We start from the raw sequence: 69,554 nt of genomic DNA on the forward strand, positions 1-69,554 counted from the left end.
TGCCGGCTGCTGTGTGCCTCCCTGCGTGAGCCAGCAAAGGATGGAAGTGATCGACGTCAGCTGGGCAAAGGACCCTTCACCATGTGCTGGGGTGTCATCCTCCTGGAGATGGGAGTTACAAATGGGCTTGTGAACTGCACGTGTGGCACAGGCACCTGCGCTGCGAGACCGCTTGCGCAGTAGTCCAGGGCCACCACAGGACAGGCAGACGTTGGCCACAACAGCTCATCCTGTTAATCTCTCTGTGAAACCGTACGTGGAAAAGCTTCCCTTCACTTCCTGCGAATGACAGTTGCGGGTGCCTGTGCCCTGCACTCTGCTGCGGAGCTCCCTGCCTGCCAGTGGGGTGGGCAACAGGCTGTGCATCACCCCGCTCCCCAGCGAGACTGGCAGCAGCCGAGGATGGAGCTGTGCTGCTCTGTCCCTGGGGACAAATGCCAGCTGCCAGACTCTTCTCTGGAGACACAGGAGCAGCCTGCGAGGCACCAGCATGGTCTGCTCCCATGATAGCAGCAGGCGGCCCAGGACACCCATTGTCACACTTGTGACTCTAGCCTACTGGGACAGGAGTGCTCCAGCTGCAGGACACTGCATGCAGCGGGGATGGAGATGCTCTGCATTGACCGGTGAGCCCTACGCTGCTAGTGTGGACTTTCCTCCTCCTCTTCCCTAAAGGATGCTAGTTGCCTGTTCAGAAGCTACTGCTCATGCAGCCTCCTAGAGTGCAATGGCGAAGGGTCTGCAGGGCTTCTCGTGGACCATGCTGCTGCTGTTCTGCGCCATCCAGGAGCTGGGGGCCTGGGCCGTGCACACTGCAGTGCAGGGCCCTGGCCTAGGGCAGCCAGGGGACCCTGCACTGCTGGCCGGCGGGAGAGTGAAACGTGGCTGGGTCTGGAATCAATTCTTTGTGGTGGAGGAGTACACGGGCACGGAGCCACTGTATGTGGGGAAGGTAAGGTAACCCTATGTCTCCATGGGGCTGACCAAGCCAGTGGCAGAGCAGGGCATGCTGGCAGCATGGTCGAGCCTGGTGGGGGGAAAAGAGGGCCTGCATGAAGGTTGCTCATGGGGGCTTGGTTAGAGAAGTATTCTGTGGACTGGAATGGCAGGAGCCCGGTCCCTGCTGGGGGTGGAGAGGTTAATGTGCTCCCGGACACTCTAGGGCAGGAGCACACCAAACTTGACATCTCTGTTCTTCCACTTGTGTGCTGTGTTCCCATGGTGTTTGGATGCAAGAAGGGATGCAGCTCTGGGTGTTGTGGGGGCAGTGGGGAAGGCTTAGCTGCATCTCTATGGGAGGACCTGCTGGGCTGGAGCCGATGTGCAGACTGGACATCTGCTCATGCTGCTCCCTGCCATCTCTTGGGAGCTAAAGTGCTGCTGCAGCACCAAGGGCCTTCCTGCCCCAGCAGTTGCTGCCGTAGATGCAACCCTGACTTCTGGAAGATGGTCCATTGCTGATCCTATAGCCCCTTCAGCATGGGGATAACGTGCTGGGGTTTGTTTCATGGCCCCTACCTGTGGCTCCTTCCTGGTCCTGGAAGGACTGTGCTCTGTTGGACCTGCAGGCTACAGTGGCTGTTTCCTAGCTAATAATCTCTGCAGGCTGGGGCTGGCGGAGATGTCCCACTCTAGTTGTGACATGGAAATCCTGCTCTTGTTTGTGGACAGAGTGAATTTGTTGCAGGATTTATTGTCTCAGGCTTGCCTGCACAGCATGGTGTGGACAGTGCTTGGTGTGGATGTGAAGGGCTTGGAGGGACCCTGAGGGCCAGCACTGGTGACAGAGCTTTCCTGGAGCTTGCCAGGAGCTATGCCCATCAGGACTGTGCTGCAGGTCCCCCTGGATGCTGGCTGGGAGCTGCACTGTGTTACTACACTGTTCCCAGGGCCAGATCCTTGCTGGGCTTTGCACAGGCAGTGGCACTGATGAATTTCCAGGGAGAGGCGCTGGGAGGTTTTGGGCTTGTTGTAAGCAGTGCATCCTGCTCTGCTGTGAAGAGGGTGTGATAGTGCTTGCTGGAGAACGCTGGTCTCCCAGTGCTGGAAAAGCCCTGATCTCCATCCAGCAGTCTCCTTTCTCTGCAAGGGGGTGGCTAATCATGATGTCCTGGCTTGCGCGGCCTGTGGAGAGGATTGCTGGCAAACCTGGAGCTGCTGGCAGATGGCAGTGCCTTGCCGGGCAGGACTGGGTCTGTCTTTGGGAACTTGCTGTTTCCCTGGTGTGTCACCTCCTGGGGCTGGACGTGGACCTCTGTTCCCTCCGCTCCTGGTGTCCTGAGATTGAAGGAGCATTTTGCCTTGAGGTTGCTGGGCTTCGCTCTTTTCTGGGAGCTGTGGAGAAGCTGCCCTGTGGCTCCCACGTGTCGGGAGGGAGGTTATTTGTATACTGATGAAGGCAGTGCAAGCTGATGGGACCAGTCAGAGGAGCATGCTGCAAGCCAGCTAGAGCTGCTCCTGTGGGGACATGGGCTCTCCTCAAAGGAAAATGCCCGAGAGCCCATGCAGCAGGGTTGCCTGATGGCCTCAGCCGTCCGGTCAGGAGTCTGGAGGAGGCTTGAAAATGGGCTTCTTGGCTGAGGGCCAGCTGGGATTTCAGCAGTGATTTGTGTCCATTTCAGCAGACACTTGAAAGCCGCACTCCTCCGCCACGCCGCTCGATGCAGTTACGGCTAATTCACAGCTCCCCTGGGAAGCGACTCAAAGCATCAGGCCCTGTCAAACTCCAGAGGTAGCCTAGCAACGCCTCAGCTCCAAAACGAACCCAGGAGCCTACAACTAACCCATTTTACAGCCCCTTTCCACATCATTCTCTGCATCACCCACCCTGCTTGGAACAAGCAGCCAGCCTGCACTGAAAACCGTTCCCTGTGTATATTGCTGCTGAGGGCTGAAAGCATCCTGGGGCTGGGCTTTTCCCTGGGGCTGGGAGAAGCTGGGGTGCCCACCTGGATCAGCCAGGACTTCCCCAGGCAGTGTGTCAGTCCTCCTGGCACAGCCTCTGGGTCCAGCAGCCTTCTGGCGCAGGGGACCCGTGGCACCCTGCGGCGCAACTGGGGCTTGCCCTCTGCGGACGCCATTTGCACACCTCCGTGTGCTTTTCAAAGGGCCGATACCATTTCCATAAAGTCTGGGTTCTCTAGCTAATCCTTCTTCTGAACTGTAATTTCCCCTGAGGCCGCTGTCAGTTTGATGTGGATTTCTTTAGGTTTTTTTAAATAGAATTATGGGGTCAGCACTAGTTACAAACTTCTGCATGTGGACAGATCTATTTTAGATAGAGGAGAGGATTAAAGGGAAAAAAGGAGATTTAATTAAGTTGCTAATATTTAAAGAAAATTGATGAACTCAGGCTTTATGAGTTGGAGCAAACAGAGTGCGCCTTTATTATGGGCCAGTTTTTATTTGATTTTCTTTCTTTTCTAGCCCCAGAGTAATTTTTTATTTGTGTATCTGTGCTTTCTGTTTAATCGCTTTTAATAGTGAATGTGCACCTCTGTTCACATTTAATTTTTATTTAATTGTTAGTAAGTAATTTGTGGCTTTGTAAAATTCCCGGCTGTAGCCTTTTAGGACAAGGAAACTGTTTTCCTGTGTAACAAACGGAACAGATCGGCCTTTTGCCCACCTCCCATATGGCCCTGGCTGCTGCAGGTGCCCTTGTGTGTGGCCAGAGGAGCTGAGCGTGGGGGTCTCTCCGCTCTGGGGGTGCAGCGCTGCAGGCAGCCCCTGGGCCGGGGGGAGCTGGGGGAAGGCACGGTGGGGCCCCGGGGCTGGCATGGGTCTGCACTGTGCCAGGGCTGCCCAGCTGCTCCCGCCTGCTGTACCCGGTGGCAATGGGGGTCCCCAAGCCTGCGTGGGAGCATGGTGCTCCCTGAGCCTGCCAGCTATAAGGGCAAGGCTGGGCCGGAGAGAGCATCCCTGGGATGTGGTCTGGGCCTGGGCATCTCCCCTCAGATGTCTGTGGCCTGTTATCCAGCCCTCCCCCATTAGTTGTTGTTCAGCCAAGCAGCCCAGATTTAGCTCTTTTAATCTTCCCTTGTAAATCAGTCTCTACAGCCCCTTGAGCCCAGGCTCCATTTTTCTTCCTAGTGTTCCAGTTTGCAGGGATGCTGGTGTCTGCTCCAAGCAGTCAGTGATGAGCAAATATGTAAAAAGGATGTGCTGAGAGCTCAGTGTGAAGAGGTGCTGGGTGTATTTTCTCTGGCCTAATTATAAATCACAAGCCTGGTGTTCAGCAGAACAAAGCAGGTTTCTGTTACCTGTGCCATACAGACCAGGTGCACCTTTTTCATTCTGAAAAGCTTCATCTATAGCAGACTAGTACTGAACATTAGGAAGAGGATTATAAAGTGGAGAGGATTATAAAGTGGAGGGGGCAGCAAGCTCTCCAGCAGCCAGCGGGGAGGGCTGGGGCAGTATCACCAGGGCAGGATGCTCCTGCAGAGCAGGGCGGACTTTCCAAGAGGTGCTGCCCCAGCAGGTCTGCGGCCAAGCCACCATGGTAGTTCCAGAGCAGTGCTGGGCTCACAGGCCCATTCCTAGCAGAATGAAGGTCTCCTTCCCAGGTAAGCCCTGGGAGATGTTTCAACATGGGCAGTAATATGTGAACATCATTGTGTAAAATGCGGCGAATTGTCTAACATGTGGGCCCCTCACTCATGAAATAAATATATAAACTGTATCTAACAAGACAAATATAATGAAGGCGTCGTAAAATGACGCAGCTCTGGTATAAATTCTTGCTGGTAGAGCTGTGTGTCTGAGGTGGTGGATTATAGACCTGCAGTTAGGAAGATGGAATGGCCCATAAACATTTTCATATTTCATTAGCCGATTAATGGGCGGCTTTTTTCTTTTTTGGGGGGGGGACATGACTTTGCTGATTCTAAGCAGAAATTGTAGGAAGCAAATGAAAGCAGCGATGAAATCTTCCCGGGGGCCTGTCCCATTATGGATTGTCCCAATTAATGCCCATACTGCTCTCTGTCAAGATGTATTCTGCCTGTCCAGTTACTGTTAATAGATTTCTCATAAGTGGCTGGCTTGTAAAAACCTCATAACTCAGTTTAATGCCACCAATAAAATTATCTCTGGACGTCTGGCCTGGATTCCAGTCAGCTCCTGGTCTGTGGGGAGCTTCTGTTTACCCTTTGCTTTTGTAATTTCAACCATTGTCTTAATCAGAAAATGAAGTGGAGATTGGCTACAGAGCTTCCACAGGGTCTGTTTTTCATCCTGAACATGGGCCTGATTTGCCACATTCTCCTGCAGGCTTTGCTCAGGTGGGGGCTCTAGGTGTGATGTTGTGATGGGTGGACCCCTCCATTACCTTACCACATAAACCCAATACAGATGTGCAGCGAGTGCATGGGCTCTCAGGCAGGGAAACTTGTCAGCACTGACTGCCTGGAAAATGGAGGGAGGCTGGGGCAGAGCAGGCAGACAAGGATGGGCTTTGGGCTGCTGGCTGGGTGGATGGGGACAGATGCTGGTGGTGAGCCACCTTTACGCTCCAGTCTGCTGTGCAGCTTGAGAGAGGTGGTCCCACACTGCCAGGGTCCTGGGTCCTTGCCTACAGGGAAGCCTTGTTTTTTTGGAGTGCTGCTGAGTTGTCCTTCCCTTTCCCATCATCTCCTAACCTCATAGTGCTGGGCTTTGTCCCTTGGTTTTTGATGTGGGTGGGCACTGTCAGGATTTGTGATCTGGCAACTGTATGGTGACACAGGCAGGACTGAACTTCCAGTTTATTGGGCCTCCTCCATGCACAGACATCATTTGGTGGTGCTCTGTGCCATCCTCCAGTCCAGCAGTAGCAGAGGGAGCAGATGGGCATCATGCAGGGTCCATGGGCACCTTGTTTAGGGGTTCCTCACAGCTGTGGGGACACAAGCATGGCCCTAGCCTGCTCCCACCCTCTCCCTCTTTCCCTGGCAGATCCACTCGGACTCAGATGAGGGGGACGGCTCCATCAAGTACACTATCTCCGGGGAAGGCGCAGGGACTATCTTCCTCATCGATGAGATCACAGGTGACATCCACGCCACCGAGCGCCTGGACCGGGAGCAGAAAACCTTCTACACACTGCGGGCTCAGGCCCGTGACCGGCAGACGGACCAGCTGCTGGAGCCAGAGTCAGAGTTCATCATCAAGGTGCAGGACATCAACGACAGCGAGCCACGCTTCCTGGAGGGGCCCTACATTGGCAGCGTGGCTGAGCTGTCCCCCATCGGTAGGTCTCCTGAGTGGGAGGAGGAGGGTTGGGAAGCCTGTGCGCCTCTCCCGTCAAGCCTTGAGCCAGCTGGACCCTGCAAACATGCCTGCAAATCCCAGGGATTCCAGCTGAGACCAGAGCTAGGGAGCCAAAAGGGAAAAATAAATAAGGTGGCTTAAGGAAAACAAGTGAATAAATCCTCTGAGCTGATTGCCAGCCTGTGGCTGAGCGTTCAGTCTCAGCCCTAAGCTGTGCCCTGGAGACAGGTCGTGGTGGTGCCAGCTGCCCACCATGCATTTACCATGGTCTTGCACAGCCCCCTCGCTCCCAAACGCTGCGGGGGCAGAGGGGTGGACTGAGCCCTTGTATGCCAAGGGGCTCACAGCTGGCGGTGGTTCAGATTAGCCTGAGTGGTGTTTCTCCCTCTCTGGCTGCCTGTGCCCCAGCCCCTCCTCAGGCCGTTCTCTGTGTGCTGCTTTGTTGCTCTCCAGAGCCCCGTGGCTGCCCAGCCATGCCCTTGTGCAGCCCCACGCAGCACTGCGCAGCCCCTCTTGCCTGGCTTCCTCTGCAGGGCCAGCTGTTGTTGCCTGAGATCGGGGAATTCGCAGCCCCTGTGACAGAAGTGTGGCTTCCCCGTGTTAGTGTAGCCTGCCCATCCCCTTGCCACCAGGCATCTTTTAAGTCTGTTGGTGGTCACCATCGCTGAGGGCCAGGCTGGGGCATGTGCCACAGGGCTGTGCGAGTCCATCGCCCCATGGCTGGTGGAGCAGGGCAGTGGGCTTTGTGCTCACCTGAGCATCAGGAGGGTTACAGGGAGATGGTGCGTGAGCTGCAGTATTGCAGCTCTTGCTCCCTGTCTGGCCTGATGGTGGGTTCCCGTGCTGCTGAGCACAGCTCGAGCCGAGGGAGAGTGGCTGGCTTACCAGTCCTCATCCACATTGGGCTATCTGCTGTCTCCCGTTGACTAGCCAGAGCGTGTAGCAGGCTGCGTGTGCTGGCGTGCGTGGTAGGCAGGGAACTATAAATCACTGTTCTCCAAAGGCTGCATCAAGGTGGAAGACAGCCTGCAACAGACTGACTGACATCAAAGATAAGGCAGGGCCCCAACACTGTCAGCAAGGGATGAGTCAGCAAGGGGGAAGAGTGACAGTGCCAGGAAGGCAGTGAGCTCTGGGAGGGAGAGCACCTGGGGGAGCAGGGCTGAGCTGCAGGAGGGGCTTGGCAGGTCAGGCAAACAGCTGTGCTTGTGCAGGAAGGTCTGGCTGAAGAGGTGTCCTGGAAGCAGGGTGCAGGGGATGGTGGTCACATCTGTGCTGCCTCAGGACAGAGCTCTGGCTCTCCACGGCTAATGTGCAGCATATTGTGAGACTGGTGCATGGCCTCCAGCAGGTACAGATGTGCAGGAATTGACTACACCAGAGGAGCTGCTGCTGCCTGGATTTCTGTTGATGGGTGGAGAACAAGTTCTCCTGAGGCATCCCAAGCTCTCCTTCCTCTTCAGTTTACCTGCACAAATCCTTTCCCAAGTCAGAGAGTGACCCCTTGAACTACAGCCGTGTGCTCCTGCAGGAATGAAAGACAGCATGTGGGTAGTAAGCAGGAGGCAGCCTGTTCCCAAAGGGAAGAAAGAAATTAAATTAATCTATTTTACTTGAACAACATTTAAAAAGGAAGGAATTCTCGACTCTGAGTATTAGACAAGGATCCCAGTTCTTTGAAAATCACTTACAATTATGGAGCTGCCTGATCAGGCTGATGTGAACAAGACATATCAAAGGAGACAGTTTCTATGCGAAATTGAAGATCAGAGGGAGAAAGTAACATGGTTTCACAACATGAAAGGAGGCGATTCCTGCAAATTAGAATACTCGGGAGTTAAAAGTAAAGGGAAGTGCTGTGAGTGGCATGGGCTGTGCTTCTAAGTTGCATGCTCAGAGAGGGGAGCTGGCGCCAAGAGCCTGTTCTCCTTACCAGGCTGATGTCTGTCTGCCTGCGACAACCTTGGAGCTTTCTGTAGCCTGGCCATCCCAGTGAGCCTAAGGGGGCTCCTCTGTAGCCACCTAGCCCTGGAGATGGCCCAGCGAACAGGACAGGGACAGCTTCACACAGCGTCTTCATGTGGCGCTGCTGCGGAGTCCCCTGCAGTATGAATGCAGAGCTAGAGGGTACCCACATGCTGCAAGTCCTCAGCTCCCTCCTGGGTCTCCATCTACTTACCAGTGCTGTGCCCAGGAACAGGTAGCACAAAGGACAGGATGGACACATCCTGTGAAAGCATAAACAAGCAAGCCCGAGAAGTAGCTTTCTCCTCAACCCTCTGGGGTTTGGCAGCTGCGCTGCTCCTCCCCTGTGGCTCTTGTGTGGACACAGCAAGACGGGGCTTGGTCATGGACCTGCTGTGTGAAGTTCAGCTCCAGCCACTGTAGGAAGGTCTGAGGATGCAGGATGTGGGATGCTGCCTGGGCCAGAGAGGTAAAGTTTCAGGACTTTCATATGGGAAATACCCTACCAGGCCCTGTTTGTGTGAGAGCGCTCCTTTTGTGGCACCAAGACCGGGTGCAGCTGCAATCGTCGCTTTTTTGTGGTTGGTATCGGTAGCGATGTTTGCTGTCTCTGAGCTGGCTAGATGATCTCCCCCAGACCTGAGGGGTGTTTTCACAAGAGTGAACGGGGAACACACCTTGCTGCCTTCCTGAATGTGGATGGAGGTGATCCTCTGTACTGGCCAAGCAGGGGTGGGAAGGCTGGGCAGCTTGAGGAGAGCTTGGATTGGCCGTTAATACATCAAGATCAAGGTCAAAGCCTGGGGAGACCTGCTGGCAAACATGCCTGGTCTCGGCTCCATTTAGGTGCAGATGTTTTCCCAGATCCTCAGTGTTTCAGGTTCAGCTGTGCTCTCTGCTTGGAAGGGGTCTGGGATGGAGCCGCCCCAGGGCAGGGCTACTTTCCAGCTTGGAGCTTGTTTGTGAGGAGCTGTTCATTCCCTGCCTCTGCTGCTCTGACAGCCTCTGCTCTGCAGCCCAGCCTGAAAAGTGAAGGGTGACCCCCCTCCTTCTTCTCATGCTCCTGCCTTCCCAGACCTCACTAGGGTTTGTGCTTGGGGATGCCCAAGTGGGTGGTTTTTCTTCTTGCTCGCAGCAGCTATCAGCTGCAGCTCTCTGTTCCCTGCCAAAAGCATAGTCCCGGCTCCCGGAGGTGGGTACCTTCCTGGGGCATAGAGAGGAATAAAACAAATACGGTCAGTTCCGCTCTGTGACAGCAGGAGCAGATCAAAGGACATTATTTCCATAATGAAGGAGTACTAATTGGGAGGGAAAGTAATTTGATTTCCTAATGTCTAAGAGGGAATAACAAATGAGAGAACTACATAAACTCACAGAGTAGCTAGGAGTGCTTTGCAACACACCTGCCCCTTGCTCTGTACTGAGGCCAGGGCAGCACATTTTTGAAGTGACAGCATAGATGCTGCTGGAGGCTATAAGACTTAAGTCAGGGTGGACGAAGGGCCTCGTTGTTCCAGGATCTTGTCTTGACCCTCTGTGTCCACACCAGGGCCAAAGTGGATGCTTAGAGAAGGAGGGACAGCTCCCACAGAATGTGTGATGCTTCTCTTAATACTCTTCCAGCCAGCAACAACTTTCAGCTTGGGGATTTGTTCAGCTGTGGGTGATTTCCAAGGGTTTAGTCAACTTCAATTCTTCCATGAACTCATCCAGACTCACTGTGAACCTCTGCAGAGGGAAAGGAAAAGGGGTCACTGTTGCTATCTGATGGATCAGAAATGGCAGATGCAAGATGGTCAGGAAGGTGAGGCCAGAGCCTGGGATCTGTAAGGGGCAGAGGTGGTGCTTGGGGCTAACCCCAGTCTGTGGAGCCAGGCTGAGCATGTGCTGTGCCTCTGGAGAAGTCAGTGTTTCCTACATACAGAGCACAGACCCGAGGCTGGCACTGAGCTCTTGTGCTTGTAGGAAGCACATCCAAAATGGAAGCTGACCCAACAGTTTTACCTGGGCCCCCTTTGCATGGCAGGACCAGCTGCAAGAGCAAGGTTCAAATGACCTATCTCTAGAAGCCTCATCTGGTCTGGGACTGCTTTTAGAAGAAACAGCACAGCTGCTGAGGACCATTTTGCAGACAGCAGGGCACAGAGCCGTCGAATGCTGCTGTCGGGACACACAGGAGGCAGGTTTGACCAGGTGCTGTATGCTACTGGCAGGGAAGGCAGCTGGAGCTGCAGTGGGCAGAGGGCTGCCCCTGTGCCCGCTGCCAGGTCAGGACAGCCAGCTGCTGTGTATGCACGTGGGCGAGCCAAGGAGCAGTCTGTCTTCAGGATGGGGCCTGAGCTGCAAACCCTGTTGCAGCCCCGCTGCTGTCCTGTCACCTCAAGAAGAAACCATGGGCTAAGAGCTTGCAGGCTGCTCTATGCTGGCACCTGAGGCTCGGCCTCTGTCTGGGTACCCTAGTACAGATCACTCCAAAATGCCGGTGTTGAGCAGGGTCTAGTACCAAAGGAAGAGACCTGCAGGTGCAGAAGACGGTAGGATGGGACCCAGCTAACTGCCTGGGAACTGCAGGAGCTTCACCTTGTAACAGGAGATGCTAGAATTAGCTGCATTTTGGGCTCCCTTCCTGAGCTCCCTGGGGTCTGCTTAACAGCTGTCTGCTGCACACAGGCATGAGCCCAAATCCAGCCCACAGTGTCTTCTGCGAGACAACTCTGTTGGCTGCATAGAGTGGATGTTGCAGCCCAGGGCTTCCTTCTGGGCTGTTTGGGGAGCATTCAGAGCCTGGAGTGAAGGAATGCTAGAAAATGTACATTGTCTCATCAGAACATCACTCCTCCCTTGGTGCATTTGGCTCTCCTTATTTTTCTCTGTAGCACCAAGTCCAGATTAGAGATGATTTGGCTGTACAGACAGAAACTTGGGGTCAAGCCCCGGCTCTAGCACAAAGCTGGCTGAATGCAGAAGTGATTATTGTGAAGAGAAATTGTTTAATCTCAATGCTGGAAGCAGAGGAAAAATACTTTGTTTAACATGCAGCCAGAACACTTGCAGGCAGTCTGATCTTTTTTTTAGATAGAAAGTGTTCAAAACACTTCTGTACATCTGGAAGCTGCTGGGGCAGCAAGCAGCTAGGAGCTGGGGCTTGCCCTGCCTGTTGGTCCTCAGTGAGACTACCCCTTCCACACTGCATTCTTGGTCATGGTGCAAGCTCTGAGCCCTCTGCCCTGTGCGTCTGAGTGCCTGCTACACACTTTCATCCAGTTCAGCATATACTAAGCCCCTCAGGGAACCTGTGCCCCCTTAATTTAATGCTTTGGTTTGCTGCCCACCACATTCACTTGCTTGGTGCCAGGGGTGGGGTGCCTTGTGCAATGGGCTTCTCTGGCAAGACATCCCAAAGGATGTTTCCATAGTTGTGTGTCTGAGTGGTTCCACCACAGCCAGGTTGGTTCCCTTGCGCTTGTCCTGCAGGGCATGAGGACTCTGCAGTGACTCTCCTCTGGGTCCGATTTGGCTTTCTACCGATTCAGGATGTTTCTGAGACTGCAAGAAACTCAGTTCTGCTCCAGTAATTTTTAAGCTCCTCTGGTTTATTTTCTTCCCTCATGTCCTGCCTGCTTGTTTCTGGGGTGCATCAGCCACTGCGTGTGTTGGGGCAAGACAAAAGCTGTAAATGGCATTGTTTATAAAATCTCAGCTGCCCCCCGCCCCCACAGCAACCAGGTCTCTGAGATGGGACTGCTGCACTTTGGCATCAGTCCAGGGCATGTGGCTTTGCATGACAAAGCACTCGGCTCAGGGTCCTTTATATTCTGCAGGGCTGAAGTGACCGTGTGCTGTCCTGGAGCTAGCCAGATCTGCACGGAAAGGTGCTCTGAGCATGGGTAGAGAGTTGTCCTTTGGGCTCAGTCTGAGCTGGAAGTGCAGGCTGCAGCCCCAGAGCTGGTTTAGAGAGTGGCTGGAGGCTCCTGCCTCCACTGGGGAAGGGGTGATGGCTGCCGTGAGGAGGGGCAGTCAAATTTAGCAAGGCTTTTCCTGCTACCTGTTTGCCTCTTTGCAGACCTGGAGCCTGGCAGTACTTCTGTCCCTGAGGAAGGGACAGGTCCTGTCGGCTTGCTTGTGGATTCAGTGCAGGGACTGTTTACTCTTGGTGTGTTTGGAGTTTTGCTTGTTCTTTCAGCTAAATGGGTTTGGAGCAAGTGGCATAGTAAGTGGTCTGGAGCCTTTAGCCTTCTGTGTGCAGGCAGATGGCACCTCCCAGGATCGCTGACGCTGGCCCCAGAGGCTCTGGGTCCTGCGGGGACAGTGGTGATGGATGCTAGGACAGGTCTGCATTAGTATTTCAAAGGTGCTCTGTGGAGCTCAGGACCTGCAGAGCCCTGTCCATCCAAGTCAAGGCACTTGGGGCTGAGCTGCTGTTTGCCCAGCCAGCCTCCAGGACCGCGCTGTGTGGCAGCATGTTGTGGCGGGGGCAGCTGAGCGGGGCTGACCTGTGCTCACGGCTGCCATGGGAAAGCGCCTTGGGAGAAACAGCCCCTTCATCCCGGCAGCTTCCAGGGCATCGCCAGGTGCCTTTCGGTGCTGGGTGCTGGCAGCCCCTCTCTGCGCTGCGGATCCCGGCTCCACGCTGGGCGCGTCAGAGACGCGATCAGACTCCCTGGCCTGCGGAGCCCAGGAAGGGCCTGTGGAGCCGGAGGATGGCTGGCGGTTAGGGTCTGTGTCCCCTCCTGCACCCAGTCCCCGGGGCACTGGCTCAGCTGGGTGCTCTGTGGCCCCAGTGCGGGCTGTGGGAGCAGACTGCTCTGGAAGTGATGGTCTTGGCACCCCTTTCCTTGGGGGGGGGGGGACGACACACACGCAGTTTGTGTGATCTGCTGTGCCAGATTGCACCTTTGCAGCAGGAAAGCGAGAGATGGACTCTGATTTTATGTAAAATTGTTGGTTTCCTTCAGTCAGTTCTATGGCGTGAGCTGGCCAGGGGAGGAACTGAGGTCTTTGCCTTGTTTTACATGTCTAATTATCTCTGTGGGTATGAGTTCAGGCTTCCTGGTTATGAGAGGTCGGTTATACAGTACATGGTGGATGTTGAGATTTTATTTGTGTCTTTTATGGCTAAGGCACATGCCAGAAAACTAAATAAAAGTCGTACATGCTGTACTTGCTGTGGGCAGTGTTACACTTGGAGAGCACGGACTAATATCGCAGCAGGGGTGGGAGCCAGTGTTCCTAGGCTTATCTCCCCAGGAAGGAGGGGACCAGGTCAACTGGAATTCAAGACCTTTTTTCTTCACGTTGGAAGAGAGTGGGGGTTGAGAGAGGATGCTGGAAAGTTGGACTCCTAGATTCCTGATATCCTATAGGTGACCTTGAGCAGGCTGCATTGCACCTTCGCAGACCAGGAGTCAAGGCACAAAATGGGGTTAATGTTCCCTACCTGCCTGAGGTGGCTTCTCTGTTAATGAGATGCTACCAGAGCGGGTGGGGAAGGGTAGAGCCTTCATCACCTTCAGGTTCACTGGCTTCAGCCCAAAGGCAGTATGGCATCATCCTGCTGCCTCTGAGCTGAAGGTGCCTTGCTGCAGTGCTCCTCACACTGCTTGGTTTCTGCTCACACTCGAGTGGAGAGGCTGGTCCCAAACATGGGGCTGACGCCTGGGACCTGGCAGCCTGGATCTGCCACCCTGCAGGTCTGTTGCTGGTTTTCTGATAGGGATGGGTTAGTAGGTGAATTACGCAATTGAATGAATGGATCTGGGGAGAAGTAGCATGAGATGCAGAGCCTGATGCCAACTTTTAGTGGCTGTCCCTCCTCTCTAATGATCACTGGGCTGGCACCTGTGGGGTGACAGCGCTGGGATGGCCGGGATAGAGAGTTGTGGTATAGTCTTTGGGGTACCTGCTCTGTCCACGTGCATGCATTCCTGATGCAAGTTGTACTGTGTACAGGGCAAGTGCAGGCAAATAACTCCAGGCTTGTGTATGTGTGGGTGAGTTCTGGATCTCCTAACCCTTTGCCTCTGAGGTGCCCAGGCAAGAGCAAGTTGTTCTTGGAGTGTGGGATGTTTGTGCAAGGTCAACAGGTTCTGCCCGTGGTGATAATGGGTGCAGGTACAGGAGTGGGTGCTGCTGTGGACACTGGGCATGGACTCAGCTGGTTCCTGCCAGGCTGGGCACAGAAGGAGCCCTACCTGTTGCCAGGGTCAGGTGCTGCTTTTTGTGATTCTCAGACTTTGGCACCTCCAGCATCTCTAGCAGGGCTTCTCTGCTGCAGCTGGGAGAGGGGTGCTTGGAGACCCTGGTGCCATGTACTTTCCCTTCTCTGATCCCTGTCCTCTCAGCTTTCTGATCAGAAGCTTCCCAAGTGAATGTGTTAGGGTGTCCGAGTGGATGTGCAGGTGCTGATGTGGGGGTGATCTGCCTTGGTTCATACCTGGTGAAAGAGTTGTGTGATGGGAGGCAGGGGTAGGAGGCAGCAGGCCAGACCCTTCCAAGGAAATGCAGCAATACTATTTCTTAAACAGCTGTTTGCAAGGCAGGGAGCTAGTATTGCTGTGGTGTAATCTGGATGTGCCTGGCAGGGATGCACCATAACTTCAGACATAACTGGAGACAGCAAAGCATAAATAAGTTGACTCGAACTAGCTTGTTGCTGAAGACCGATGAGGGGGATTCTTATGTTATCAGCTGAGCTGCAGCCAGGGAGAATGAAAAGCAACCATGGTAACTGTTCACTTTCTTCAGTGAACACGCTTTCCGGGAGATCAGAAGTGAACTGGACTGGGGGAGCGTGTGCGTCCCAGCTGCTCGCAGCAGCGTTGCTATCTCCACTGTCTTGTCTCCAGCTTGAGTCCAGGCTGGGCTGGTGCAGAAGCACTCTGGCTGCCTGGCTTTCCTGCAAGCTGTGGGCTGTGGTCTCCTGACAGCGGAAGAGGAAGACACTAGAGACTGGAGCTCTTCATCCTCTATCTGGATGGTTCCAGCTCCATTTCTGCCCAGTGATGTGGGAACAGAGGCTGCTACTGATTTTGTGCGTACCTCTGGTGTTTGGGAATGTAATAGGTGTAGACTCACATGCTGACAGCTAGTAGTAAGCCTGGCTCTGGGTTATTCATGACATGGATCTAGCCAGGACCAGTCTGTTAGACTGTCTTTGCAGCATATGGATGGATGCACTGCAGAACAGAAGGGTTTCTGGACCACAGTGTGGTACCTCTGGTCCTCAGCTGGTGTGGCACAGCAGCCCTAAGAGGTGTGTGAGGCAGAGCTGCTGGATGCAGCAGTGTGAGCTGGGAAATGTTCTCTCCTGGGCATTTCAGTTTGGGCTGGTCTTGTGCCCTTGAGTCATCTCTGAAGCAAAAACTGCCTTTTAACTGTAATCATTGCTGGAGGATCTTGTCCGTTATAAATTAGACTCCTCTGCCAGCCTTGTCAGCTCTTAGCAGTGGCAGGATCTTGCAGCAGGGAGTTTCCCAGTTGGTTTGGTCTTTCACATGAGCAGCTCAGGCCTCTTCTCCCCATCCTGCACCTCGTCCCACCAGGGAGGTGACTGGTGCCGGTGCTTGACCTCTGGGGCAGGGATGCTCTGTCTAGTGCTAGAGGTGGAACTGGGTAGCCTGTCCTCACAGGTCTTTGGTCAGACCATCCATTTTCTCAGAGGTGCCTGTAGGTAGGATTAGGCTTCCCCTCCTTCATCCCTTCTGTTGTCTCTCTAGATCTCAGCCCCTTTGTTCCTGGCCCCATTCTCATGTCCTGGGTCCTGCTTTTGTCAAATTGAGCATGATGTCAAATTAAAGCCATCACAGGGACAGTTGGAGTGAAGCACCCGGTTTAATGAGGCAGTGTTGAAAATCAATAACTTAATTGCAGACATTTGATGGACTTTTATCCAATTTATAGTTGTCCTGCCCTGCTACGTGTAGAGCATGAGGACGTGGTGCTGTGTCTGGCTCTGGGCGAACGAAAGCCTTTCCTCTCCCACGGCTGTCGTCCGTTTGCAGGTCTGTCTGCTGCAGAGATGTGGTGCTGCAGTGTGGATCAGGCCCCTCTACGACCTGAAGGTGACCCTGTTGCTCAGTGCTGACAGGAAGGGGGGCAGCTGTGGTGATAATATCTTGTTCTGAGCTCCTTCCCAGGTGGTCCAGCAGAAGTCTGCTGGGAGAAAAGCTCCCAGCTGTTCAGACGGGTGATCTCCTGGAGAGCATGTCCTGCCTAGACAGCAGCCCTGAGGTGGCCCAAGGTCTCATCCCTCCTGCCACTCTGCAGGACAAAAGGGGCATTTACAGCAGTGTCTGGAGTCCTGGCTCTCAGGCTTTTGTGCGGAGGCACTGTTGCATTTGCACCCGACTGTTCTAGTTTCCATCAGCATGTGTGAGTGATCAGTGTTGGCCCCTGCTTTCCCATTCTGCCAGCCCCTGGCCCTGAGGTTTGCATTGCTCTTCACACCTCCTTCCTGACTGTTTTCTTCCTTGTCCCTGCTGCAGGCACCTCTGTGATGCAGGTAATGGCATCTGATGCTGATGACCCCACATATGGGAGCAGTGCCCGGGTAGTCTACAGTGTGCTGGAGGGCGAGCAGCACTTCACCGTGGACAGTAAAACAGGTGAGCGGCTCCTAGCTGGGCTGGGGCAGTCTGTGTGGGGCGTCAGGAGACCAGGTCGTGACCACACATCCTACATCTGTTCAGTGCACGGCTGTGTGCCAGCAGGCCTGCACCTCCATGCTGGCCGATGACAGGGTACCTGTGCCGTGGGTGTTACTAGGTGGTGGAGAGGAAGCGTGGCAGCCCTGCAGGCTGCTGCCTGGCTCGGTGCAGTGGAGCAAGACCTGCAGCTGCCAGCCCAGAGTGCCCTGCCAGTGCCTGCAGCGGCTGGAGCTCCTCTGTGTGCTCTACGCCCAGGGCAGGAGTGCCCCCGCAGGCGCGTAAAAATCTGTGTGAAAGGTTTAAGTACTACCAGAGGGGCCGTACCAAAGGCTGCATTGTTATCACCAGGGCTTTGATTAAAGGTAACAGTTTAAATTAAGGATTGGTTTATAAATGTTCTAGTAATATTTAATGAAAGAACAGTAGAAACTGCTCCATTCCTTAATAACTTATAATAGAGTCTGTTGTAAAATGCCTCTGTAATAAATCCCTAGCAGATGATGCTCTGACATACTGGTTAGAGTAGACCATAACCAGGAGATGTTGGGGTATATATTCTCCTTGCCTCCCAGGAGTGTGACTCTCATTACCCTTAATGGGAGCCTTGCAAGTTTTCTGAGGAGGGAAGACACTCAAATGCTAATAAGAGGTATTTAAGGCACAAAGCATGCAGTAAAGTACCTACAGTTTAATGAAAAATTGTCAAAGGACAAGCATGCTGGGTAGCTGTAGCTCTTGTTGAAAAACTGGACAGCAAAGCCCCCCCCACCCTGTTGCTGAACCACAGTGACACAGGCTGAGATCAACGCCTGAGCTGAAGTGGCAAGTCTGTCAGGCTGACCTGTGTCTGTGCTAATCGATATTTTCTAAGGCTCTCTTCATATAAGTCAGAGCGAAATTTGTTCGGAGGCTCTGGTGTAAGGAAGGTATGTGTGCCTGAGCCTCTGCATCTGTGTGAAACCATGCACCTCCTGAAAACCAGTCTGTGGCTGCACATGGGCAAGCCAGTCACAGCCCTGTCTGTGCCACCAGCCCTGGTTGTCATTGGAGGAAAGCTCAAGTTTGGTAGCTCCTAAGCACACCTGGCAGCAGAGCTGGGGTATATGGTGGAAAATGCCATTGTCTGGACAGTGGCTGGTGCAGCGGGGAGAGTGCACAAGCAGCAGCTTGGGTCTGTACCCAGTCTTGGCCCAGAAGCTACTGTGCCTGGGCTTTCTTCTCTCCCAGATTTGCTTTGTTTTATTGGGGGGGGGCGGGGGAGAGATGGATGAACAATGTGCTAAACACTGAAAATTCAGGTGCGTGTGAGATCCTGTCAATCTGAGACAGCTTTGTGTGAGTGGAAGCCTGGCTGCTAGAATGAAGAGGGACCACTGGGAGCAAAATGCACAAGCCAGGATGTGCAGAGGCTCAGCTTACTGCAACAACATTAATGCTCTGTATTGAGGCATAAACTAAAATGTGCCCTGTGGGACTGTGGTGAGAATTAATGCCACTCTGGAAATCCAGGCTTCTTGATTCCTTGACTTTTTCTGTCTTAATTCTCAAGCTGGCTGTTTCATACACTGGGGGGGGGGGGCATGATTTACTGTTCTACTTGCTTGTGATTCATAAAAGCAAAACTGCTGGCAGTCTGCAGAAGAGGCCTTGACCCCTCTTGAGCACATCAGTTTCCAGAATATCTGACCAATAAAGCAGGTACTGGGGCTGACTTTTTGGTGATGTCTGAGCTGCAAGTAGCCTTCTGTAGCTGCCTTGCATGGGCTTCAGGAATGCAGTGTGCAGCTCTGCCTGTTGGCCACATAAGATGTGGCTGCAGTCTGTCCTGCACGTGCCTGGCATGGGCTGCGTGCTCCGCTGTCAGCGCTGGCCTCGGGACGCAGGTACAGGACTGGTGGTGCCAAGGGGGACGTTGTTTCATTGTGTCTCTGTGGGTACTGGTGGTACTGGCCCAGAGCTGGCACATCCACCCAAGCAAATCCCATTCTGCTCCCACAGCTGGCACATCCACCCAAGCAAATCCCATTCTGCTCCCACTCTGCACAAATTGTTTCTCAGTGCTCCACATGGGAATTCTGGTCTGACTGCCCTGTGGGTGGCCTGGCTTCTGCTCTGAGCATAGGATTTAATTATCCATGGCAGCAGCATAACTCTCAGAGCCGCCATTGTTATTAATGGCCATAAAAAGAACCATAAAAACCTGGCATGTTACATTTCTTATAATATATGCTAATAGAGAACAATGTAGTGTCCCTTTTTGGTTTTGACCTCCTTCTCTGCCTTTTCTTGCAGGTCCATACATGCGCATGCTCCCTTGCACACCGCCTAAGCCCATGACTCCTTACAGCATGGATTCTCTCTCCCTTCCTTGCCTTTACAACCAGCTCTTTTTGCGCTGTCCTTCATAGCATAAGTGTTGCATGTGCAAGTGCGGCTTGCACACTTGAATACAGGATATGGACAGCGTGTAAGTTGCCTAGTTTGTCTCCTGTTCTTGGATGTTGCTAGCTGTAGTATGCAGCTTGGATTTCGGATTCAATGAACCTTTCAAAGGCAGACCCAAACCGTCTGGATGCCATGTTAGGCCAACTCCTACCACTCAGTAAGCCCTGAATTCCCATAGTGTCTGAGATGTCTTTTTGGAGGGAGATGAGCAACTAAATGGCCCCACTGGAGTAGTGGGAGCTGCAGCATGGCATTTGCTGGTGTCCACAAAGCTCTGGAGAATGATTCCTGTTTCTGCAGTGCTGAATGATGATGAAGAAAAAACACTTCTTTCTTTCCTATACACCAGTCACTATCTCTTGTGCTTTGAGAACTAAGTTTCAGACACTGAAACTCTATGTGGGTTTGTGTTCTGTAACCCAAAATCAGGTCCCAGAACTTCTCCTGCACGTGTTGACGGTCTAGGCTGGCTTTTTTGGTGTATGAGTGGGGAGCTTTGTATGCACAAACTTCGGAGGCATGATTTTCTGTGCCAGCTATGAGAATATCTTGCAAGAGCTTGCAGGTGTTAGTCATATTTAGGCTTTGGGCTGCCTTCCTCATTCACTGTCAGTTTGCAGACAGGGTGCAGCTGATCTTTGTCTGCTCTGTGTAACCGGCTGCTCTGTTGCTGCTGGAGGAGGCTGTGCTTTTACAGGAGTCGGCACGTACATGTGCTTGGCTGCTTCTGCTGGGAAACGGCCACTTCTGCCACTGGTGGGGGGTGTTGGTTCTGGGTGAGAGCACTGCAGTCTGACTGCCGAGAGCCCCTCTCTCACCCTGCATCAGGCTTGCAGCTGCAGGGGCCGTAAGCCGCAGCTTTGCCTAGCAGAACATGGGAGGTTTAGTGCTAGTTCCTATTCTGGCTCCAGGAAGCCCGTCCTCACCAAAATCCTCTTCAGATGCTGAGATGGGCACAGAGTGTGTGACTCCCAGTGCATTTATGTGAGAGGAGAAAGTGTGCATTTAAATTTGCAGGCCAAATTATCATGTTGCTTTATATCACCCTGCACTCTCTGTACCTCTGCAGAATATTCACCTTTATAGGGGCAAATCTCTTCTTCAGCAGGCAGCTGTGCCCGCATGCTCGTGTCTGTTCCCGTGTTCTTCGCAATGCCCTTTCTAATCTCTGGCCAGCATGGCTGGAGACTCGCTGCTGCCTGCAATCCCTGCCCACAGCCTCAGGGGGAAAACTGAAAACACTCAATACCCAGAGCGGGAGCACGACGTGGCGCTCTTGGCTCCAGCAGTCTTGCAGGGTTCCCTTTGCAGGGTTATTGACTGCTACAGAACAATCACAGCAGGTAACATCATAGGCCTTGTGATAGTTGGTGTTTTCCTTAAAAGCCCAGCTTGTCAGTTTGGGAGAGTGATGGGAATCTTGCTTTTTACTGAAAGGAAGAGGTTGTTCTTAAAATCTGTCATTCTGTTGTGTGCAGGGAAAAGGCAGAGGACTTGATATGACAGAACGGCAGGGGTTGGAAGCGACCTCTGGAGATCATCTAGTCCAGCCCCCTGCCGAAGAAGGTTCACCTAGAGCAGGTTGTGCAGGACTGCATCCAGGCGGGTTTTGAGTATCTCCAGGGAAGGAGACTCCACAACCCACCTGGGCAGCCTGTTCCAGTGCTCTGTCACCCTTCATGGAAAGAAGTTTTTCCTCATGTTGAGGTGGAACTTCCTGTGCTCCAGTCTGGCTTTTATGATTATTTAAAACAGCTCCTGAGCTCTAGAGCCTGTCTCCTGCTCTAGAGACTTAGCTGGTGAGGGCTTAGAGCTACTTGTGCCAGGGAAAGCAGGATGAGAGATACTGGCCTGCTGGGATGAAGGTTATTTGTGTGCAGTCATTAGTTGTTTCATCCTTACCTGTCAGCCTTGCTCTGTTTGGAGACTGACCGCAGCCCTAGTCCTGGGGTAGTAAGGGTGGGCTGGGAGAGGAGTTGTTGCTGCAAACAGGCTGCATTGGGCTGATAAACTGTTGGATTTGTGTGACATGGTGGTGGGAGGCAGAACATGTTTCTCTGCTGCTCTTGCCAGTTTGCTAAAAATGCTCCTCGGTGCCTGGAAACACAGATATCGGTATGTGCATGTTTGTGTGTGCTCATGGCTTTATGCAGGTCTGTGCACCATCCCAGAAGTTTCTTCACCAGAGCTGTGCCCAGGGTCGGGGGAGTCTGAGCATGGGTGATGAGAGCCTGCAGAGAAGCAACGCTTATTTAGGGTGATTGCTCTTTTTAGCAAGACTGAAGATTAACAGTCCTTTTCAGATACTAGTGCAAGAACTGCAGTTGGTTTGGGACCAAATTGTGTGTTTGGTAGTCTTGAGGAAATTAGGTTGTATCTACTAATGTGCAGTGGGAATTAATATTAAAAGGTGAGGGAGGGATTTAGCTGCTAAAAGAAGGGACAAAGGGGTGAGAGTCCTGGCCCATCTGTCAGAGCTCACTGTGGGTGTCTCCCTCTAGGGCACTGCTGCCTGTGTGCTGGCACGGGCAAAGCTGATTCCAGCCAGGAACAAGCCCCTGCTAGGTGCTCCTCTCTGAGCAGTGGCAGTGCAGGTGCTGTCCTAGGAGGCATGGGGCACAGTGGTTTGAAAAGAACTTGGCCATCTGCTATGAAAGGTGCCATGTTAGAAATCTGCAGGCTGCAGCATCCCTCAGCCACAATAGTTGTGCAACCATAATGTTTCCATCTCTGGATCGCAGCTCTGTACCTTATTTGCTGAAGAGACACCACAAACCTCCTGAACCTAGTGCCTAGTACCTCTCTCAGACCGCCTGTAGCTTCTGCCTCCCAAATTGTCCTGAGCTGAAGGACAGGAAGGGGGGCTGTGCATGTAGGACGGAAGAAGTGCTAGTTCTTGGGGCTAAGACCCCATCTGCAGTGGGCTGACCTCCTCCGGGATGTATGCCTCAAGCAGCACTTGTGTCTTGGCAGATATGTTGATATTTCTGTGTCCCTGCAGGCAACTGTGAGCAGAGATGAAGATTCTGCAGTTTATTTGGCAGGTGCCTTGCCACCCCTGGGCTGAGGCAGAGATCTGTTTGCTTTAACTGACTAAGCTGCTGGGAGGAGTGAATTTGTTTTATCCAGCTAAATGGAGGGGATAGAGAAGACAGATCCAGACTCTTCTCAGGCACACCCAGTAAAAAGACACAAATGGCAGGAACAGACTTGTCACCATGAAGGTGGCATTTCCATCCTTGGAGATACTCAAAACCTGACTGGGTGTGGCCCTGAGTAATCTCATCTGCTTTTGAAGACCACCTGCTCTGAGCTGGAAGGTGCCTTGTCCAGAGGGTCTCTGAGGATGTGGACATCTGAGCTAGAAGTATCTGAGAGCAGAGCAAAGACCTTAATGGTGGGATTCCTGGAAGGCAGCTACCTGCCGAGTACTTTGTCCTGCTTTGTTTTTATCACCCAAAGAGTGTCTGCTGTTTGAGCAGATCTGATGGTATTTATGTGATGCTGTAAGTGTCCCCTTGCCTGGTAATTATACTGATTAGTCTGGATCGTGCTGGAAAGCCACGTGTGCCTTGTACCAGAGGGTATGCCACCATGTGTCTGTATCATTCAACTATAACAGATGCTGACAAGAACTAGGGAAATGAGTCTGAGCTGGAAGTCGTTCTTGCTTTGCTAGCAGTGTCTGGGAAGGACAAAGTTTGGCAGTTTTTCTGTCTGGAAAGAAGGTGAATCTTGGGAGCTGATAGTGAGGACTTTTCCATGTTCTGCTTACAGTAGTGGGGGTCCCTGCCTCTTCTGTCTCTGCGCTCTGAGAATAGGTCTGCCACCATCACTTGCTGCTGCTTCTGCAGGGTGCCTGGGGGTCAGGTTTTGGGAGCAGAGGCTATCCTGGCTCTAGGAGATGGAACCACGCGAGTTTGCTGCTGGTGAGTTAAAGTTTAAGGCAGCACTCAGTGCCATATTCAAGGAATTGTTGTGGGGTATGTTTGGAGACCCTTATTTGTCAAGGCCACTAGCAAATGGTAAGTGGTGCCTCAGCCTGAAAGACAAAACCAGCATGACACTTGGAGTAGTAGCCTAGTGTGACCCATGCAACTTTAGGCGGAACACCTTTCTCTGTGACAGTCCTGCTGGGGCTCTTGGAGGCCTGGGGCATGGGGCGGTTCATCTGCATCAGACCCCCACTTTTCCCGGGTAGACTGGCCAAACAGTGTCTTGGCAGGAGGTGGCTTCTGCTCACAGTCTTTATCCTGCCAAAGACAAGGATTTTGTCTGCCTCATGCCACTAGAAGAGCCAGAGCCAGCTGGGGCTGTTTGTCTGCCCTGCGCTGCACGTGCCATGTGGCCTGGACTTGCTCCCTGCTGGGACGGGTGACCTTGGAGGTGTTCTGGGAAGCGCCTGAGCACTTTCCTCCCATCTTGCATGGCGTATTATGAGCTGTATCATTACGAGCAGCTCAGTTAAGTCATTACAGCCTCGGTGAATGCATGAGCTTTTTCCCTCTCATCCCAATTCATCACTATTGTGCTGACATGAATCATTTTCATTATAAAATGCTTCAGACCCCGTTAATTAACAGAATTGCTTAAATTTCAATGAGATAGTGCTTGCCCAGAAATAACGGGTTTGTATTCATAGCGGAGTGGCAGGAGAGGCTATAAGCGTGACCAGCTGAGGCCAGTCTGGTGCAGCCCTGGGTGCTTGTAAGAGGCCAGCCCTGCCTGTTCTCAGATGGGAGGTTGCGGGTCTGGGTTGTGTGCCTGGAGGTGTGTTTGGTGCTCCCTCAGCCCCTTTGGACGAGGTGGGGTGGGACTCCTGGTCAAATGGCTTCCTCTAAACAGACCCAGGATGAACAAGGGAGCCAGTGCAGACCCTGGGCCCCATCACAGGGTGAACACCCACTGTCTTCCAGTGGAGGGATGTTACCTAGCAGAAATTCTGCAGTGCTCTGTGCTGCATCTCACCTGCATGTTGGCCAGGAGCATGGACCTTGGTGACTGAGTGACAGAAGGGCTGAGAGTTACCCGTGTGTGTAAACAGGCAGATGCTGGAAGTGCTTGAGAGATGGTGGGTGAGACAGAGCCTCCTCTTGATTCATGGGGCTGAAGGCAGTGGGAGTCCACGTAATTACAGAACTGAAATGACAGAGGGACAAGGGAAGCTGGGTGAAATTGTGCCTGTCCATGAGAGCTGTGGAGCTGCAAGGATCTGAAATGGTGGTTATGATTTTATAATAAATCCTAACAGTGATAATCATTGGAATAATTGCTAGTTTCAGAAAGCAAGGAGAGATAAATGTCTCCAGTGTTGCCAGTTCCTGCTGCACCTGTAATGTCATGGAGAGTTGGGGGGGACAAGAATTTCATTCTCCCAGCTCAGTGGCATTTCTGACTGCCTTTGGGCCACAGCACCAGTGGCTGCTTGCTGTGAGCCAGCCACCCACAGCCTTTGTCAGGAGGTGGACAAGGTCATGCTAGATACATGAAGGGGGAGACTGTGGCAACCTGCTGGCTGTGGAGGGCTGATGCCTGGAAGCCTCGAGGTGTGTCCCTGAAGCTGCATCTTGTCTCCTTGCAGCTCTCCCTCCACTGTGCTCAGGTTGTGCTGAAGGCATCCCAGAATTGTCTGCCTTCAGCCAGGTGGCCTGGATGGCTGCGATGCTCTGCCATTGCTCACTTTGTTGTTTGTCTTGCAAGTTGCTGAGAGCAACTGGATGATTCTCTGCTTTTCACTTGGCAAGGAAGCAGCTCCTTGTTCCCTCCAGGTCAGACCCCCTCACTGGAGACCCACGTGGTGCAGCCAGGCAACACCTCCAGCATCTTCCCTAAAGACGGGCAGGATTACTGGTGAAACAAAGCAAAGATAGATTTTGCAGTTCACAGTAGGAGGAGGTAAAGCTAATAGTTAAACAGAAAAGCCTGGAAGAGAGAGCAATTACAAAAACATAAAACAATTTCTAAATCTCTGGGAATATTAAGAAACTGAGCTGGAGGGGGTTTTAAGCTGCTTCCTAGCTGTTCTGGGGTGTTACTGGGATAGGAACCTGGGAACGTTGCTGCTAATGACCTTGCATCCATGTATGCACTCATGCCTGCCCCTGGTGCCACCTCAGGGCAGAGTCATTTCTTTCTTTCATTCCTAAAATATTTCTTCTCTGCTTTGTTTCCATGTAAATGAAACACTCCTGGGTGACATAGGAAGTCGTAACTTCTGCCATTCACAGTGTTTTCTGAGGTTTATGACTTTGTTTCTTGTTTTACATTCCTTTATGTTTTAGTCCTGGTCACTTCCCCCAAGCCCAGATGACTACTGAAGACCCATAAACACTTGTTTTTAACAGACTTCGTTTCATAAAAAGCACTAAGATACCACACGTGTTGTTAAGCTTTACAGTCAATGGTGTGTTCTCAGCCTCTGACACAGAGCATGTTTATAATCTCTGGCCTCCTTAATTTAGAGGGGCACTTGAAAGTGAGGGGTTTTGTGCAGACAGACTTTGGAAATACACTGCCCCTCCTTCCCCTAATCAAACAGCGGGCCAGCCACGCTGGGGCCATGAGGCACCTGGGAAATGGGGCTTGGGCCAGAGCAGAGGTGCTCTGTTAGGAATGCTGCAGCAAGCCTGGCTCCTGCTTGAGCAGATAAGGATAAGCTGGCTGTTGCAGATTTGTGCCAAAGGGGTTTTGTGACTCAGCCTGGGCTTTTAGACAGCCTTTCTGTGCAAACTTTGAGGCTGGCCCCGGTGCAGCCCCCACATCTGGGAGTCCTCTCTCGCTCCTGTGCCTCTGGCCCCCACCAATCCTTCACCCAGCCTTCCTGGGGAGAAGTACAAGCCTCTTCTGCACCGGAGTTTAACCCTGTCAGAGCTACTGGCAGCCCGCAGTAGAAGCAACAGTTGGGAACCTTTCGTGCAACAGGCCTGTGAATCAGCTGCAGAGACTTGCTGGGATCAAGTTGGGCCTGTGGCCGTTCCTGGGCTCCAGGGGGTGGGTTTTCAGGATGCTTCTGCCTGGCTGAGAACCCGCTGGGCTTGTTCTTTTCTCCCCTCAGTCGGCTTTTGCTTACATGATCTCTCTGAAGGCTGCAAAAGGATTTGCTCTCTTTGCACTGAGGCCGAGCAGATGTTTGTTGTGGCCAGCAACATGCTTCTATGGCACAGGTGGCTGTGTTAGGAAGAGCATCACCAGCAGTTGAGGGAGGTGACCTGTCCCTTCTCAGCACTGGTGAGATGACGCAAGCGCTGTGTCTGGTTCTGGGCTGCCAAATACAAGAGACAGGGGCATACGAAGATTGGTGAAGTATTGGATCAGTATCTGCCAGATGCAGAGGCTGGGAGATCTAGCTGATCCTGTTTAGAGCCGGATCTAGGCAATCTCCCGTGGCCCCTTCCAGCCTCACCTCGTACACGAGTCAGCAGATGCTCTGCGACCTGCCTGTGCTCATGCTGTCCTGCCGGTTTCCAGGTGTGATCCGGACAGCTGTGGCTGACCTGGACCGTGAGACGCAGGACCGGTATGAGGTGGTGATCCGCGCAACGGACATGGCAGGACAGCTGGGTGGCCTATCTGGATCCACCACGGTCACCATCGTAGTCACCGATGTCAATGACAACCCACCACGCTTCCCTCAGAGTAAGTTCTGACAGCAGTGGGCGATGAGCACTGGCCCTTGTCCTGGTCCAGGCCTCTGGTGGGTGGTGGGACAGAAGCTCAGCTCCCAGCGCAGCCTGGCACAAGTCTGCAGGGTGAGCCAGCCCGGCTGCTCGTGCCACTTGCAGGGTGGCAGCACCGAGGTACTGTAGCATGCACAGCTCTTTGCCTGAGTCTGAAGGCGTCCCTGCCTGGCAGTGTGATGGAGAGGCAGCTGCCTTGGCTGAGCCTGTCCAGGACCCTGGACGAGACCCCTGTGCCTACTGCTAGCGCTGGGAGTGAGCAGAGCTGGCGCTTTCCTGATCCCTCTCTGAGCAGTGCTGGAGGAGAAGGCAGCCCGGTCTGTCGCGCTGCTGCCTCCTGGGAGCTGGGGCAGGGACTCGGCTGTCGGCTGCTGGCCTGGCCCCTTCTGGCTGCTGTATCAGAGCTTGGCATGCTCTGCCCCAACGAGAGGCACAGTGACACTGCCCGGTTCACAGACAGCAGCCTTGTCACAGGACAGCTCTGTTTTCCAAGTCACTGCTAGTGGCCTGTGGCTCATGCTTGTGTCTAGTCTGGGACCCTTGCCAAACAAGGAGGGTGGGTGATCCTGCTGCAAAGAGTGGGCTGTACAATCTCTGCAGTGCACACCAGCTGCAGAGACCAGCAGCACGTGGCTGGCAGACCAGAAAAGGTGCTGCAGCTGGAGGAGGCTCAGCTCTTTAGCTGCATCTCCGAGAAACTAGAAATGGTAATGTTTGTGAAGAATCGGAGGACACTGATTGCAGGGCAGTGTCCGTACAAAGAAATCAGCCCTTACTTCACCCAGCACCCTGAAACATCAGTGCTCCCCAGTTATCTTCCCTCAGCCCTTAGTTTTGGCTGGGGTATGTGTTTCTCCTGGTAGAGCATTCTGGACTATAGACACTGGTAGAGTTTGGGCAGCCCTCATAGACCAAGGGCCTCCTCAGGGAGTTATGTGAAGGGCTGTAACAGGCTGGAGGGGGTTCAGATGCAGAAGCAGTGACCCTAGTACCTTTTTCTCCTCCAGAGATGTATCAGTTCAGCATTGTTGAAACTGCCCCTGTGGGCACTGCCATCGGGAGGGTGAAGGCAGAGGACTCTGATGTCGGGGAGAACACGGACATGACTTACCAGGTGAAGGATGAGGAAGGAGTGGAGATGTTCAAAGTCACCACGGACAGCAATACCCAAGAGGCTGTCATCACGGTACAGAAGGTGAGAGATGAGGAAAGCTGGTTGGGTAGTGAGGGCACAGATCTCTAGGAGGGCCCTTTGCTTTGGGGACTCCTGCTGCTGCGTTTGAGTGGAAATAAATGCTCCTCTGAGCACTGCTCTAGCAGTAGCAGTTGTGGTGTTGTGCCTGCAGGTGCAGGGAGAGACCTGCCTTTTCTCTGTCTGGATGGCAAAACGCAGACCTGTGTCTGGGAGGAAAGGCTGAAAAGGAGCAGCAGCACAGTGCCTGCTGGAGCCTTTGCAGGGGGCTCCCTGGGGCACAGCGAGGGAGTGAGCCGTGCATGGGTGGAGCCGTGCATAGGGCTATGGAGACCAGTGCTTACGGCCATTATTGATAGCACCTCTTAGGGGAGAAATATGCCCACCTAATTCCTATACCTGACCAACAACACTTTGTGTCTGCTTTTGGTGGCAAAAACAATCAAGCAAACACTTGATGCAGGCAAGAAAGAATGATTGTTCACCAAGACCATTGCATTCAGCTTGCCTCCCCTGTAGAAATAATAGCAGGATGATTAATGATCAAAACCTGCTCACTTGCAGCACACAGTGTGCTGTCTTCCCATGAATCCTGGCTGCCTGCACTCTGCACGGCCTGGGGACCCTGGGGGGAGTGGACTGGGGGCTTCCTCCTCCACCTGCCCCCTTGGTGTGGGTGCTTCTGGTGGGAGGGCAGAGCATGAGCTGCCAGCGCTGCCTGGGGAGCCGGTGGCTTTAGCGCTGCCCGGATGTCGGTGGTGAAGGAAGGGGCAGCAGGGAGGCTCCTCGGGCCGAGTGTGCCTAACCCTCTCTTCTTGTCCCAGCCTCTCGACTATGAGTCAAAAAAAGTGCACACTGTCGTTGTGGAGGCCCTCAACAAGTTCGTGGACCCGCGGTTCGTGGACCTGGGCACGTTCCGTGACCAGACCATCGTGCGAGTCTCAGTGCTGGACGTTGATGAGCCCCCTGAGTTTCGTCCACCCTCTAACCTGATGGAGGTTCAGGAGGATGCACATGTTGGCTCTGTTGTGGGAGTGGTCACTGCCCTTGACCCGGACACAGCGAACCATCCTGTCCGGTAAAGCAGCTGCCTAAACTTCACATCATCTTCCTTCCAGCAGTGGGTGTGGGGTCACATTCAAGGGTCACACGTGGGCTGGGGGCGCTTGTGGCCATGGCTGGGGCAGAGGGGAGGTGATGGCAGAGGACGAGGGGCAGCGAAGGTGACAAATGCTGTACATGTGGCCCAGGGCATGAGTGTGTCCTATGGGACAGGCAGCTGGCAAGTGAGCAGCAGCCTGTGCACAAGCAACAGGCAAGCGAGAGTAGCCATCTCACACGTGATGGGTTTGTGAGTGGCAAGGGAGTGTCGGGGAAGGTGGCTGGGTGATGCTTGCATGTCCGTGTTGCTGACAGTGAGGCATCTGCAGTGGTGCCTGACGTAGGCCAGACAAGTGACCAGTGATGAAGGATGACAAAGGAGGTGAGGCTTGGGAGGTGCAGAGCCACAGCTTGGCTGTGTGTCCGTGTGTGTGTGCACAAGGATCAAAGATCAGAGGAGTTTATATTTGGGCAGGGGACATAATCCAGGCAGCAGCTTATCTGCACAGGACATTTCCTATTTCCATTTAATTTGTGGCTAAAGAGATTGTTACCTTGTTAAATTGTTATTGCCTAAGGCACAAAGCAGCCTTCTGACTTTGCCAACTGGCCTGAGTCACGAGCAGTTGGGTTGGAAAGCTGGTGTTCAGAAAACATCCTCAATGCGTGGAAAGTTTCCTTGAAATGTGTGTTCTCGTGCCAGGTGACAGCAGGGCTGCAGGCACCTTGTGCACAGCCGCTCGCTTTAAATGAGCAGCAGTGGCTTTGCATTTGAGAGCTCTGCAGGGAGCCCATCCCAGGCAGTGATAAACTGGGACACAGCAGGGACAGAGGGGTGGGATGGAGGAGAATGTGGCCAGGGAAGGCCCAGTTACATCGTTGATGTCCTTGCATGGCTGCTTGGGGTGCTGAGCTCCAGTGCTGTGCAGCCACGGGGGAAGCACTGGTTCAAGGTGGGGTGAGGGATATCTCCTGATCTTCGTGGAAATGAAGATTGAGATGTTTAGAAAGCTCAGAAAAGAATTTACCCATGGAAAGCTGCCACCTGCAGATGCCTGGCAGATAGCAGAGAATGTTGTGTCACAAAGCTGGATGCTGAAATTTGTCTTTGGGGTGAATGTGAATGAAATCATCCTTGTCATGCCAGGAGCTATGTATGTGAGCATTGCACCACTTGCAGTAGTCTGTGTTGTCTGCTAGACGTATTCTGAGAGTACCTCTACTCACCTTGTCATGTGGCTACCCTCTCCATTCAGGCTACATGTCTGGCTTCTTTGTGGCCCACCCCAAGCACACGGCTGTTAGCTTACGCTTTTCAGGTGTGTGCAGTGTTTCTGCACATCTGTGTGAATGTACGTGTGTGCACGTGCCTTTTCACTTGACTGTTTCTAGCAGGGCTGCAGAACACAGATTCTTATTTTCTGTTCTGTAATTTTAGGAAAGGGGCCTGGGGAACAGAACTGCTCTTACTCTCGTTTCTCCTTGTTCTTTGTGCTGCTTCCCTGTGGAGCTTGTTGCATTGTTTGCGGACAGAACAAAAGAAAGCAGTGGAGGGAGGCTTTCTGCTGCTGTGCAGTAGGTGATGGGGACTTGGGGCAGAGAGAAGTGGATCCAAGTACTCCGCATGAGCAAGAGCGTTAGAGCCCAAACTTTGCTATGTGAGTGTCTCTCATAGCAAGCTTAGTGCCAGACAAGGCAACGCCTCGTGCAAGGGCCCAGCTAACAGGATCCCAGGCATCTGCTGCAGCTTGGGAATTGCAATTTTCCCTTGTCAGGCTTGATGCATTCAAGTATGTTTCCTCCCTCCAGCTATCCCCGGGCAGGTAGCTCGTCCTGCATTCCCCATGCTCCCCTGTGGCACTTGGTCTCTATCTGTCCATCTCTTCGCTCTCCTCTGTTCTTGAAGTGCCTGCTGTCATGAGCAGTGGCAGCTCCATACCCTTGTGATGCTCCTTTAGCGCTTGCCTGGGGAGTGCAGATGGGTGAGCCTTCCCTGCCATTTTATCACTTACCAAGTGGAGTTGCAGGTTTATATTGGTCACGCCAATGTGGCACCAGTGCAGGAGGAAGGTGCTGTTGGATTGCTTCTGGTTTCCTGTCCTCTGACTAGCCAGGTAATTTAATGAAATACTTTGCCATGTAGGCAGCTGTTCACAGCTTCAAAGTGGTGCACAAACATTAATACAAGCATCCTGCAGCACGCTGCCAGGATGTGACACTAACCCGTCAGCAGGAGACAGCAGTAAGTCACCTTGTGTTTCAAGTGTGCTGCTCCAAAGTACAGTCCCAAGAAACCAGCACTTGAACTTCACCTCTGATACATTAGAGAGCAACTGATCCTGACAGCATGACCAGTATTTGATCCTCGGCTCCTTGAAGTCAGTATGAACAGTTCAGTGGATCCCTGTAACTTCCTGATCCTCGTCTGCTGGGGTGGGAGCAATGGCTGTGTTTCTGCAATGGCTGCTGTCTCCTGGACTCTGGTCTGTGTGTTGGCTCTGCCCTGTAAAGAGAGGAGAGCCACAACCTTCTGTCATGATGAGATGCACTCTCCCCTTGAGGCAGGAAAGAGCAAGGATTGCCAGAGACAGCAGAGCAAAAATCAGCTCTATCAGCGTTTCCAGGTCCTGCTGACACCAGGCTGCCAATAATGAGGTTTGGGAAGTATTTTTAGCCAAATGGGAAAGGAGATGCCCTTGGCTCTTTGTTTTCATCCCCAGGCCAGCACAAACAGGGCTGTGTGGCTCTTGCTGCACCATTGAGCCTGAAGCAGCTGCTAGAGGCACATTTTAGCCTGGTGCTTCCCAACCTCCTGTGATCCACTTGTCCCACAAGGATGTGGCCGCTTGGTGTGAGAATAAATCCCTTCCAGACGAGCCGGGCTGGGCCACAAAGTGACCTGTCACAAAGATGTGTGGGTTGAAGGGGTGTCCAACTCCCCCATTCTTGGGAGGCATCTGTGAGGCACTGCTCACTGCCCCTCTCCCAGCTGCATATGGATGTAGAGCCTCTGGCAGCCACTCGCCCAGGTGGGAGGCAAGCTGGGATGTGGGGTGCCCAAAGGGCACCCCACCTCTCTGGGTAAGCAGCCCCAGCTTGTGGCTGCTCAGAGAGGGACACCTTCCCTCCAGTGCCAATGCTGTGAAGCAGGGAGTCACGCTGAAGTTCAGCATGGCAGAGGGGCTGCATGCATCCTTGGGGGGAACATGAAAACTCACCGTGGTACAGGAAGAAACACCTTTCTAAAGGACCGGTGCTTTTTATTTTATTATATCCTTGTTTGTTGCCTTATAAAAGCTGGAACCACTCTTTTTCAGAGAGTATTTAGTTTCCAGTTGGCTTTCTGGCTTCAGCTGTACACTTCCTGCGTGTAGTGCAATTTTTTTTCAGCTGAGCCATTGTATGAAGTAATACAGTGACAGACTGTCTGTGTATGTGAGGCTGTTTGTATGGAGGCCTTTTGTTTTTTTTCTCTGCAGTGGGAGTCTGTGCTCTGATTGTGTGCATTCTAGGCTTTATCAGCACTGGGAAGATGTTGCTTGGGATTTAAGGTTCTCGGAGATATTCTTGTTTGGCATTCACCAAATCCGGAGACACGTGTCGGACATGGGCATTTTATAGTCTTCAACAGCACAGCAAGAACTACAGCCTGCTTTAACACAAAAGGGAGAGGAGGAAAAAACAAACACAACAAAAAGCTTTTCACACAGTGTTTGAAAAGCTCCCTATTAACAAAACACATGGCATAAAATGTGCTCCTTGTTGCATTCAGGGGAGAAGTGAAACAAACTGCTTGAGAAATGCATTCCTGAGAAAGATGAGCACCAAGAAAGCTGTCTGAATTAAACAGTCACTTCTAACATCCAAACCAACAGGCAGTGCCAGCAGGAAGAGAGGAACATGGATTACAAGGTCCGCATACCAATCAGAGCTGGGGACTGCAGTTCCAGATATGGAGCACCAGACAGCTTTAGGAGGAATGAGCCTATGTCCTATCTCTGAGTACCTGGAGGACCCAGGGATTAATTGCTACCTCTTCCCAGGTGAGAAGCACCATTTGACTTCAGTGGGATGGATGGAGATGAAGCTGGACTACTAGAGGTGGAGAAGCTTGTGGTGGTCAGCACGGACTTTGGTTGGTAAAGATCGTATCGCACAAAATGATGTAAACGGAGCACAGTGGATGGCTGCTTGTTGTTCTAGCTGCTCTGGCTCAGGGTTAGCCATAAGCTCTTGGAAGGGGAGGTCTGTCGTGTGAAGCGGGTTGATGTGCAGCTCTGAGAGGGTTATGGCGGTGGCTTTGGCAGGGCGGGTGGACATCCCTGTGCCCCCTCAGTCTCTAGCTCCAGTGCCAGCTTGGTGCTCCAGAGCCTCCACAGCACTTTGCACAGATGGAGAGCTACAGACCCCCCTGGACTGGCCATTTCCAAAATCACAGTGCGAAGAAGCAGGCTCAGCTCTGCTTTCGTGGCAAATGCAGGCAGTGCTCAGAGCTCTGTCTCCTTCCCCTGGCGCAGTGTCTGTGGTGGCAGCTCTCTGTACCAGTGGTGACAAAGGGATCAGATTTCTGGTTTGCTTTGTGCCCTGCCATAGGGTATGGGCAGTCAGTCCTCAGCAGACAATTTGGAAGTGACAGAAGACAACCTTAGCAGCAAAACAATTAGAAGCATAAGTAAAGGTTACCAGTGGCATGACACAGAGCGCTCCCCTACCAGCCTCCTGCCCTCTGGCCATGCAGGCAGCCCATGTCAGATGTTTCCAGGCTCAGTGATGTCTCCCATCACTAACGGGGTTTTTCTGTGTACCTATTTTTTGCAGACATCTCTGTTTATGCAGCAGTGACATGAGTGTGAACAAAAGAGGCATGTGCTTACCTGAGAAGCAGGGAAGGCATATGGACAGTGAAGTACCATCTTGAACTCTTAACAGTATTAAAAAGTGGAATGGAAGACAGGATGTGTTTGAGGTCAGGTGATGTGGGAGAACAATGGAAGTTGTTATGCAAATGGATTAATTATGTTATTGGAAAGATATTAGGTGGTGTCATCCTGGTTTCTGTTCCTCCTTCCAGCAGTACATGGGACTGATATGTACAAGTCGGAGTGGTCAGAGCTCTCCTTTCTCTTTGCAGTGAGCGAGCGCAGAGTGAATGAGAGACTGCAGTATGTGCCAAGACAGTGTCACTGTCCCTTCTGGAGCTGGCTACGTGCCTGCAGACTCTCTGTTTCCAGCTGGCAGTTGGGGCAGAGAATGCAGGATGGCTAGGAAGTCCCTGGCAATTGGTTCAGAGATGCCTAGGCTTGTACTTGGCTTTGTGTGGCAGATCCTCGTCACCTCTGGATGCAAGGAGGGGGGAGGAAGCCAGCCATGTCGGTGCAGAACATGCTAGATTGTGCATGTGCGCAGATGCGACACAGTGGTTTTTGAACGTTTTTCCTTAACTGCAAGCAAGTGCTGTTTGTATTTCCTCTCTCCTCCCCTGTCTGTCTGAAAGGGAGAGAGCTAGGAAATGTAATCTGGTATTATATAACGCTTGAAACAGTGTAGAGGTGCCTTTGTATATGCCTCCATGAAAGCTGCCCAGCTCTGTGGGTAGGTGCCTCTCAGGAGGCGCACTCATCTGCAGCTGGTTCCCCCCCAGGGCATGGGACAGAAAGGTATGGAGGCCATCAGTGCGTCTGTGTAGAGTGGTCGTCCTTGCGCGCAGAAGATGAGCTGGTGTTCCTCGGCTGTGAGCCATGCGCATGATGGACCCACAGACCACAGCTGGACTATGCCAGGCTTGACACAAGCGCTTGGGAAAGCCGCCCTGCAGCGTGTGGAGTGCCTACACTGTCCTGAACGTGCCTCTAGCCTCCAGCCTGACCTGCTCTGCTCCTCTTGTCTGACATGGCGTCTCAGTACTGTCCTGTCTTGTCAGCTTTCCAGCTTGCTTTGTCCCCACATTTATCTTCTTTCTGTTGTTGGACATGTGGCTGAAGGCTTTAATTTATTCACAGCCCTCCTTTTGGTAGCTTATCCTTTGTACTCTTTGCTGTCTTGTATTATTTAATTCTGTAAAGCACTCTGGGATGCAGTGCGTATGAAAGATGCTGTACACAATAACATTATGCTGTATTGTTTGTGATTTGAAGGCCTTCTGGATTTCTAATTCTGATTGCAGTGGCTGTGTTTGTTATTTCTGTTATGGCTGTGCTCGAGGGCCTCAGCTGGATTGGGCTTCCCTTCCAGTCCCTTCTCCAAGGAGCACACGCCTAATTGTGCCCTGATTTAATGTTAGCTTGCTTTGTTCCACGTGCCGCGTGTATAATGGTTGGAAATGCAGGACATGCCGCTGGGACTGATTGTGTGGGCTCGTGGTGCAATGGCTAAGGCGTAGGGATAGACCCGGGCGTCTGACTGTTCTCGTGAGCTGTGGGCTCGCCCTTTGGGAAGAAGTGGGAGTCAAGCTCACCAGAGGTGGAACAGGGAGCAGGTGGGCTGTTGATGGGATGCCTAGAGAGGGAGCTGTTTGGGGCAGCACTGGAGCACCTGAAGGAGAGCTGTGTGTGAAGGGTCTCTGCTGAGCAGCTGGAGCCGGTCGGAGCTGGAGGCGCTCCTCAGCCTGCTCCTGTGAAATTGGGAAGCCCAAACTAGGGCAAATCTCAGGGCTGCTGGGGATGATGTGCCGTGTTGATTGGGGGGATGCTGGCAGTTGCCCATGACTGCTGCCAGGGTTCTTGCTCCAGCTGCACAGGCTCAGTCTGGATTCAAGAGGAGGCCTTGCCATTTGCAGCTGCTGTAGCTGCAGTTCGAGGTATCTGCCAGTCTGGCTCACAGCCTGCCCATGTGCTGCCAAGCTGTCTTCCAGGTCTCCCACCTGGGTGCGTGCTGTGGCAGGATCAGGAGAGAGGGTGGTAGGTGAGGTGGGCTCCTGGAGCAGGGGTACCCTGCTTCGGTTTGGGTTGGTGTTTGTCCTGAACCTATAGCTCAGAAGCTTCCCAGGGTCATGAGTGGAGTTACAGCCCGTCATTTCTGTATCGCTCTGTCTATCCTTAGCATAAGGTTCCCATCAGAGCAGGTTTTTCCCCTTGTCCACAGTCTGTGCTTAGTTCCACTTTATGCACCAAAAGCCACACTTGAATTTTACTTGAGGGCTCTGGGCTTGCACCCTGGTAGAAGCATGGCCTTCATGTACCATGCTGCGTCAGAGGAAAAGCAAGAGCGGTGATGTAGGGCCTGTTGTGTTAGATCCCTGTTCTCCTGGGGCTGGTGGCAAGGCTGGGCTTGGCACATCCAGCTGTTCAGTTTCCCCTTTTGCTTGGTCTCAGGTACGCCATCGACCGCAGCACAGACACAGAGAGGATCTTTGACATCGATGCCAACACAGGTGCCATTGTGACAGGAAAGGTGCTGGACCGGGAGACGGCAGGGTGGCACAACATCACTGTCCTGGCAATGGAAGCAGGTGAGATGGAGGAGTGTGTGTGGAGCAGATAGTCTGTGCTCAATCAGAGTGGGGCAGAGGGGGAAATATGGGTGCATTCACCGCAGAGGTGACCAAGATGCAAGTGTTAATTAACACTGAAGTAAAAAAATATATATATATAAAAAAATGCAGCAGCACTGAGTCTGACATCTCCCTAGACAACCTAAAAATACTCTTCCTGACTCGAGCATTAATAAGGGAGCATGGTCGAATAGTATATTTGATGAACACTAATCAAATTTGTGTTATCTATGCACCAGCTCTGCCAGTCAACCTGGCTCAGCTCACTCCCTGCATTCACACCTGCTGAGCAGCTCTGGGGGCTCTGTGTTCACATCGCCTGCATCCCTCCGGTTCAGCCATGTGCTGTGGGTGGATGCTCCATCAACTGGAGCCCTGTGGCACAGATGGCTGCCAGCACTTACTTCTGCTGGGGGCTCATGGTGGCTGGGATTTGCAGGCTGTACCTGCACACTGGCTTTGTGGCACTGGATCCCTCCTGTGCCCTTCCTCCTTGGTATCTCTGCCCTTGGTGTGGCTGCAGACCTGGCAAGGCACAGCAAGGGGTGGGTGGGAGGTCCTGGCACTGCAGCAGTGGGAAGGGGCTGGAGGGGCAGAGTGTCCCTGAGTCCCCATGCTGTGGGTGGGGAGCAGTGGTGCTGCCAGCACTGGTATCGCCAGGCTGATTTGGCTCTGTCTGCAGTGCTTGACCTCACCCTGCAGCCCACCAGGAAAGTCTTGAGCAGAGGATGAGGTGAAGCTCTTTTGTCCTCTTCTGAAATTAGCTCTTTTCTGACCCTCCCATGAGAGCCCTGGTGATGGTCTCTTCCTCCCCTTATGGATGTGCTATCCTTTAGCCTGTATTTATAGTAACTGCCAAGTCTGCTCACACCCAGCTGGGAGAGCAGCTTAGTGGCTCTGCAGGTTTTGTTAGTTTATCTTCCCTCCGCGTGGTGGGGGTGGTGGAGCCTGGCATGGACACTTCTAGCAGAAGTTCTGTTTGTCTTCTCCAGTTAAGAAACAGAAGAATAAACCTAGGTCCTGCTGCTCAAAGGAGCTGTGAATAAACTCTTCTTGAGGAATGAAAAGAAAATAGTAGGAGCAAAAGGGCAGGCTTTGCTTCCCCACAGGTGTTCTGCTGCAGGTAGGAGGCTGCCCTGGGCATCCTGCTGCCCTCTATCGTGTTTGCACAGTTCCTTGGCTCAGGGCCTCTTCAGGTCCCGTGTGTGATGGTGGATCTGGCCCAGTGGGCCCCAGGGAGTGCTCTGTGTTCCTCCTTTTTCTGAGCCTGAAGATGGAGAAGGAGCTTCAATCCCAGGCACCGTGCTGGGAAGCAGAAAGGCATTGCTGTATTCTTCAAAGTTTTCTGCATTTTGGATGCCCAAGTCGCGAGGGCAGCCTGAGACACCTGCTGTGCTGTCCTACCCCATGGCAGCTGGTACCAGGGAGCTGCTTTGGCTGCAAAGCACCTTCTGACATCCGAGGACGTATGCCGATACCTGCCCGTCTGTGGGCAGGAGCCTTCCCCAGGCTTCACTCAGAGAGACCCCTCAGGAGTTGTGGTTCTCATTTCCTTGCTTGTTCTTCAGCAGGAAGATGCCGTTCGCATTCAAGGAGCCAGGTCAGGGCCTGACTTGGGGCCTGGAGATAGGTTCCTGCGGCAGGGCCACCCTGCCATGGTGGCAGCCATCCGCTCTGGCAGGGCTGGGATGCCAGGGCACTGGCCCTGTTGCCCCAGGAGAGGAGGGGGCAGCAGCCCTGGCCAGACCCCCACTGCCCCAGCGGGGACATCTCTGGCTCTACTGCATGTCCCAAGCCCCTCTCTGCGCTGATGCTTTGTGTTGGCTGGCCGGGGTGACCTCTGCACTGTCTGGCCGTGGTGCTGATGTGAGCCCTGCCTGGCATCAGGCAGGGATGAGCAGGCATGCTGGTGCTGCCCGGCCACACCGGAGGGATGGTAGCCTGCTGCAGAGCCACAGCATGTCCAGGGGCTCCACGGGAGGGCTCTGACAGCGGTGGCTGGGGAGGATGGGATCACAGTGTTGCAGCACAACTCAGCATGCAGAGGAAACTTGAGGTGACAAGAATCAGAAGGACAATATTTACACGCAGTGGTTAGGATTTCAGAACAAGTCAGTAAATGCTGCGGCTCCCCTCTGGCAGGGAAGCCTGTCAGGCTGGATTGCTTCAAAAGCTGGGGAGACTCTTCAGTGCTCTGACTTCTTCCATCAGTGAGCTCTGACTCATCCGTTTTAACTGCCCAGACATTCCTCCCAGTGACATTATCCTTAACGTTTTGTAATCATGAAATATTAATGACTGATATTGAATTTAAAGTACAATTTATGTCTGAATCCTTTGGTGGAAAGGGCAGTTGTAAAGGTACAGCCTTCCGAGTGATGGAGGGGTTTCAGAGTGTGGCCGTGCAGCAGTGTCAGGCTGTGCCCGATGCAGTGGGATCAGCTGCGGAGCGTGGGGCATTGGTGGCTGGGGCTGGGTGTGGCTGGCAGGGCCCTGCAGTGTTTGCTGTGGGCATGCGGGCAGCGGGCTGCTGCAGGGTCTGCTGCATGGCTGGGCAGGACATTATCGACTCCAGTGGAGGCAAGTGGTATTCTTCCTCTTTCCTCAGTGAGATGTAAACTTTGCAGAAGTAATGGAGTGAGCCCACCAGACATGCTACTGCATCGTGCCCACTCGATTCCCGCGGTGCACAGGCGCGTGGCCTGGAGCACGTTGCACCAAGGTCTTGCCTCCCTGAAGCCTCCTCGAGCTGCCCTCCCTGCCTGCTGGCAGGACTGTCCTGAGAAGGGTTTACCAAACAGCAGCTGATGGAAAGCTTGCCGGCTGGCAGCACTTGTTCCTGTAGGCAGCCTGTCTGTGAGGTTTGAGCAGCTCTATACAAGAGTAGTGCCCCCACCCTTGAGAGCCCTGTCTGGGACCTGTTGCTGCTGCAGCACAGGCCGTGTCCAGAGGTGCATGACCCACCTACAGGTAACCAAAGCGAGTGTGTTTGCGTCTGAGGAGCGGTAAGAAAAGCCACGGCAGGTGCCTGGCTGCAGCTGTGGGGTGGCTGGGCTGCCTGCTGCGGGCAGGAGGAGCAAGGGGCAGGTCGCCCCCACAGAACAGGCACTCCCCAGCAGGAGCTGTCTTGGCTGGTCGGTGGCCAGCAGAATATTTAGCCTTGCAATGTGGCAGCCAGCGGGAAGCATGGGGGCTGTTCAGCAAATCTGGCCTGGGACCAGGCGAAGCATTTCCAGAGATAAATCTTCATCTCACTTTCAAGCTGTTTACTTTCCTTGGGCTAATATTAGTGATTCTCTTCCTGTTTTCCTCTTTGCTCATGTGAAATGATGAGGCCTTGACTGCTGTGTCCACTGCTGGTAATTGAGATGATAAATCTTCCTGCTGGAGACTGGCTTTAATCAGAGCATTGTGTTTGGATGCGATTTAATGACTCTCATGCTGCTGAGTTTGGGCAGGACTCAGGAGAGGTGAGAGGCATTTATATGTTACTTGGCTTAACCGCTGCTTCCACTTTGCTTCCCCTCAGCTGGGAGCCACATTTTCAGCTCCAGCCTCTGGTGCAGCCGCCCGTGTCCGACGAGCCATACCCCTGGCATGCCCCTGCTTTGTCCTTGCCATCAGCGCTCTGCTTTGCAGTCAGGCAGCTGCGCTGACATCTACAGAACCACCCTGTGCTTCACAGCTGCGGCGCGAGTGCTGGAAAGCAGAGTGGCCCATCCCGGCTTTCTAATCTGAATTTTATTCTCCCAATTTGCTGAGATAGCAAGGAATAAATTCCACCCCTGCCTCTTCCAGCTTCCCTGCTAATGTAAATGTTTTGAATTTGGTATCGTACCAATTTGGTCTCAAGCGGGTCGTACAGTGCGCCCAGCAGTGTCCGTGAGCTGTGTTTCCCTGGTGCCACTACCACAAACAGCAGCCCACGGTACTCTGGCCTTCCTCAAACCGTGCTTCAGACCCCAGGAAAACTGCAGAGCGCCTTTTGGCATGTGGTATCACTGCCTGGCGCAGTGTGCGGGCAGGGGTGCAAATGGTATGTGTGCTTCAGCCATGCTTGGACTTGGAGCTTCACAGTAGAGGTCTGAGTATAAAAATGCGAAATGCTTTATTGTGAGTTAGTGTGACATTCTGTTGGGGTAATGGCTGGGTCCCAGCGCAGCAGTGACCACAGATTCCCTCCTTCCCTGCCGTGGCAGAGGCGGCCAAGCATCTCTGCAATCCCTTCCCATCACTGTGAGCTGCTGCCGCGAAGCTTCCAGCGTTTGAGAGCAGTTGCTCAGAGCTGCTCGGCATCTGTCCTGCAGGCAGTCGGCTCTCCGGAACCCGGGGAGAGGGCAAGTTGTTGGCGTTTTTTTGCATCTGAATGTTTAAGACGAATATTGTCTTGTTCAGATTACTTTTGTGCTTAATTACATTAAGAAAAAATACTTTGAGCTGTGGCTGAAGATTCAGCCAGAGCATCTGAATCTCTGCCTCAGTGTCACCATGCAGCAGGACTGTGCTTTTCTCCTGCTTCAAAGCTGGGGCGTTGCCCGTCCCCTCCCCATGCTGCCCATTCTGCCGAGTGGCACCTTGGCATGGGAGGTCCGGGCCGCACTCGCTGTTCGTCCTGAGCTGAGCGCTGAGGAGAGCGCAGACGCTGCAGCAGGGAGGTGATGGGCAGAACTCTGTCCCCCAGCCCTGGCAGGCTCCAGCAGCTCTGAAATAATTCAGCCCGTGTTGGCAAAGGCAGCTGCCAGTCATCAGCTGGGAGCTCCTGTACTGTGCTGCTGTGGTTCCAGCATCTCCCCCTTGCTCTGTGTATTTTCCATGTCTCTCCTCAGTCTTTTCAGATTAATAGCATTCCAACTCCTGAAGGAAATGCAGAAAAACGGCATGTTTAATTTTAATTTAGGAAAGCATTAGGTAGCAGCCTAGTTTCCTCGCTGCTGTCAATCAGGTTTTCTCAAGGCTGACATCAATTAGTTTAAAAATATTGAATGTAATTTTGCCTGACACAACATATTGCAGCCACTGCAAAATATAATTTATTTTAGAAGAAGAAATAATTAAACTAATTTGCATGTCAGTCAGCTGAGCTGGAATACGGAGGAGAGACACTGCAATGGAAGATGACTCTTCCTCTCCAGCCGCACTCAGCCTGGCACATGCAACCCCCCTGCCCCATCCACTGGCGAGGTGCTGCCTGGCAGATCCTTTCGAGGGTGCATTTCTGCACCTGCCTGCAGCCTCATCCACCCAGTCTGCTGTTCTTCCCGGCAGTGTACATGCCTGCTGAGTAGTTACTTCTGTGTGCTGGAGCACTTGTAGAGGTGTGGGCATACGTTTCTGCACATGTAGGGGAAGCACAGGTCAGAGCTTTTGATGTTGCAGATATGAAGTTTGCATGAGTTAGGTGCATCGTGCTTTTCATCACAGATGTACTCCAACAGTCTTTATGGCACTTCTGACCATCATAAATTCAGTTTATGCCACAGTTACATAAACTATATTTTGGAAATGTTTTGGAGATAACTTTTTTCAAATACATCCAACCATTTCTCATATTTTCCACCTATAAATCCAGGTACTGGCTGAAAAGATGAGGAAGGTTGATAAAAAAGCATTTGAGGGACCTTCAAATACATCATAGAACACTTTTGGCTGAAACAGCCAAAAGAAAAAGCTGTTATGTGCCTCACTGGAAGAGCAAACAACGATGCAATGGTTGCATTTCTAACCGTGATGTTCCTGGAGCATCAAATTTTAACCCTGTCACTGAGCCAGGCGTAAGCGTGAACCTCGGGCTTAAGCAATTTTTGAAGGGGCAAAAGGAGAGGGTTTTTTTGTGACAGGGTGTGTTTAGAAAGGACAACCGTGCGTTCAGCTGTGCTCAGGGGAGGGGGATGTTAGCTATGGCTCTGGCAGAGGGGTCGGCGCGGATTGTCAGCACTGTGCTGTGGTGCGTGGATGACCCCACTCGCACAGGAAGAACCACTGATGGCAGCTGCTTGCTGATGCTGTGGAAGAGGACAGACCTGTGGTTATGGCAAGTGCTAAATATGCTGATTGCATCCCTCCTGATGGGGCTGTGGGAGGTGATCTCAAAGAGAAGCTGCCGTGCTCAGGCTCACGTGGGTGTCCCGACTTGGCCCTGCAGAGCCCCTAGGGCACATGCCATGCCGAGAGGTCCTTGGGAGAGTTCAGCAATGCTGAGATTGGCTCCTGCTCACAGCCAGCTTTGGCACCATGGGGCATCGGGGGAGGAACTGCTCCTCCAGGTCACACTTGGGAAGGGAGAGAGACGAGGTCCTGAGCTCTTCTTCCTCCCTTCTCTCTCTGCTTTTCCTCATCTTTCTCTTGGCAGTGCCTCCAGGGCAATGCCAGCTGCTTCAGAGCTGAGCAGCCGGAACGGTTATCCATCTTCCTGCAGGCTGAGGAAGGGGTGATGAGATGCTGTTGTCCTCCTTCTTGCAGGAACTGAACCCCTTTTTCTTCTCCTCATCTGTGGCCTCGGTGGGCATCCAGTGCACCCTCCACCTCCCCCGAGCTCCCTTCCTGCCCTGCTGCCTCCCCCTTCCTCCTGTCCCTGAAAGCAATTGCAGTGTATTTTACTGCATCAACACGCCTTTTAAAATAACACATAGTTCCAGGCTTTTAGTCACGACTTCTGCCTCCTTCCCCCAAAAACAACCATCTAATCACCAGAGCAGCTGGTCTGGGTGAGAGGGAGTGATAACGTGAGAACGGGGTGAAGGCAGCTCTGGGGAGGGGGCTTAGGTTCCTGGCTAATTATGGAGCAGCGCTAAATCTCCTCTCCCCTGGGTCCTCCCCCACCTGATCTGCAGGGGCCAGCATTAATTTTATAGACAAACAGGCACCAGAGCTCCTGCCCGAGCGAGGAGAGAGGCATCGGGTCTGTCACAGTTGCAACCTCTGGGTAAAACAAAGGAGGTGGAGTATGAGGGAGTTCTCATTTCTGGAAGCGCGTGAGGTGCTTCAGCAAACATTAGGCCCTCTAGAGTGATTTATAATCTTACAGCGAGGGCTTGATGTACCTTTGTGGTGCGTGTGTGGGGTAGAGCGGCACTGCAGTGAATGGAGCTGTAGGTGTAATTGCCGTCCCGTGTGCAGAGCGAGCCCAGAGCAGCACCAGCGGGTGCAACCCTGGCCCAGCCAGTGGCTCCATGCACCCCAAGGGAGGGGAGCAGGCTCTGAGACCCCCAGGACTGCTGCCTGTGGGAGGCACAGGATGGCGAGTGCAGGGGGAAGGGGCTGCCCTAGATCCTACCGCACGACCCTCCCCGTGCCAGCTGGCAGACAGTGCTACGCTCAAGCTCAAGCTGCTGATGGCAATGCAAAAACTGGTGTCAGTGTGCAAGGTCCCAGGGCAGGAGCCTCGTGCCCTGACATGGAGCATTAAACCCCGGATCACCTGGGTGTGGTGGAGGTGCACTGACAGATTTCATCACTGCCCTGTGCTCTGAGTTGATCCCAGCTGTTTCACTTCCTAGCTCTGCTGGCTCACCTCCCAGCCATTGCTGCTAGCCCCTGGGGTGTCAGGGTCAGGATCCAAGTCAGGGTGTGATGTTTTCACATCTGAACTTGCTTGTCCCCTCTTGGTGCTGTCTGGCTGCAGCACAGATGCTCCTCTGTGGTGACTGACCCTTATCGCGGGACTTGCTTGGGGCCGCTCAGCTTTTCCAGGGGTAGGTCAGGCCAACAGCAGCATTTCAGGAGTCCTTGGTATGCAGACCAGCAGTTGGGTTTCTTTACCGGAAAGTGGGTATGGTGAGGCTGAGCAATGCCCTGCGGACGCTGCCAGTCCGCAGAGACGGTCTGTGCTGCGGGTAAGCGGAGGTGCGGTGCTGTGTGACCCGCTGTGCTGGCAGCAGTGGTGCAGCTACAATGGCCTCTGGACAGGGAGAGACGAGGAGGTTTGCTCCCTGCTAGCAGCAGGTGGCACTTCCTGCTGAAGCTCTGCTGCTTTTTTGTTTCAGATAATCACTCACAGGTGTCGAGAGCCTCTCTCCGTATCCGTATCCTGGATGTGAACGACAATCCGCCTGAGCTCGCCACCCCCTATGAAGCTGCTGTGTGTGAGGATGCCAAGCCAGGCCAGGTAATGGGCATCCCCCAGCCCTTCTCCCGGGTCTCCATCAGCACCTGCAGTGGTCTCATGCTGCGAGCAGCACTCTGGACTAGTGGCAGCCTGCCTGTCCTTCCCCATCTGCCTGAACATCTTCCCGTGTAGCTGCCATCACACTGGGAACCACTTTGCTGGTGTCCTACAGCTAAGCCCGTCTGCAGGGGCAAAGGCTCACCCCTTGCTGTGGCAGAAGCTGGTGATGCTTTGCTGGGCTGGACCCTGCAAGCAGGGCCCATGGGAGGGGCTGCGGAGGCAGCACTCATCTCACTTCTGCTTTCTCCCTATAGCTGATCCAGACGATAAGTGTTGTGGACCGTGACGAGCCTCAGAGCGGCCATCGTTTCTACTTCACGCTGGCACCTGAAGCCACCAACAACCACCATTTCTCTCTGCTGGATATTAAGGGTAAGCTGTGCTGCACCCTTCCCCGTCCTGCAGCCTCCAGGCGGAGCAGCACAGCTGGCTGCGGGAGGGAGATGGGGCTGCGGGCATACGGTCCGTCTGTGCTGGATGGAGCTCAGGATGCTTTGGGCACTCCACGAGGCTCCTTGCTAACCTGAAATGGTGGGACTGGTCAGCCAGCAGTTTGATTTCCTCATGGAGGCTCTGCCAGCTTTCTTCTCTGCTGCAGACAGGTCCAAAGGTCCACTTGTGCTGCCTGGCTAGCCTTCAGTGTTTTCAGGACTCTCGGTCCCTTTCTTGATGCGAAATATCCAACCTGCCTGCAGGCAAGGAGATGATGTGGATTTACAGATGAACATGCTCCCATTTTGATCATTATGATTTATCCCTCTCTAAGGTAAATCCTGGAGCATGTGTCATCCTGGGGCTGCCCTGCAGGTGGGCAGCCCCTGTGTCCCAAACAAACAGAAGCAGCTCAGGAGTCCTGGGAGGCATCTGGGCTGTGCAGCAGCTGGCCCATGGCCATGTGGTTTATCTGGGACTCGGCCAGCTGAGCCAGATTCCCTGTGAGGTGGTAGCTCGGGAGCATGGCTCCTCTGCATTTCCTGAGGCTTCATCTGTCTTTTGGGAAAGGCAGCCGGGCAGGGCCTGTCCATTCCTCTGGGAAGCTCTGGGGTTCTTTGTGTCCCTAGGCTGAGCAGCTCCCGATGGCTCGATCCCCGCCTGCTGCTGTAGCCAACGGGGTGCAATGCAGGTTTTGTTGGCTGAGCCCTGTCTGCTATTTGGCTTTGCAGGCTGCAAGGTCTGGCTGCATTTGTATGGGCGATAACAGTCCAAAAAGATAGTTATCAGGCTGCTTCATGTTTTTGCCTGGTGTTTTGGGTGAATTTAGGTGCTGATTGCAGCAGTAAGTACAGCAGGAACCCTTGCAGATACTAGGATCTTCTCCAGCCAGATGTGCACTTACTTATCAAAGGGGCCAGCCCAGGTGGAAGCCAGCAGATCACATTGAAATGAGTCTTTGTTTTTGGGGGGGGTTTGAACCATTTTTTGCTCTGGTTTTTGCAGCTTCATCTGTCAGAAGTCTGATTTAGTTTGTTCTGAGCTTATCAGAGAAGCCTTTTGCTGACGTAAGATCCCACTTGCTCAGTTTGGTTCAGCATTATTAGGGATGGTCAAAATGGAACTTGCAGCAGAAAGCTTCAGACATAATCGTAGGACTGATACTATTTTGTGTCCTAAAAAGTGCAGCTGTCCCTCCCCCTGCGCTTGTGGGGCAGCTGTTCACAAGACCTTGCTTCTTATCATGTAAGCAAGCTTTAATCCTCTGCAGGATTTTGCCCCACCCAGTGATTAACTTCCTTCACGTTCTCTGAAGGACCTTATGAAAATGTGCTTGGGTGTGCTGGGTTACACTCGGTGTCCATCCCTACCCGGACCTCTCCAGAAGCTCCGAGGGGCCCGGGGCCGCACTCACTGCTCAGAGCCGGGATGTCTGCTGCAGCTGGGGTGCGATCCCAGAGCCATCCCTGCTGCTCTGCCAGTCTGGCAGGAGGGACCTGGCCAGGGGTGGCTGGGGCTCAGCGGGGGCTGCTTGGCTGCCCGGCGCTGGGGGGGGATCGCCCCATTTGCGCAGCCGGGACTCACCAGCAGCGACCCGAGAGCTGGCCCTGCAGAAGGGTGCAGGACACAGACTTGGGCGCCGCTGCCTTCTCCAGAGCTGCTGCTCTCTTGAGTGGGACGGGGCTCTTGTTGCACAGGGTGATCCTTCGTGCTAAACGATCCCACAAACTTTACATGTGGTGCAACACTGCATAAAATGAGTAAAAGCTGGCATCACCTCCTGCCTTCTGCTCTCAGGAAAACAAATGCTGTTGCTGCAGGGTTGTTCCCAGGGTGTTTGGAGACCCTCTCAATTGCCAAGCGATGCAGTCTTCCACAGTAAGAGGAGGCGGCTGCCTGTGCAGATGGAGACACCCCTCGTTTCTAATGTGTCTGTGTTTTAGTGCTGTCTCCCTTTGTTTGGTGTCGTGTCCCCCCCGCCTTTCTCCAGTTCACTGAGCGCTCTGGGTGCGCTCACCTTCGCCCCCTGCTCTCATGGGTTCCCTTGCAGCATCCTCCTTTATCCCCCCCCTTGCCTTCCTCTCATGTGTTCACCCCTCTTGCACTTGTCTCTACTCCCCCATATAAATATCAGTGCTGACAAACTGCTACCACCAGCCCATCTGTTTCTTTGTACAAATTTGTAGCCAGTTTTGAAACATGATTTATAAATATTGCTTTTGCAGCCAAGGAGTGACACTGATGGATGTCAGCACAGATGGATTCACTAAGCATTTGCTTAAATCCTTCCCTCTTTTGCTTTGCACCTACTTCCCTCGGCGCTTGCAAGGCAGCAGAAAGCCACCTCGGGAGGGTGACTTGTCCTCAGCACGGCAGAGATCAGCATCTGCTCGTGAACGCTCCCGTTACAGTTCATCTGGGCCATGGCAGGGCTCGTAGGTGGGAGCCTGAGTGACCTCAGGCAGCAGCAAGTAGCTGCGAGCTGCCGGCGAGGGGTCCAAGGCTCTGAGCTGGCCGTGGCCCAGAGGGGCTCCCTCAGGGGGCTGCTGGCTGGCCCCGGCAGGCAGGGGCAGCGCGGGGGCGGCCGCTTGGGCAGTCACTTCACTGGCAAAACTGCCCCTGCAGGAGGCTGGGGAAGCAGAGAGGGTGAGAGTCAGTCAGAGGTTGTAGTGCAGAGCCCTGTCACGCGGGGGAAGCCGTGTCAGGCAGAGGAGGGCAGGAGGGGACCCTGAGCCTACCTGGGCTCTTCTAGAGCTCCTCGTGGGCAGTGTGGAGGAAGCCTGTGAGGATTTTAGGGAAAGTCCAAGGGGACTGATGGGGCAGCCTGTCCATCAGATGAAGAGCTTGTGGAGTACCTGCTACTAAGTGGGAGTATGGCAGTGGTCACAGGGCAGGTCTGCTGCAGCCCGATGCTGCCACAATACAGTCACAATGCTGCTGCTTGCCAAACCCTTCTGGGTTAGGTCCCGCTGCAGCCACAACTGCGCGGAGTGGGGCCGGCCCTTGCAAAGCGCCTGCAGTTATCGCCCGCAGCCCCGCTCGTCAGCTGCCAGCAGCACACAGAGCTGCCTTGGCTCTGATGCTCCGGGTCAGAGATACAAGAGCAAAAGGTGACCCTGCAGGAGGCTGCCTTAGCTGAATTACAGCTGGTTTGCAGGAGTCAGGCTTTTAGAAACAGTGCCATTTCCTACTGGTATCTCTCTTTCCTTGCTTTTGCTCTGTCCAAGGGAGTGCTCAAGCACTTCCTAATTCATCAGACAAGGAATAAATGTCATGTGTGGTAACAACGGTCACGTTCCAGAAGGAAGGTGCCCAGCAAGTGAAGTGCCTAAAGGAAGAGGTAGAATTGGAAAAGTTGACCTCACACAGGTCCAATTGGTGCCATTCCAAAGGCATTCACCATCCTCTGCCTCCTAAGTCGCCTTTTGCTGGGTCTTTCTGGCCTAAGAAAATTGATTACAGAAGGATCAAAGGCAATTAAAGCCTGAAATCATGTTCTCCAAGAAATGCTAATTGTGTTGGAAGGGATGGTAGGAAGCATGCAAGCGCAGCAACCTGGAAGGGGTGCTAGATAATATGGAGTGACACATGGAGTTACTGATTCCAGAGCTCAAGGGCTAAGCAAACAGATGTCTGAACTCTCTGCAGGTCTCATTAAGAGCATGTAACAGGTGATACAAGATCTGAAAATCTGAACAATCAAAAGCAAAATGTTAGGATTCAAGGATTGCCTCAGGATAGAGGAAGCCTCCTCCAGCTCCACAAGGATGCCGTTCTCAGCACGAGCAGCACGGATGCTGCTCTGACGGGAGGGTGAAAAAGAGCATCGAATCTCCACAGGGGCTGAGCAAAAGGCAAATGAGCAGCAGTGGTGCTGTGGCCTGGCACCCAGAGAACTTAGGAGAAGAAAGAGGCAAAAGGGAAAAATCAGATTCTTCTCCTACCAGCTGCACCCACCTGGGGCTGAAGGGTGGTCTGCTTCTTTTGGGCAGCTCCGGTGGCAGCGTGGCCACAGGCCCGGCCGGGAGCCCTGTGCACCTCCCTGGAGCTGGCGTGCCTGGGCGTCCGAGCTGCAGAGCAGCTGACGAAGAAGGGGAAGGCAAATGCACATGGGGCCCTGGGAGTGTGGGAGAGGGCAGGGATATCGATATCCAAACAAGAGGTAGCTTGCTCCCTTCTGCTCTCCTAGTGCTGTTCGAGATTGAGTTATGGGAAGGATTTATTAGTTCTGTCTTTGAAGCTGCCAAGAGCCTCTTTGGAGACGGAGTCTGAGAGATTTAATTATTTTATTATTCCTAGGGATGTTAGCTAGCACCAGAGTATATTGCGTTTCTAAACTTTCCTCTTACAGCAGTATTGATGGGTCCCTGCACACTCAACTCAGCTGGTTTCTGCCTGGTGACTTGCTTGTCAAGCAGGCAGAGGTGCCATCTCCTGTCCATCGCACAAGATGTATGATGTAACACGGGATAGTGTCGCTGTGTGGTCAGGGAAAGGGTGGCATAGGAAGCCTGCAGAGGAAATGTTGGTTTCTGTGGCAAGACAGCAATGATAGTAAACGACTTGGGGCTTCAGCGAACCCGTGGCACAGGCTTTAGAGTGGTGTAACTGCAGCACAAAGTGCAACCTTGCAAGGACTGGGAAGGAACACGCACGTGTGGAAATCCAAACTTGTCAACACAGGAAAGCTGTGGATTAATGTCTATTCAAATTTCAGTACTGCCTCCTGGGAGACACTGCTCCTCAACCTCGTGACCCCAAAAATGGACTTTGCAGAAAGCTGCTACAGAGGAAAAGACACAAGTGGCTGCAGGGCCAGGCCTGCCTGGCTTTTCTTTGCAATGACTCAGGATGTGCCGATACAGACAAATCTACACCAAGACACATATCCTGAAGCAACTGCCTTGGGTCAGCTGCATGTAAAGAAACAACTGTACCAAGAGAAATTATGTTGTTTGCAGGGGATTGCTTTGGATGCATTTTCCAGGATACATTTTCCAGAACTTGGCAACATTTTTTTCACTTCTGTGGTCCAATAGACTACGTTGCATGGCAGCAGCACTGGACAATGGAGGGTTTTTCTGGAGTATCTCGGAAAGGAACACAAAAGTTTGCAAGTAACAGGGATGTAAACACCCCACAGAGAAAACACTTGTCCAGGGTGCCTGGGGAGCCGTGGCCATGGGCACAGCGGGTGGGCAGCAGAGAGGTGGCTGGAGCCAACACTGTGCCTGGAGGGGTATGGTCACTGCCAGGCTGGGGTCTGCGGTCCAGCCTTGGTGAGCAATGTTGTAGGTGTAGATGTGAGATTTCTGTGGATCCTCCCTCCTGTAGGAAGTGCTCATGTCACCCTGTTCAAGGGAGAAAATGTAGTTTCATGCTGTTTGAAATAGCATTTTGTAGTTGGGATTTTCATCTCTCCTCCCTAGCACCGAGTTTTGGGTTACAGAGCAAAACCTCAGCCCCTTCGTGAGCCGAGGTTTCTCGGAGCAGAGCTGTCTGTCGTGCTGCTGATATTTAAGCACTGGCTGCTTTATTTTGACTTTGTGGGTTCAGCAGTGAAAATGTTTCTCCTTCCTGTACTTGGAGGCGAGGGGCTCAGCAGCACAGCGTGCTGTCTGAGCAGTCTCAGCTGAGCTGAGCTTAGTAGCTGCCTTTCTGCAACTTGTATTTCCCCTTGATTTCTAGAGACTGTTTCTAAAAATGCAGTGTGCGTTGTGGCAGGTCCCTAACAGGAGCTGGCTGTAAACAGAAGTGGAGTCGCCAGCCTTCTGCTGCATTTCCAGAGAGGTGAGGAGATGGTGCTATGCCTGCATTTACGCAGCGCTAAAGGGGTGCTCGGCTGGGAGAGCTCCCAAGCACAGCATTTCATCAGACCTGGGCCAGGGATGGGCTGAGCAGCACATGGAGGTACAGGGCTGTGCGTACGGGGATCTTCTGAGCTAGGATCTGACCCCGAGCTCAGGCTGGTTATTTGACTGGTGTGATGGTCCAGCGATGGTGACCTTCCTGGGCTGAGGGCCAGCGCCTTGCTCGTTCATAGCAAGCTGGTCTGTCCCGTTTGTCCTGTGGCTTCATCCCCACTGGATCTGGATGCCTGAGGCTTATGTTTAGCTGGCCTAGCTGGGAGTTAGTCCTGGCCTCTTGCTGAGGTGGTGCCATTAGCGTTATTTATATCTCCCTGCTATGCTGCAGCAAGCTGAGGGAGCAGCACCAAATGAGATCTTGTTACCTTTGCGTGAATGATTAGCATAACAATAATTTTTCCTGGCTCATCCCTGGTAGGCAATAGGCAGCTTCTCAGAGGACTCTGCTGCTGGCAGGCTGCTGCGCTCGCTTCGGCCTCCCTGCCGCCTGGGGGGCTGGTGCTCCCCACTCCTCCCAACAGCTCTGCCAAGGTGCCTCTGTGCTGGAGCCATGTGCTGCTCCAGGGGTCTCAGTCGCGGTGGCAGATGTCCTGCAGGACCAGGCAGCTGCCCAGGCAGAGGATTGGTGATCCCTGCCTCATGTGCTGGGCATTGTGTGAGGAGCCAGACTCTCAGCTGTGAGCAGTCCCCTCTGTGGGCTGGTGATGCTGCAGCACTCGGATCACTTCTGACACAAAGCATGGGTTGGTGCTGGGCGCTGCAGCCTTGCAGGTAGAGCGCTGATGTTGCATGCAGTGTCTCCCTTCTGAGGCATGCTGATCCTCAAGCAAGATCTACTTGTACAAGCATTTGCCTTATTGCTGTCTTCTGCTCTGTGCTCCTGAGGATGCTGCCTGCCTGAAGTCTGCTGCTGCAAGCAGGGATGAAGGAGGTTACCTGAAAAATTCCCTTAATGGATAAAAGATGGCACATCCAAAGGAAGAGTTTTTTCTGGTGACCTGCAGCACAGTTCTGTGTGCATGAATAAGATGTGGTTTTGAATATTGCCCTTGTGGCATTCAGTGCCACGTCCAAATGTTGGCTGGTGTCGTCCTCTCTGGTCTCATTGCCTTTCCCGTGTTGAGCAATTCAAGGTAAACCTGTGCTCTCAGGTGAACTGGAAGAGGTAACTTTCTCCCTGTCTCCTTTATACTGGAATTCCAGCTCTGCCCAGCTAGGGTACCAAAGGCTCTGCTCTCCCCAGCAATGTGGCCGTAATCTGGCAACCCAGAAAACTGGTGGGCTGAGTCCAGAAACCTGATGATGGGAAGCAGCAATCTAGTATTTGGCACCGTGACAGCTGAGCGCTGCTCTGGGCTCAAGCGCGTGCACTGCTGCTTCCCCTCGGGGTACAGAGAGCCCACCTTCCTCGCTCTTGCTGCACCTAGCTGTGCTCAGCTCCAGCACATGCTGGGTGGGCTTTGCCTCCACACCTGCCTGTCAGCGTGGAGGGGTGCAGATTGCCCCAGCTCCTCCTCTTCCAGCCTGCCCTGGAGCAGAGACCAGCCTTGCCCTCGCTTGGCCTTTGCTGGGGTTGGTTGCAGCAGTCCTGTGGGCAGGTTGTCTGTGCCTCTGCCATTCGTACTGGCAGAGCTGGGTGAGGGCTCAGCACTGGGATCCTGGCAGACTCTGCGTTGCCCCCGGCCCTGAGCAGCCAGGGGGAGTATGGGCTCTGTGCTCTGCTCTGCCCCGACTGCTGTGCAGCGCCTCCAGGATCTGGCCAGTGGATCTTCCCGCAGCTTGCGTGTGCCTGCCCCTCTGCTCTGCTCTCGTCTCACCTCCTGTCCCCGCCATGCCCCGTGTGCTCCCAAGCAGCACCCAATCCATATGGCAATTTCCGTGGTGGCAGGCAGCCCAAGAGCCAGAATTAGAATAGATGTCTTTTCCGATCGAAGAGCTGATTGATACAGAAAGGGGCCAGTCCAGCATAAATCACGTGCAATGAAGAGAGAGTCTGTAGACAGCAGCACCTTGCTGTGAGTGGGCCAATCTACGTTTTATTAGATAAAGACTGCAGACAGTGGGCAGCGACTTCTGACATCTGGCTGCAATTGTTCAGCTACTATTTAGTCCCTCCCTGCCTGCTCTGCTGCTGGCTGGCAGCAAGTAGCACACATGAGCAAGGAGCTGAGCTGATTTTCAGTCCCGGTTCCTACCGTCCTCGCTCCAGGTCATCTGGGCGCAGCTGCTGCTTGAGCTAGTCTCTGGCACTGGGGCCCTGGAGGGTCCCATGAAGTGGCCATGTTAATGGGATCGTAATGGGTTATGCTGTGCCGGCTGAGCCCCTGAAACAGCAGAGTTTGAGCAGATGGGGAGGAGGATGGCTGGCTTGTCTGGGAGGCTTGGAAGGAGCTCTGCCTGCTCCTTCAGAAGTTACAAAGGGTCCTGGGGGTATTTGGCTCTCTGGCTAAGGCAAAACCCTTCACCCATGGCTGTCAGGCTTGGAAGCAGTAACTGCACTTGCAGGTTCAGTGCCATCTGCAGACCCCCATCTGCTCTGGTCTCCATGTCAGCAACTGATTTCTATCCCAAGTCCTGCCTGTGCCACCCTCAGAGGGTCTTCCGAAAGGGTTTTTTCCCTCTCTCTGCTCTGACTGCATTCTTCGTCAGCACAGCTCAGATGCCCACGTGCTGTTGCTCCTGTGTTGGGTTCACCATACCCTGGGCCTGCTGGTGGGTGACGCTGGGCTGGCCCCGAGGTGCCCGGTGAAGGGACATGTGCTGGAGCGGAGTTGGCCACCTCCGGGCGCTTGGGCAGTGGTGCAGGGGAGCCACAAGCTGGCTCTCTGCTCCCCTGTGGTGGAGAGGAGGGAGGCCCTGTCCCTTCTTTGGGTGGTTGCTGGAGTTGGCACACAAACAACTGCTGTTCGTCTTGAGCATGGAGGAGCTCACGGTGAGTCCTGTTGGCTGTGCTATGGGGGTGACTTTGCTGTGGATTTACTTGTTCCCTGCAGACAACACAGCTGCGGTGCACACACAGAGAATGGGCTTCAATCGCCAGGAGCAGGATGTGTACTTGCTCCCCATTTTGGTGGTGGACAGCGGCCCCCCGGCCCTCAGCAGCACGGGGACTCTGACCATCCGCATCTGCGGCTGTGACAGCAACGGGGCCATCCAGTCCTGCAACAGCACAGCCTATGTCGTGTCAGCTACGCTGAGCCCCGGCGCCCTCATCGCACTGCTGGTGTGCGTCCTCATTCTGGTTGGTGAGTGCCTGCCTGTCCCTCAGCCTCCTCCTGTCCTGTCCCATCTCCTCTCCATCCAGTATCACAGAAAGGAGCGCAGGCCGTCTCTGTGGGCATGGCGCAGGCTCCTCTGCCGCCCGTCTCCTGGCTGGCAGCTGCAGCATGGGGGGCAGGAAGCCCAGCCCCTGCCAGTGGGGGACCGTCGGGGAAGCTCCCGTGTTTGCTGCAGCTCCTGCGCAGGGCTCAGCAGGGCGGGCAGAGCAGGGCTCCCTGTGCACGGGCAGGCGTGCTGCTGCCTGGCAGAGGCTGGAGTGCTGCTGGCTTGCTACCCGCCTCGATGGGCAGGAGCCGAGAGCCGCTTGCCGGCTGCCGTGCTGTGCCCCCAGCAGGCGTCTCGCAGCAGATGGAGCGCGTGTGTGTCCCGGTGTGGTGGCCAAGGGAGGCAGGTGTGGGGCGCACAGTTGTGCTTTTACCCTGGAGTGCTGGGAGGGTCAGCGTTCGAGCGTGTGTGAGCTGGGGTGCATGTGAACCAGAGCATTGCCCAGGTCAGGACCTGCACCGCGGGAATGCTGCTGGCTGCCACTGACACACTAGCACAAGCTTCTGGTGGGCCACCACGGCACAGCGTGAAGGTGCCAGGGAAGCACGGGCTTGTGTGCGCATGGGAAGGGGCTCTGAGAGAGAGATGTTGCAGTGCCCTCCGGTTTAGCATAAGACAGTTGATGGACGCTGCTGCTGAAAGCCCTCCGGCACTGGCGCTGGCTCCAGAGGGCTGTCCGGACATCTGCAGGAGCCAGTGCCTTGTTCAGTGAAGTCTCTCCTTGGCACATCTCTGTTCCCCATCTCCTCCTGTGTCTCTATGTTTAGAAAACCCTTTCCCACAGGGTGCACTTTACACTGGTTTCATTTTCCAACGCAGCGCAAACAAATTTCTGCCTAATTGCCCAAACGAATAAAGTGCACATTGGTGCTTTAAAGGTGATGGGATGAATGGATGATGATCCAGGACACAGCTGCGGCTCATTGCTCAGGCTCTGTGCCATCTGCTCCACATTCACCCTCCCAACATTTGGCTGCTGCTGTGATTCATGCACCCCCTTTTCCTACTCATTTTCTGCAGAATACATCCATTTGTCTGTCCAGCTGTGCGTTCATTCATCTGTCCCTCCTGTCTCAGTGGTCGTGCTGCATGGGAAAGGAAGTTCCCGGTCTGCACTGGAGCCTAGGCAAACCTCTCTCCAAGCCCGTGACACAGCACAGCTGCTACTCGATGAGCCTGGCTGATAGGAACTGGCTGGTGTGCTGGCGGTCTCGGCTGCAGGGCTCCCCGTGCTGGAGGGTGCCAAGCCTCTGCACCCTGCCACTGAGCGGGGCCGTCGTCGCCCCTGTGGGAGCACAGCTTGCACAAGCCCCTGCACCTCTCTGACTGTGTCTTCCTTTCCCAGTGCTGGTCCTCCTGATCCTCACACTGAAGCGACACCACAAAAGCCACCTGACATCCGACGATGATGAGGACATGAGGGACAATGTCATCAAATACAACGACGAAGGGGGTGGCGAGCAGGACACAGAGGCCTATGACATGTCAGCCCTGCGCAGTCTCTATGACTTCAGTGAGATCAAAGGCGGCGATGGAGGTGGGGGGCTAGGAGAGGGGGGCCCGAGTGGAAATCCAGCCTCCGAGCTCCATGCCCTCCCGCAGTGGGTGCAGAGCCCAGACCTGGACTTCTCCGTGTTCAGAGACTATATCTGCAGGAAGGTGGAGCAGGCAGATGAGGACCTCTCTGTGCCGCCCTACGACTCGTTCCAGACCTACGCTTTTGAGGGCTCGGACTCTCCTGTGCCCTCCCTGAGCTCCATCAACACCTGGTCCAGCGGCTCGGAGCAGGACTTCTCCTACCTGGGCGGCTGGGGGCCACGTTTCCGGCAGCTGGCAGCGCTGTATGCTGGGCGCAGGGGTGAGGAGGACAGCGAGGAGTCCTAGCCGTCCTGCCAACCCCCCGCAAGGCTCCCGGCGCCTCCTGGACCGGGGCTCTGCGCCGCGAGGTGCCGCATGGGGACAGTGTGTGCCTCCAGCTGGGCTCCATGGGTGCCAGAGAGGGGCTGCGCTACGGGGCCGGGGCGCACTGGGTGACATGCCCCTTGCAGCTGCCTCCTGTTTGGGCACCTCTGCACCTACACGGCGAGGCTGGAGTGCCCGAAGGAGCCGCTGTGGCCATAGTCATCTCCTTCATACCAGTCTCCATTAAAGCACTACGCATTAATTTAAGAAAGAGAAAATCTAATTCAAGAGAGCTTGGAGGGGGTTTCTCCCCCACAAATTATCATTTAAATGGATCTGTTCAGTGAGCCCAGTTTGGGAGAGGAACAGCAAACTGGGAGCTGTTTGTTGTCTAAATTTTTTTTGTCACTTGAATCAGAGCATTTGAAGTGCTTTGATTTCTTTAAGAGCTTTTCTTGCAGAGGGAAAAAAGCTTTTAACTTCTGTTCAGTTTTCTCCCCCTTACGCTTTTTGGAGTCCTCTGCACATGGGCACCTCGGCAGCACCCGGCTGCTGGCGCGGCATCGGAGGGAGCGTGCCGCGCTGGGCATGCACGTGCTGGATGTGGGCTCCAAGGTCATGTCCTGCACAGAGCGACCGCTGCACTAGAGTTCACTTCAAAACGCACTTCACCTCTAAGCTGCAATTGCTTCGCCTCTCAGTTCTTAGACCTTTCTTGTGGTTATCAAAGATGCTTATGATTTGAAGCAGCTCTCTCCCTCCCTGCACAGCGGATGTTGTCTGCAAGGTCCTGGCGTGCCCCACGGCCCCAGTTGCAGATGAGGACGTCCCACTCCCCGCCAAGGCACGGTGCTGTGGCCGGAGCTGCGGAGCAGCCGCAGTGCTGTTGGAGGAGTGTGGAGTGGCCCTCCCCGGTTGGCTCTCCAGCCCCTCAGGGCAGGCTGGGACCGGGTCTGCACAGCTCTCGGCCAAGTGCTAGCTTTCTGCCAGCCGGCGTGGCTGCAGGGCAGAAGGCAGGACATCAGTACGCCCTGGCCTTCAGTGGTGGGGCAGAGCTGCGTCCCAGCTAGAGGGCCATGCTGTAGGGTGTGAGTGAACCCCAGCCTCCTCGTTTGGAGGGCTAATTCCCACTTAGACCCAGCTGACACAAAGCATCACCATTGGCACTAGAAAAGTCATCCCCAGAACATCTTGCTGGTGCTGCTGTGTGTCTGAGCTGGTTGCTGCAGGCTGGGCTGTGGGTCTGTGACACCTCAGGGTACCCAGGGTGTCCCCACCCTGGCACAGTGCCCTGCAGGAAACCATCACGAGCTCCCACAGTGGGGGCTACCTTTGCACAGTCTCTGTTTTGGGAGGCAGGTCAGGAGGAGGCCAGTGGGCTATGCCATTGCTCCTCAGGCTGCAGGTGATGCTGGAGGAAAGCGCTCGGTGCCCTGCTTCTTTCCAGCCTGCTGACTTCCTCTGGGGCAAATTGAGCAGTGCATTGAGCAATGCCCTCGGGCAGCTTCTCAGTCTGTGCTGGCTAGTGCAGCTCCTTATCTGTTCACGTTTGAAAAAAATCAATTATATCATTGATAGGTAACTGATAAGGTCTCCCGAGGCCTGACACATCTTGGGCTTTTGTCCTTTTAGTTTAGCCATAGACAGTGTTTCCTCTCCTTGGAGAAGGTTCAACTGTAAATGTACATGCGTCTCCATTTTTTACTGTTTTGTTTTCCAGCTGCTGGTGTTGGTCCTTTGGCTGCAGCGCAAGACCTGACAGCGGAGAGGGGCAGGACGCGTCTTTGCCGCGGCTCCTGCCCTCGGCTGCTCCTGCTCGCTGCCGCCATGGAGCCACAGCCTGGCTTCCGCACTGGGACCAGGAGCGGCTCGCTTCTCAGGGTCTCTCTGGTCCCCCCCAAGGAGGCAGCAGGTGCCGGTTGCTGGCACCCGCGCCCCTGTGTGCTGCTGGTTCACTGTGATGATGCTGGGGAGGCAGCGGGGCTGCATCGCGCTGGCCCTTGAGTGCCAGCTCCGGCCACGCTGTCTCAGGCAGGGGATGCCCCACACCCCGGAGCAGGAGAATGGAGAAAGCCCTCTCTTTCCTCAGGAACGTGTTCATGTTTTCCCTCTGGGCTGAAGAGCTATGCCCAAGCCCCTCCGGAGCTGGCCCTTCCTCTAGCGAAAGTGTTGTGCAATAGCAGGGCTCCATCCGTAGGTGATGGGGTCTGACAGGGTATGTGTTTAGCAACCCTCCCCCCGGGTTATTCCCCATCCCCAACCAGCCAATCCTCCCCAGCGCGCATGCACGCACCCTCGTGTTTTAATTTCTGTCCCACGTGTAAATACAGGAGGAGCGTGGTGCCACGAGCCGGCTGCTCCGCGCATCACTGCCCGCACACCTGCCCGCCCGCACCCAGCAGGAGGAGCTGGCAGATGCCACAGCATCTGATGGAGTCACTTTGGTTTTATTTCTCTACCCAGACAAAATTAGGAGGTTGGTTTCCTCACCCTTGTTATTTTTTCAAGGTCTTTCTAGGACCTGGAAATAAATTATTTCCTTGTCGTCTAGCCTGAGTCTTACTTGCTTATTTTGTCTTGGTTTGTTTCCTCGTGTTGTGCTGTCAACATGGTCCCATCAGCGCCTTCCCAGAGGGACTGGGCTCGCTGCCCTGCCGGCAGGATGGGCTGCAGCACAGCCCAGCGCGGCATGTTCCCTGCCATGAGCCGGCAGCCGAACCGCCTGCCTCCCGCAGCACATTGCCACTGGCAGGACACTGCTTCTCTGGCTTCTTCCTGTGTTTCACTGAAATGCTCATCAGAAAAAGCTTCTTTAAGAGAAGGGTCAGGTTTTTTGTCCGCATTTTGAAGAAAACTATGACAAAAACGCCCTTGGCTTTCTCCGTCTCTTTGGGAGAAAGTCGGGTTGTGCTTTGAGTGGCACGAGGTGCTGGGTGCGTGCTCCAGGCTGGCTGGTGCCTACCTGCCATGTCAGCTCCCAGCAGGAGCTGCCCCAGCACAGGGTTCCGGGGTCTGAGCCACCACAGACAGGCGCAGGCTCCTCAGCACTAGTCCTAGAAGCAGTGCTCCTGTGGGAGAGCGACAGAAGCTCGTCCTGCGAGGGGTCGTCATTCCTTCATCCTGCAGAACAACGGCAGAAAGAACAAGAGGCAAACTGCACACCAAGCGGCAAAAGAAGGTCTGATGGTGCGTCCTCATGATCTTCCTTTCCCAGCCAACAGAGTTCCTTAATGTTCTTTTAAAAGTGCATCTTTAGTGTTGTTCTCTTGAAGTCACAGACAGCCTCATAGCTGACCAGCCGATCACTCACAAGCACAGATCTCGGTCATGTACTTCTTCCCCACTTCAGTACAGCTGGGCATTGTCAATGGGCTTTGTTACCATCACCCATTCTCATGTTAGTAATGGTGTGTATTATGGCAGCTTTCAGTTACTGGCTGCAGCAAAAAAGTCTCCTTCGTACTCAGTTTTAGTACTGAAATGATGCACATAAATGACACTCTAGCCTGACCACAAATAAATCAGTTGCTAGCGGTTTTCTTGATGGCAAGGGACTGGGGCACGATCAACGTGCTAATGGCAAACAAGCATGAACCTCCCTGGGGCCAGGAAGCCTCGTCAAGGCACGCAGCTGACAGCGCTCCAGCACCCGTCGGTGGTGATGGCACGCTGCAGAGGGCTGGATGCGGCACACAGCAGCGGGGCAGCACAGAGAGAGGGGGACATGTGATAAGCACTGCGGTGGCATCAGTGTAGGTCAGCAGGCAGCACAGGCAGAATTTAAACCTCTCCATAAAGTGACAGTCATTTAAACAGCATCTTGCAGTCCTCGCTCCGAAACAGGCTTATTGATCCCTGAGGTCTTTAAGTGTTTCTGTATCCTTCACCATCCCCGTGGCTCCGCTCCCATCCCGCTCCCTTGATTATTCACTAAATGTTATGGAAGATGCATCTGGTGACTTTTGACAACAGCAGTTAGTGGGATGCTGTAACAGAAGGGAGGAGTCTTGAGGCCAGAGGGTTTTTCAGCCACACAAGGTGTGCTGCCAGACCTCATTCTATGCATTATTTTGTTTTTCACAATTGCAGCAAGTGCCTCTATAGCTGCCAGCCTTGAGGAGGCCTTTTTGTGAGCACCGTCGTTAATTGTCCACACACAGCAAGTGTGTCAGCAGCGCACTCACAGCTGTATGCTCCGGCAGTTCTGGGCACACTGACCACCTGCTGTTTGCAGAGAGCTACTGATGGTTGCTGCGTGTTTGCACCCCAGGTTTTCAGCCCAGGTCCTTAGAAACAAGAGCTCTCCTGTTCTAGCCAGCACAGAGATGTGCTGTCTTTGCATCCTGCTGTCCACCTTCAGGCACCCAAGCAAGCAGGCTAGCTGTCTTGGGACTCTGGGGATCGGGTGGACTGGATTGTCCTAGGAAATCCTCACTGCCAGAGGAAGCGCCTGCAGCTAGTGTGCTCCTAACAAAGGAGGTACCAACTGCCTGGCGTCGCAGGTGATGAGCCTGGGCCATGCAGAAGGATTTGCTTCTTGATATTGTGGAGGAATGGAGAGACCTCAAAGCAACAAATTGCCAGCCAGAACCAGACCCTTAACTGCAAAAGAGGAAGATTATTGAGAGCTCTGATTGCAGAAGCATCTGTGAAGAAGATGTTTTAAGAGCTCCGTGCTCCCTCAACACAGCCCCTTTTGAGGAAATTTTTCTATAGCAACTTCTCTCTTCAGCAGTTGCAGAGCAGCCTCTGGCTCTTGCAGGGCAGGGCAAGGACATGTTGATGATGCTTTTGCAGGAGAGGAAGCCAGTCCTGCTCTGCAGACTGGTGTCCAGTGATGGGACTGTCTCAGATCCAGGGTCTGGGCTGGCTGGCTGGCCAAACCCAGGGGCTGCTCTGCTGGCGAGTGCAGAGTGAAGATTTTCTTCCAGGTCAAGTTTTCTCACATCAGAGGCAGCCCTGGGGTGTGCAGCAGGCAGCACCACGGGCCAAGGGCTCACGGCTCGTTAACTGGTCCATGTGGAGCGGGGCCGGGGGTACACAGAACAGGCAGTGGCTGGGCAGAGCAGGCCCCGGTAGGAGCAAAGCGGGTGCGTGCGGAGGCTACTGCTGCATCGGAAGGGGATGGCAGCGGTCGGAGCTGGCCATGCTGTGCCCTGCGTGCTGACGCTGGCAGCATCGGGTGGTTCTTTGCCCGAAGGAAATCTGCTGCCGCTGGCTGCTCCAGTGGTGCTGCCTTGTCCGGCGTTCTTGCCAAAGAGCGGCTGCTCCCCGGGTGCCCGAGCTCCTGTGATGCTCCACATCCGTCCCCAGGACTCCTGGCACCTGTGCACGAGTCACCCCCTCACCACCCCCGCTGGAGGCTGAGGCGTGACCCTCGCCACACAGAGTGCAGCCCGTGGCTGTCTGCTGGCAGAGGACAGTGGCATTTGCCGCTGTCACATTCTGAACAAGTCCCACAAGGCTGGTGCCCCTGCGCTGTGATGGCAGCTGGATGCTGCAGCTCCGCTCCCGGCCCCAGCACAGAGACGCTGCAGCAGTCACCTCTAACAACTTCACTCTGAGCCACGGCGAGCTCCAGAAGGCAAGGTGTCCAAGCCTCCTCCAGAGAGTCATTTACAAAAGATGGATGTGATCCGCTGGGATCATTAAGGGGAAATGAAAAAAGGGCAGTGATACCTGCACCCCCCAGGAGAAAAATACATCTATGGTAACTGAGTGCAAGCAAGGCCGTGTCAGCCTCCGCCTCCCTCTCGCGTTGGTAATACACTGCTCAGGAAGGTGATCACTTCTCCCCGATACCCTCCAAGAAAGCTGTGCTGTCACCAGAAAGCTGACGCCCTTAAGCACCTGTGCCACAGCTAATATCACAGCTCCCTGCATCCTTTCATTTACCAAGCCCTTGAGCTTCCTTTAGGGTTGGTATCAGACTCTTGCTGTTCAGCATAATCTCAATTTTGCATCTCTGCTCTTTGTGCTCAGTCCAAAGACAGCAGCTGTGTCTTGTCAGGGGCTTCTTGCTATGCCACAGGGCTCCTGTTTGCGTTCTGTCCTTGCTGTGGCTCCACTGCCTCCCAGCCCATCCCAGGAATGTTTCCAGCATCCTGGAGGTGACCTAGGCTTGTTGTCTGCAGCAGCAGGGATTCCTCCCCACTCACTGACGGGGACAGAAGCTGAGTTTCCAGGCAGCTGTTGTGGCTATGTGTTGCCACAAGCCAGAGAAGTTAGAGAAAAGGAAATAATTGAATTTTACTTGGCCTTGGAATCTTGGTCCTGGGCAGTCAGTCAGTGGGGCTGACATCTCCCCCTCGTCTTGCTCCACACGCCAGGGCAGTGCAGCGGAATAACGGGTGTTCCTGCTGCCAGCCAAGACTGCTGCCCGCTCAGGAGGCCGGTGCCATGTGGAGCAGCCAGGCTGGCTGTTGGCTACTCACACATCCCAGCCGGGGCTTTCTCCTGGCCTCGTGATCCTTTTCTGGACGCGTGTGGATTTAATGACTGTTCTTCAAATTCTTAGGGAAAGACCTTGGGCTTTGCAAAGCTGGACCCAACGCAAGCGGGCAGAGTCTGAAGCAGTCGGGATACACAGCCCTCGTACCAATACAGCAAAGCAAAACGAAGGAGCCCTTGCACAACAATCACACAGACCCAGCTTTACAAAGGGCCTCAGTCCAGCCTGCTCTCGCCGTTGGCCTCACCGATGCTGGAACCCAGGTGCAGGGGTCAGCATCTGGCATTTAGTGTCATGACACTGGGCAGCAAGGAAGGGTACCATCGGGAGCGGGAGGCGAGTGCCTCAGTGTTTGCCTCTCCTGGGTTGTGCAGCGTGGCACACTGCCTGTCCACCTCTCCTGCTGGTGCGTTTGCCCATCATTTGTGGCTGGGATGCCAAGTGGTCGTTCTTAGACATCCCTCATCTACTGCCAGCAACAGCGAGTGATTGTGGCTCGGGGATTGTTAACTGCTCTGTCCAGCCACACTGCATTTTTATGGACATGCATTTTTCACCTGTCTCCACCGCTGCTCTAGAGGAGCTGCTCAGGTGAGCATGAATTAGTCCAGCTGTTCGCTGCGAGGAGCAGACACCAGCCATTTCTAAGCAGAAAGTGTCCCCTTAGCTAGTGTTTTAACCGTGGTAATTGGAGAAGTTTTAATCCGTCTTCTGCTGGGGGAAGCACACATTGCTAACAGACACCCCGATTTATTCCCAGCTGAGTCAGCCTACAGCAGCTTCCTCTGTGGTCAGAAGTCACTCACCTTTATCCAGGAACCAGGCAGCTGTTGAAATCCCTTCATGTTGCACGCAAATTAGGCATTGAAAATACTCATTACAGCCAACATGACACGCCTTCATTATTCCAGAATAATTGTCTGAAAGGCTCAGCTCACAGCACAAGCTTCACTTGGTGCAGAAATGTGATAAAAAGAAAACAGGAAGTGCAATCAATGCTTGTAATCCTTTTAAATAAAAAGGTACTTGCTACTAGCTGCCAACATCTTTAAAAAGCTGTGATTTCCCTGGAGAGAGCCCTTATCAGCTATGACTGCATGTCATTCTGGCTGTCTGTCAATCCATCAGACTTCAGTGCCACTGACATTAAGAAGCCAGGCGTTAAGATTATCACATTTAGCCGTAATGTAGCACAGATTGTGTTGACATTTGGAAAGTATTCCACCACAGGAGCCATTTGACTTCAATACTTTCTTCCCAAAGAAAAAAACGCTTAAAAATTTCAGGGGGGGGAGCCTGCTCTGCCTGCAGGGTGCTGGGTGGCCTTGCCACCCTGCTGTCCCAGTGAGCAGGAGGAGGGGGCGGGCGCGGGGTGCGATGACCCTGAGCAGGAGGGACCCTGGTGCCTGCCATGGGCGTAGAGGGCAGGCCCTGGCTCTGAGGCGGCACTCAGCTGCTTGTGGCTTTCTCTGAGCCCTTCTGTGCAGCTCTGCAAGGCCTCCCAGCCCGTGCGCGCCAGCCCAGGGCATGGCTCGCTCTGGAGGTTCAGCCCCAGAGCTGCTGCCCAGCACTGGCCTGCGGTGGGGGCTGCTCCCCAGGAACGCTGCTCCCCAAGCCCTTTGGTGTGCCTGGGCGAAGCACACCAGCACTGTCCTCAGCTGAGGAGGCGTCCCCGTGGACGCCCTGGGCAGCCACAGCACAGCACCTGCTTCACCAGTGAGGACCAGGAGAGCAGCACCCTGTGCACACACTATGGGGATGAGGCTCCTTCCATCCTCCTGGCACAGCTCCTCCCGGGAAGGCCTCAGCTCTTCCCGAAACGGAGAGGGGGATATTCCAGGCCATGCGCTGCGGGAAGGGTAGGCCATAGAAACAATGGTAAATGACCTGAAATGAACTGATTAATCTCTTTAAATAACTGTGAAACCATTTTCCAGAAAAAGTTAATCTACTCTAAATGGCTCTGGTGCTTTTTCTGGGCTCCAATCAATATGTGGCCGCTTGCTTTTCATGTGTAATTCACAGTAATTGCAAAAGAGCATTTTCTGAAGAAAATGACATTCTGCAAGCAGAAATGCAAAGAGACACTAGGAACAATTAGTTTTAAATCCCAGAACAAGACATGCTGTCGGATGCACGGGCGAGCTGGAGATGCTGCAGCATCACAGCTCAGTGGCCTGAGTTCCTCTCTGGGAAGCTGCTAGAGCATGTTATGTCCATCGAGCTTGGTCAGGAGCCTCTGCTGCTTCCAGGTCTAGCTGGCGGGAGCCTGGCCTGGGGACCCCCAGCCCACCAGCTACAGAGAGAAAGTGGCTGCAGGGTCACAAGGGTAGGCAGAGACACATCCCTTTCCTGCTGCCAAAGCAACAGACATTACAGGGACCTGCTGGCAGCCGTGCTCCCCTGCCAGGCTACCCTGTCCAGGGCTGCACAGACCCAGTGCTACCTCCACACAGCAACACTCTCCCATCACCCCAGGGTGGCTGTGGTCTGGGAGGAGCCGACGTAGCCCAGCCACAGGTCAGATCCCCAGGTCTGTCCTATCCCTTTCATCTCCTGCTCAGGCTGGCATTTGCCGGGATTGCCCCATCCTTGCGCAACCTGCTAGCACATGCCCACACAACCGGCTCCAGGTCTGCACCACCCCAGGGCTGAGGAGGGCTGGCGTGTGGTGGAGAGGGAGGCAGACAGGCAGCTGGGTGGACGGGCAGATGTCCCCAGCAGGGCAGAGCTTCCCCAAGGCTGCCCAGCAGCTGTGGCTGGCTGACGGGAGGACAGGTACCCCCTTCCAAGGAGTCCATTGCTTTTCCGCCATCTGCTATAAACCCAGAGCATAATTTTCCAGGATGTCATTCTAATTCTAGTGGGAAAGCTTATTACTTGTGATTTACCTATAAAAAAGCCTGGTGACTTATGACTGCGTGCCTGTAGGTTTGCCCATCAATCCATCACGGGGGCTGCAGGCAGGCTCTCTGCAGGGCAGGGGGAGCACGATACAGGGACTGAGGTGAGCATGCCACTGTGATTGACATGCTGCTTTTACTATCCGTAAAGCCTCTGACATATTCCTTTTGGCTCAGCGCAGATCCGCACTGCTGAGCTCCAGCACAAATGTCATTAAAACATGTTCTACCCATGGTACCTATAAATAATTGAGGCAGCAGGTCTGCACTAAGCTCTGTGCTGCAGCTCTCTGCTCCTCCAGCGAGGGGGCCCAGGAAGATGACTTTTCCTTCTCCCATTTACCATCTTTGAAATGAAGGAGTGCCTGGCGCTTTGTCCCCACACTCATTTCTCTGATGTATCCTCCAGGCTGTGCAGGATGCTCCCAGGGCTTGGGGGTCTGGTGTGCTCCCTGCAGTGAGGTGACCGCAGACTAGTCTGTCTCCAGACCTTGCCCTTAAGGGCAGCCAAATGGAGGGTGGTGCAGAAAGCCCTAAGCGGTGCCTGGCTCCTGCCCCAGGCACTACCACGCACGGGTGAGTGGGGAGTGTCTGGCACCCAGGCAGAAGGGTCCGGTGGTCTCAGCATCCCAGGCCTCCTGGGGTTGGCAGCCCCAGCCCCTGCGCCACCACAGCCCACGGTTCCCAGCTGCTGATGCCCATTGCTCCCCCGGAAGGGGGAAGGGCTATTTATTTTCACAAAGGTTCCCAGAGCTGCCCAGGGCAGCACCTGCAGGTCTCACTGCACCGACGCGTGACCTGCACAAGTGTTGGTGCATAGTAAATGCCATCTGAAATAGCTTAATGCACTCAGATGCATTGCCAATACTGTCACTAAATATGTGGGAAATTCACAAGCCTGGCAGGGAAATCCATGGCTGAGAACAGTTGTCGCTGCTCTGGCCTTGGCAGTGCCTGATATGAAGCAATCAGTCTGTGAGCACAGCTTCCCTTGCCTGGCCAAGGCTGGTGGGAGCATCCCGTCTCTGTGTGAGACCCATCAGGCTGATGGCACTGTGGGATGGCACAGACCTGCCACCCATCTCATCCACAGGACGGACCGCCCTGGCCCTTCTGCATGTCCTGGCAAAAGGGCAAGTTCTGTCCTTGATTCCGGCTCCAGCAGGCACAGACCGTGGGCGGGCAGATGAGCTTGCAGGCAAGGCAGCAGCGTGGGACACCAGCGCGGGACACCAGCAGGAGCCTGTCTCTGGTGAGAGGGGCGAGCTCACACCTTCAGCATCAGCCCCCCACGCCTCCCATCACGCAGGTGCTGGCTTCCTCCGTGCCCACGAGCAAGTTGCTTCTTTTCTCCCTTCTCATGACAGCCACCGGCTCCCCCGTGTCAGTGGGAGTCATTAGCAAGCGTCACGTTGGGAACATGCAGTATAAATACTGAGTGCTAATATCACTGCTCCTCGATGCTGGTAGCAGTAATCCTGGCATGACGCTGTCTCCCCCAAGCAGCCCGTGCCCTGCCACCCCTCGGCTCCACCAGCCTGCATCCAGGCTTCTCCCATTTGCGAGAAAGCTGTGTCAGGGCCACAGGCAGAGGCATGCACGGGGTACACCCCCATTGCCCAGCACAAAGGCACCCACAGAGCCATAGCAAGGTGTGCTGGTGATGGAGGAACACCCTTCTGCCCCAGAGCAGACCTGTACCACTGTGTCCTGGGCCAGGCTGGCAGCACTGGGAAGCAGGGCTGAGTGTGGCTGTCCTGCCCCCTGCCCCCCCCGCCGCCCCCCCCCCGCTGCACAGCAGTGGGCACGTGTGGGGGCAGGTGCTGTTGTCTGCATGTGGAGGCGTGCAGCCATGCAGAAGCATGTGTGTGCTGAGGTGCAGCCATGCAGAAGCATGTGTGTGCTGAGGCACAGCCGCTACACTGTGCAGCGTGCATATGCCCTGACAGATCATGAAGGTATATTAAATAGCAGCTGTCGGGCTCTTTCTGAGCACAGCGGTAACACAGTTGGGACCATTGTGATGTCGTCTTAATTTAAACTCGTGTTGTCTTTCAGCCACGTGCTAATGAGGGATAATGGGGAGATCAGCTTGCTGTTTGCCAGCCTCACTGTGTGCTTTGCCATGGCCCTGTCACACCTGCAACCTGACTGTCCTCTGAGCTGGTGCCTCTCCCTGCCTTGCTGCTCCAGTGAGGAGGGAGACTCGGGGTCTGCTCCCCAGGGAGTGAGCTCCAGCTCAGCATGTCAAAAACTGCTCCGCTGAGCCGTCTTCTCTGACCATGGAGCAGCAGGACTCATTCAGGGAGTTAAGCCTCCTTGTGCTGTTCAGAGGCAGCCCCCGCAGTGTCTAGGGCTCCCTTGCGTCGCAGCATCAACAGCCCCGAACACCATGATCAGACCCTCTGGCTGGGACGCCCGTGGTGCTGGCATGGCCCTTCCTGCCCCTGGAGCCACAGGAGAGCCGTGCCCTTGGGACCCTCCTCAATGAGAAGGGGCAGACAAATGCTGGTGCAGCCTGCGTCAGCACCTCGTACTGCCCCACCATGCCTCGAGGCACGCATGGGGCGCAGTGCACTCTGGTAACCAGAGGAGTGATGGCCCTGGCTTGCTTGGCCACAGCTCAGTAACTTTGTCACTTGTGTGCCTGTCCCGGCTTGCATGGCCGTGGTGCTGGTGCTTGGGGATGGAGCAGCTCTGCGTGGGCAATCCCTGCTCCGCAGGCCTGCTGTAGGCTTCACAGGAAGGATGGAGCTCTGGGAGCAGCCCTGGGGGCCCATCATCTCTCTCCCTGCCCGTCCCACCCTCCAGGGCTGCCTGCTCTCCCCTCTCCACAGCTGCAGGTGCCAGATACGCAGCAAGACCTTGTCACGGGGGCTGCAGCAGGGACCTGGCAGTGCCGTCGGGCATGGCTGGTGGACCCGCAGCCTGATAGGCACCAGTGGGAGCAGGAGCCAGGTGCTGGAAGCTCAGTGGTGGCAGCATCCCTGGAGCTTCTTCTTCCAGCCCAGTCTCCCCAGCCCTGTGTAGCACTATTCCACATATTTATCAGGATTAATGAAGCATGCAACAAATGTATAGGCGAGGTAAAGTAAGCAGCAGAAAGACAGAGACAATGGATGACAGCAGGCGAGGAGGAAGATCAGGCAGCATATTGTGCAGACCTGGGGAGCAGTGCGAAGCCACACATGCCCTTGCTGGCCAGGGCTGCAGACGAGCAATGTGTGCTCACGGTGTGTGCCTATCAGGCTGCGGGTCCACCAGCCATGCCCGATGGCACTGCCAGGTCCCTGCTGCAGCCCCCGTGACAAGGTCTTGCTGCGTATCTGGCACCTGCAGCTGTGGAGAGGGGAGAGCAGGCAGCCCTGGAGGGTGGGACGGGCAGGGAGAGAGATGATGGGCCCCCAGGGCTGCTCCCAGAGCTCCATCCTTCCTGTGAAGCCTACAGCAGGCCTGCGGAGCTGGGATTGCCTACGCAGAGCTGCTCCATGCTCCCAAGTACCTGCATGAACATGCAGGAATGCTTGTGTTTGTCACCATCATGTCTCTGTGCACACGGACATAAAGAAAAGAGACAGTCTTACCAGAGATCAGCCATCGAGGTTTAAGAAAAGCCATCAAACACTAACACAGCCACTTACGCTGTATTTGCATACTTGCTTAATAAAAAATTATGGCTGTTCAAAGCCCAATCGTTAATTATCCAACATATTTTCTTTTAACTCCCTCCCTTTTTTATTACAGAC

General features: G+C 54.1%; 1 protein-coding gene across 1 annotated transcript; it reads left to right on the forward strand.

Annotated features, from left to right (window-relative positions):
* Window positions 1-727: 727 nt before the first annotated feature.
* On the forward strand, window positions 728-56,436 carry CDH22 (cadherin 22). The gene is made up of 11 exons (XM_086481251.1): window positions 728-952; window positions 5,938-6,232; window positions 16,701-16,820; window positions 26,775-26,942; window positions 27,991-28,178; window positions 29,000-29,253; window positions 36,587-36,723; window positions 44,748-44,869; window positions 45,184-45,301; window positions 54,222-54,473; window positions 55,898-56,436. Exons 1-11 carry the CDS (start codon window positions 728-730, stop codon window positions 56,434-56,436), a joined length of 2,418 nt encoding a protein of 805 aa, XP_086337377.1.
* Window positions 56,437-69,554: the final 13,118 nt, after the last annotated feature.

Source organism: Leptosomus discolor, unplaced genomic scaffold (genome assembly GCF_034619465.1).
Source record: "Leptosomus discolor isolate bLepDis1 unplaced genomic scaffold, bLepDis1.hap2 HAP2_SCAFFOLD_93, whole genome shotgun sequence".
Classification (NCBI taxonomy): Eukaryota; Metazoa; Chordata; class Aves; order Leptosomiformes; family Leptosomidae; genus Leptosomus; species Leptosomus discolor.

Bases quoted from the DNA above. Each gene is read 5' to 3' on its own strand.
- CDH22 (XM_086481251.1), top strand. From the start codon at position 728: ATGGCGAAGGGTCTGCAGGGCTTCTCGTGGACCATGCTGCTGCTGTTC. The intron at 28,179-28,999 runs GTGAGAGATGAG...TTCTTGTCCCAG, and splicing joins CTGTCATCACGGTACAGAAG to CCTCTCGACTATGAGTCAAA. The intron at 36,724-44,747 runs GTGAGATGGAGG...TTTTTGTTTCAG, and splicing joins TGTCCTGGCAATGGAAGCAG to ATAATCACTCACAGGTGTCG.